We start from the raw sequence: 72089 nt of genomic DNA on the forward strand, positions 1-72089 counted from the left end.
GGTTTGTGGACAATAATAGCACGTAATTCCCATAGCATAGGAGGGTACTACAAATTGTACTGAAAGCAGAAGCTACAGACACAGCAAGCTTCTGAAATAGAAAAATTGATAAATGCAATTGATATTGATATTGAATTGATATTGATAGATGCAATTGATAAAACACTGAAAGCAGAACAAATCAGGCATTAGAAACAAAAATTCTTTTTTTTAAGGTAGAAACTGTTCAAAAGAGTAAATGCTATGGACACTTTAGAGTGCTCTGAAGTAAAGTGCAACCACAATACAAAAGTACTGTTCAGCTGATATTTAGGACAGTTTTGGTTTTATTTTTTAGAAAAACTATGTTGAAATATACACATTAAATTTGAAACCAGATGCACAGAGAACTGATTACTCTGGTTCCATTTCTACTTACAAGATTTTAAGCTGGTATTATAAAACAGTATTTTGTTAGCTTTTAACAATTCAAAAACCTGCTGCTGTGCACATCTATCATTACCAGGAATGTTAATAAACAGCATTGTTCTAATATCTGACATTGTACAGGTGAGCGGATTCATGCCCTAATACTTACATCCACAAAGAACACATCTGAAATAAAAATTAGGTCATTACACTGTCTGAATAACTTAAACATGTATCCTATTTTACTACAGATATCACAGAATCAGTAAGGTTGGAAGGGACCTCTGGAGATCACCTAGTCCAACCTCCCAAAGCTTTCCTGGTGCTGGTTCTACTGGGGCTTGAACCCAGGACCTTCAGCATGTAAAGCAGATGTGATAACCACTACACTCTCTCTCTACACTAAAGACTCTGTTTATGGCTCTAATGATCCACCTGCTACTGCCAAAGTTTGGGGGGGGGCGCCACTTGCTGAGCAACGGGGAAGGCATTGAGTAAACAGCAAGAATGTTGCCTGAACAGGGGCTTGAACCCTGGACCCTCAGATTAAAAGTCTGATGCTCTCCCAACTGAGCTATCCAGGCTTCCAAATAGACTCCACTTTTACTGTGTTTTTGTACACAACTCCTTAGAAATATTTAAAGTAGAAAATAACTCATACTTTTTAAGGAAAAGAGTAAAAATATTGTATAGGAGTCATTCACACTGAGTAAGAGAAGTTCAACCAAATACAGGTATTTTTTAGTATCTAGAGATTTACTCTACCAATATTCACTTTGCCACGCTAATCTGTTTTGGTATTAAAAATAACAGTATCTTGTGTGCCCAAGTGAATCTGATTGACAAGCCTCCCTATGATGCAAGGTAGGATGTAACTGGTTAACAGGATCCCTCAAAAGCCAAGTCTTCCCTGAAGAACAGACTTTCTTGCTTTCTAGAAGAGGGACCCTTAAAAATAAAGGCATATATAATTTCTCAGGAGGGAAAAAGTGTCTGAACGAGTTTTGAATGACCTGCTTTATCACATTGGGAACTGCCCTTGACCACTGCTCTTCCCAGCGAGAGGGCTCCAGTTTAGAAGAAGGGATAACTTACCTGAAAACACCTCCAGTGCTGTCAGCTCCTGTTCCCCTAGTTCCTGATGCAGACACAGCATTTTTTCCACAGACTCTCCTGCAGCAGCTGAAGGTGCTCCAGGAGTCAGCCAGGAATCGCGGTGCCTCTAGGGCATCCTTGAGGTCATAGTCAGATCCCAAAGATACCCAGCTGTTCTGCACAAGCAGTTAGCCCCAGCAGAATACAAAATTAATGTAGCTAGTTGCTTCTGGCAGTTACTGTGAAAGCTTATGGTTTTGCACAGTTTGGCATTATACCTTATAAAAGTCCATCCAGATTTTAGAGTCACAAGATTCAGGCATTTTGGATCTCTTCCTCCAGATCTATTTCCTTTCCTGCGTCTCTATCACTGAAACATGTTTTTTATTTTGAAAGCAATTTCAGCTAACAAGTGTGTTTTTTATTAAAAAAAGAAAAAAGAAAAACACTTCAAGACATAGCATATCTTTTTCATACTTTGCAAAGCCCTTTAAGCTTTTCATGAGAAACTAGCCATTGTGATGCAATCTACAAAACCAGCACTTTCCATTTACATTAAAGAGATACAGATTTACTGATGAATATTCTCAGACTGATTTAGTAAGATATAAAGATAAGAGACTTGCATCTTTTATTTAAAATTAGCAAATATAGTCCTTACGTTAAAATTTGTCAAACTGGCATTTCCAAAAGCTAGTGACTAACACACTCATAGTGAATAGAACTTCCTTGAAAACACATATGACAAAAGCAGGAATAATTAACATCCATCTCCATAATAAGTTTTAACAAATCACACCTTAACCAAAAAAAAAGGAAAAAAAAAAAAAGCAGCAAAAACACCCTTACATCAAGCTGATTCAGCATATTTTTTTCCCCGAACACCAACAAATTGTGAATTGACTTAATCTGATGATGAACTATAGAAGTCAATCTGATTTTATTTTCTAACAGACTTTGTTTTCTAAACTATGGTTATGTAGCTGCATAAATAATTACTCTAACTACAAAACACACACCTACATTTCTGCTTTAACTAGCCACTTACATACATTTAGTTTACTCAGGTCTTCCCTCTCTCTCTTCTCCCCCTCCCCCCATGGAAACTAGCAGAAATAGTATCCATAGATGTTAAGATAATATATGAAAAATAGAGAAGTTAGTCTTCCTCAGAACACACTTAAGTCTAGCACCAATATAGGTCCCACTGAGACACCTGCAGGAACATCATATTATAGCGTAAAAGAACACGCATCACAAGTTAAATATTAATTTTAACTTTATTTTGTGTACATTTAAACCAGGTTCACAACGTGTAAAAGTTATTCTAATATTTTGTACGTAGAAGATTAATGCATAGATTTGTGATGACTTATAAACAAGTACATGCAAACTACAGAAAATTTCTGAAAATATTTTAATAAAAACTTCAAATAGATGAGCATGATAAATTGAATTTCGTTTGTAAATTTTGTACATAAGCCATTACAAATATTTCCTGCTGCCAGAAAAAGGATAAAAACTACTTAAATGCTCTTAAAATCTTACAACTAGACATGTTCCACTGTTCATCCACACTAAAGCAACCGAGTGGAAACTGTGGAGTAGTGTTAGTTTAACTAATTGTCCAACTGTTATTGCTGCTTTTGTAAGAACTTGAAAGCATACAATGAAAACATGGAATTAGAACAGTTGAATGGAAATATTTAGATCATTGGTCCAATTAAAATGCCAAAGTTAACTACAAAATTTTGTCAAATTTTTATTACATACATAAAAATAATTGTACACAAAAAGGGAAATAAAAAGTTGCTTAAAAATTAAAAAGTTAATAATAGTATACAATATTTACAGCTTAAGTGTCATCCACTAGAGTACTACTACTTTTTAAATTAGAGTTGAACTATTACATGAACATGCAGTACATCTACAATTCAAAATGAATAGCTTTTTCATGAACTGTAATATAGTCCTACACAATGCATAAGTCAACTTGATGTTAAATTACTCCTCTCCATCACTGTTCTTTGTAACTTAGCGCTTCATAACAAAGCCTGGGTCAAATCCTCAGCTTAGGTAATTTCATCAAGTGAAAAGATGAGCATTTATTTCTAAAATACAAAATAATCTTACAGAAGGTGTTCTGTCCCCAAAACAATATCTTTATAGAGAGATATTATGCCTAATGAAAAGCAGTGTGTGTGGGGGAGGGAGTGGTGGTGTTATTCTATACATTACTATAGTCAAAAATTGAATTACATAAATACCTGGTTATCCTTTAAAAATAATTAAAAACTTGAAGGACCTTTGAAACTTCACTATCTTTATAAGTGTTAAATGAATTCTGTGTAATGACAATTCAAACAATTAAAAAATTCCAGTCAATTAATTAAAAGGAGCTCTTAGATTTTAGCTCTGACGAATATACCTGCAGAAACAGGTTAAACAATGACAATTAATAGGTGAATTAATTTTTAAAAAAGTTGGCGCTCAAATCAAGGGATGTCACTTAAACCAGTTAATTGTTTATTTCACTGAAAACAGGTCTTCAATATTTTGCCTTAGAGTTTCTTCAACCCACAAGAGAAGTACAAAAAGACTTATTATGCATTCCCTTTAACCGCTGACCAAGAACCTTACTAATACTCATGCAGTAAAGCATCCAATAACTGCAAGATAAACAATCAGAAGTGGAAAAACTTGTGGTCCTAAAAGAAAATATTCCTTCAGATCACTGGAGTGCCTGTTATACTAGGAGAATATCCTAAGAATTACCATAACTGCAGATTTTGAGGTATCTGTGACTACGTTTAAACATAACCCACAAACTGACTCCAAGTAAACCTCTAGGCACTAGCGTGGCAAACATGCCACAGTCTTTCTAACTTATGAGGTGGTACAAAAGAGTATATATTCAGGTTGAAGTCTACTTTCTAATCCAACTTTTCTCCTCACTGAAGGATGTGCAGGTAAGTACACAGAAAGTAATGACACCTAGCTAAGATTTTATTGCTACAAGAGTACAGACTACTTTTCCCCCCATTGACCTTACATTAAGAAAGAAAGGCCACAACAAATTTGACTTTTAATCCAATAGTTTTTTTCATCTGTGCTAAGTTTGCCTGTACACAAAGCAACAGCTGAGAATGTGAACAGCCTTCTTATCTTGGGCTGGTCCAATACAGAGGTTTAGGAATAAAAAGTATTCTGTCAATATGCCGATGCACTTGTATGTTAAATCGTAGTTATACTTCAAATAAAGTCATTATGTTCTGGCTTTTTTTTTAGTATTTTGAATTAGTAAAATCAGCAATTTTCTATTTAAATATAGCGGACAAGCAGCTTGCACCCCCTTGTTTTTTTAGACCTATATTTACTTTGGCAACAAGAACTTCTAAGTCAAAAGAATAAAAAGCTGTAACATAAAATGATTTAGCTGATTCTGGTGCAGATATCAGAATTATATTTTTTAGCCTTACAATAAACAGTGAAATCATCACTTGTAAGTAGAGAAAACTGATTTTGATATACTTATAGCTGGATTGCCTGATTTGTTTAAACTGAAAAGCAACTCCTTCAAAAATAAATTGGGCTTCAAGTGTTTCTTTACATAATGTAATATTATGAGAAATGAGATTTGAGAATAAGCCAAGATTTACTTTTTCTGAGTGTCTCATCATTAATTTCAGCCTGGATAGCTACAATACATACAAAGAAAAGATTGCGTACATAGTATCTGACAGGCCAATATCAAAAAAAAAGTCAGTCATACTGGTTTCTTGGAAAAACTGAGAACAAGTCTTATGTTGGTTAATATCAGATCCTGACAATCTGTGAAAGTGATGAAACATGTTACTTTTCTCAACTAATATAGGAGAAGGCATTGAATATAGAAGGAATGAAAAGAGAAAATAAGAGTATTTTGTTTGCATATTTAACACCATAAACAGCAGTTCCTATTGCTGCAAAGATGTTAATAAAAACGAGCTTTTAAAATATTTTAGTAAAAGATAATTCATTTGGAGGTGAAACTCAAAACAGTTTAAGTTCAGAAATCTTTGAATTGTTCAAAATTGCTTTCCTGTGCTCTGTCTCAGCAGCAGTTTTATGGAATGTCCTTTTGACTCCATCACAGCTTCTTATCAAATAGTCTCGTATATGTCAACATTCACACAAAACAATTCAAATAGATATGAACTGATCATAACCAAAAATAAATATCAGTGTACAATGTACAAGGAGGAACACTATTTTCTTTAGAGTTATATACAGTGCACATTAAAATAGAAAGCTACACTACACAAAAATCACAACTATCATCTTTGGTCCATATTGAATGTTTAAAACTGGTTAAGTTATTGGTTTCTTTAAGAAACTGCAAAGACCAAATCTCAAATTACATGATTAATCATGATTATGTGGATTAGTTCTGCAACTGTAGAATTACTCACAAAATAACAGGTGATATTTGGAAGACCGTCTGTATACGGCACAGATGTAACGGTAAGTGTACAGAACACAAACTACAACACTTTCTAGCAAAGTAACAGAAGCTTCCTTGCACTAAATAGTATATTCACTATTCCCTCCTCCTCCAAAGATTAAATTATGTTAATAGGATGATAAGTTGTGTTGATTTGTTCTCTACGCTACTGAAAATTAAGTGAACAATGTAGAATGTGCCTAGCAACATAATGCAGAATCATGCAGAGCTATTTAAGATAGCTCTAAAAGACCCTGTTTGGTTATCTGCACAGCTCTCTATTTTCCACAGCAGTGCTCCATTACTGCCATTTACAAAGAGATATTTTTTTTATACTAGAAAGAAAAAAGGTTATCCTAAGTAATTTCATTTTTCTTGGGCAAGTTATCCGAATTGCTAGTATATATTAGGTCTAGAATACACCTCTCAATCATCATACATATGCAAATATAAATAAAAGGGCATCCACAGCTATATGCATACACTTCACTGACAATAGACAACACTACGTCTAACAAAGGTGTTTGTAAGGACATTGAATGAAACAGTATTTCAAAGATAAGGCCACTTGAACCTCTTTTCACAACTTGAGTAAATATGCAGTAAGTTAATGTCATCATCATACAACACTTTGTAGAAAAACTATTCATCCTCCTATGTTCCTAACAAGAAATAGTTAGAAACAATGTTCTATCCAAAAATGCAACTTTCTCTCTGTTAAGCCACTTACACGTTGTATTATCTGCCTATTCATTGTTGCTAAGCAATACCACCATATAAAGCAGAGACAACTAAGTACCCAACAATGTTTTAAAAGTGGTTACAAGGCTTTATGGCACAGGACTTATTTGGAAGAGATTTATTTGACAACTGCAAAGAGAGGAGATAAGGACAAGAAGGTAAGTTACAAAGGTAAGTTACAAAGGTAAATGTTTCATTGGCACTGCAATTAAAATAAAGTATGGAGTTCATCAATGACATTTTATTTATGATAAATTCCTTAAGTTAGCAATACTTTGTTATAGATTTATTTAGTGAAAGATAGCCAGATGTTGAACAGTGATAGAGTAATAACCCTTGTACAATAAATAAGAATTCAAATGCTCAAGGGAGTTTGGAAACTAGGAAAAAACTAGGAAGAAGTGTGAGATAAAGTCATGAAATAATCTAAATTACTGAGTATAATGTTTCATGAAAAATCTGGCTTTTTTTATTTAGATAAGCATTTCCAGGTTGTAAACAGAAATGCTTTAATGTCTGTTGAGTAACATACCAGGTAGCCAAATTCATAAGTAAATAGCAAAAATAGAACAAGAATTAAGAGGCAGACTTTTTCTTTTTTCCTTTTTTTTTTTCTTTTTTTTTGGATTCTCTCCTCCAAAAATATACATAACAAGGCACATTAGGACATTAGGAGAATTTTCTTCAATTATTTTATTATTGACATTTGACTTAAATACCTGAAACCAATTTTCTCAGAAATTGGGACAATGGAGAGAAATTTAAATTGCCTTTTACAAATGTAATAATTTCATTGCCTGTTAAAATGCAAGAGCAGCTATGCCAAAAAGTTTCAGCAGAAAGACTGAACTATGAAAAATAAATTTTTGAAGATGCTTTAAAAAATTAGAACATATGTTTAACCACATTTTAAAAGTAATTCAATGCCAAAATATTTAACACTGAAAAGGTTTATAAACTTATTTTTACCTTGTTCTCTACAAAGCCTGTAACTTTGTACATCTTCCAAACAAAAGCCTTAAATACTTTAAAACAATAAAATTAATACTAGCTTCCTTAGCTCTTAAGAACATTTATAGGGAGGCAAATAATGGCAGATGGGTTAATTCATTATAATACTCTGAAGCACTAAGCAATACAGTTGGATTGCAAGCTGTATTTTAACCATATCCTTTTAGGTGACTTCAACAGTCCTGAAAATCTTTTTGACACTGTAATAGCAATACCTTTGGGTTATTTATTCTTCCTGCCAGCATATTATAACCAACTGTTGCTGCTGCATTCAGTTTCCTTATTCCTCACACTGAACTTCGTGCCCTTTAAAATTTTTCATTTCATAAATTAAAGAATTTCTATTCACCCCAAAACATTTCACATTTAAGACAGTTCACATGCACAACACTAGTGTTCCTTTTAAACTAGGAAAACAAACTCTACTGGAAACTAAGCATTTGAAAATTCCACATATATAACCATTCCACAAAGTGTTCAGAAACAAGGAAGTAAATAAATTATAGTGCTCCACTTCCAAACTTTTGAAATAAGGTAACTGTATTTTTTTAATAAAACTTACCATTTTGTTCAATAGAATACTGATATATCTTACTTTTATCCCTTTCCATTCTCCTTATAGGTGTATTCTCTTAGACTATGTTATACTTTCTTGTTCTTTAAAGAATATATATACAGCGAGAGAGAGGGATTAAGGAATCCTATCAGTACTTAAATGAATATAGGAAGCTTATTTGCAACAAGCAGCCTTTCTGAAGGCTGGTGACCACATGTATTTAAGAAAACATATTTACAAGGAAAGTATCAATTTAACATTTGTTTGTGCATATACGACAGATTGTACTTTGTATCCCTTATACAGTCTCCTTAAACTAGTGAGGTCTGAACATCTCAGATTTAATAGGCAGATAAAAAAATGAAGAAATGCTGTGCAGAGCTTCAGAGAACTGCCACGAGTCACACATTCTACAGATAATACCACTTACGTTAGTTTTGCTAAAGCTATAGCTCTTAAATCCCATCAGTGTTCATCTTCCTTTCAAAACAGAGCAAGTAGTTGCTTTCAATGCTGAATAAGAATATTGAGCATTCAAAGAGATTCTGCTAATAAACCAATATCAGTTGCCTGGTTTACCTGAATTCATGTAGAGTTTATGATCACAGCATTCTTCTATTATTACATTTTCAAAATCTTACACAATTAACATTTAAGAATTAACTTCCAAGTCTGGCACATTCTTTAGGAGCATCCCTTTGTTTTATTACAACACCCATAACAGCAGTAATCCCATCATCAAGCATTAACCTGACTGGCAGCTATTCAAGGTGCTTTATCTCAACTTCACACACATGAATTGCACCCTGCCTATGATCGAGGCACATAAGGCGCAGTGCAGAAGTACAACAGTTCAGACACTAGAGGACAGTCTCCTCACTTGACCGAGCCTCTAGATTTGTAGTGCACATTCCTCATACTTCCTTCCTTGTGCACTAATTCAAGTTTACAAGATGATGAATCGAATCCACTTACAAGAAGTTTCTCTTCAGATTATAGATTTCTTTAAACCAGGTGAAAATCTTCACAGAAGTCTCAAAGTGTTGCAAGAATTCTTGAAAATGAGATAATTAATGTCAGTACTGTCTGTCCAACACCAAAGACGAGAGCTTCCAAGGGAGCCATATTCTTCCCTGCTACTCTGTAAATTCCAGCCACTGCAGCACCTAGAAATCACAAGGGTGTAGAATGAAATTGTTGAGGAAAAAGAGTGCTTAAGTATGAGAAATGATTTACAGTGTCTATGTATTTATTTCTAGAATATTACAAAACATTGTATTATGTTATAGCATTACATAAGTATTAGCCTTGCTTGTCTTTATTTTTCTAGTTGTTATGAAAGGCCTTCAGGGATGATTTTCCCAACTGAATCAGATTAATTTCAAACAAGAAAATTAACTTTTGAAACACCAGTTTGGTTTAACAAATAAACAAAGAACTTGTGGTTTCCCTGTAGACTTCATTTTTTTCCCCATTTTTGTCTTCTGTTAGTTTGAAAAGATAGCAAGAAAAAGCCCTCTAAAGGTTTTCCAAGTCCACAATCTATTTTTATCCAGTTTAACTGTGCTTACATAAGTCTGAAGAAGACAACAATCTTATTAGTGTCTGTAAAATAATTGTAAACACTTACATATTTACCAGTTTTAACATTTCAGCTGAATGACCAGTTTAGTTCTGACTAAACTGCTAAAATGTTAATGGCTGTTCAGTAAATCAAAATATGTAAAGGATCATAAAATCTTTCATTGACATCCATGAAGGTGTTATGTGAGGGAATATCTAATCAATATCATTAAGTATTGAGCTCCAGCATATTAAAGAACCAAGACCTTTATATATATATATATATATATATATATATATATATATATATATATATATATATAATTAGGTGTAAGTTCCCATTTAAAGTACAACACCAAAAGGCTAGGATAAACTAGAACAAAAAAAATAGCATTATAAACAAAGCCAGTTAGTAGTAACTCCTTCCCATTGCCTTTCACATTCTGAAATTGTATTTGAGGAGCAAAAGTCACAGAGCAAATGGATAGCTGTGATGTCTCAGAGCAAAAGACCGAGCAGAAGACATACTTTGCATAAATTCATCAAAAAATATTACGCTAATGACAAGCAATATTTTCCCTTCAGATGACTTCTGAGCCTTTTAAAAGATACTGGGCTTTTCATTGGAGAAAAACGTAGAATTGTTCACTACAGCTCTGTTTCTATGGGTAAAAATCTTATTCAATCTACTTCTTGAAAATTCCCCTAGAAATAAGCTTTTTTCTGTTTAATACTTTCTGAATTTTCTGTACAGTGCTTACTTTTCTTGTCTAAAGATAACACTGGACTCCATGCTCTCTATTTCAAAATTAAGAAAATTTTCCTAAGATCAAAACTCAAATTAACTACAGACTTTCAGCACGTAACATCTCAGACACCTTTTAACTGTAATTAAACAGTTTCAAAGATCACAGAGGCTTTTTCAGGCTCAAAAGGAAACTGAAAACCAAGCACAATTTTTTAAATCAGTGCAATAAATTTAAAAAAATGGAAATTCCTTAGTTTTGAACAGCCCCCAATGGGACTTGTCTGCTAAAGTGTTCATAATGTATTTCTTTATAACTAGTGGGCTTTAAGTCCCAGCAGATTTTCTGCAAATACAATCCATATCTGAATATAAACAGACATATTTTAAAACTTGCATTTTTACAAACACTTTTAGAAGTCGAATTCACTAATTATTCTGGCTATAACAGCATCCACATAACTATTAAGATTACTAGGTTGATAAGTTTAACATGTAAAGTATTATTTTGTCTAAAATATTTCATCAGAAAGTTAGCCTTACATTATTTCACTCAGCTACCTTGTATAAGCTTTTTCCTTTGTTTCTTGACTATCTGCTGTCAAAAACAGATTGTTTAGGCAGAGCTCAGTACTGGCCTTAAAATTATTTTGGTAAATGCAAACCACTCAGATTTAGTAAATTATGTCATTTCTACTCTCCCAATAACTAACAAATTTTTGACTTCCTAAGAAAACAGATTTTCTGGAAAATATTGACATTAAAAACATCCAAATTTGGTAGTTTGATAATTATTTTTATTTATACTTTTCAAATAATGGTACATAATACAACCTATAATGCATAACCCAGCACAATTGGTAGAGTCAAAATATAATAAAATAGGCTGCCAAGCAGGGGAATGAAAATGTGTAACCAAAACAGGAGGTGGGAGGGGAGGGGAAGGGAGAATTGTATGTAGTGGGGGGGGGGGGACAGAATAGACTCTTTGGGATAAAATATAGCTAAAAATGTTAGCCTCAAGAACAGCTTAACATTTATCTGTTCTTGTTTGCTTCTTGACAGTAGCCACTGCTATTCAGTCAGTGTTTTACAGCTTCTTTATAGCCAGTAAGCTTCATGATTTCTCAAAGCCTAACAGAAGATTTTCTTGGTTTTCTACATGCTGATAGAAAGATTCCAGTAGTCCAGAAAGTTTGAAAGATCTATCATCTGTAAGATTAAACTTGTATTATTTAATAATCTATATCACACTCATTCAGCTACACATAAATGATGCAGAGGATTAGAAATACAAACAGAAAATGAAGCCAATTTGCTATTTCAATTTCTTAAGCACTGGACTGGGTACACTGAAAAGATTAAATACTTCAACTTGTATCATTTTGCAACACAATAGCTATTAAAAAAAGTCTTTCCTTTAGTATTTCATCACTTTAATCTGTCTTCAAGAGCTCCCCATGGATTTTCAGTCTGAAACAATCCAGCGTGGTCCAGAAACAAAAATAGCAGAAGTAGAAAAATATTCAGCTACCCAAGTTGTGATGCTCTGTGCAAAATCTTTGGAAACAGCATGCAAGCATCATCTAAACTTGGAAAAATTCGGACAAAATGCATTATTTACACAGAAATAGTACCACTTACCTGTTAAATGTTTTGACCTGTAAAACTGGATGCCATAAAGCACAGAACTGTGTTGCTCCTCTCTTTATGCACAGATAAATGAAATGTACTTTCATCTGAGAAAAGGTCAACCTTCCCCACCACAAAATATGTAAAAGTCTCTGCTTAGATATCTAGTATGATGTTTTCTGTCTTCTGCTTATAATATTCAGAAATAGTCTTGCCTTTTGGACCTCCTAACAGGACCATTGACACATCAATCAGAAGACATTTCGGTATCAGTGTGCAACATAAGACATTTCATACATGTCATAGCTTAGCAAAAAAGGTAGAATTTTATGGAACCGTACAGTAGTAAAATGATGGAAATTCTAGGTTGGGAAATAAACAGCAATGAAAATGCCCTTTTCAGGAAAATATAGTAAAGGCTAATTTAAGGTTTCTTACAAGGAAATATTTTATAACATCTTCACTTTTATTTACCTTGAAACAAAACTAACAAGAAAGACTTTCAGCAACAACAAGAAAACAAACTGTTACAAGTCATCTATGAATGTGTCTAAAGACAATGTAACACTAATCTGATATTCTGGACAGTTCAAAGAAAGAGGGGAATGAAAGGCAATAAGGCTTGCCTAAAGACTTTGTCATGGTCCCTAGCTTTACAGTTCCTAATTCTCAACAAAAGCTTTACTGTCCTTTAAGTTGGACTATTGTGTCAACAACACTGAATCTTTCAGTGGAAACTACTGTTCAGGTTTATAGGCTTTAATCAACCCATCGATTTTAACATTGAGCTCTCCTTAACAGCATTGTTTTGAGCAACACATTGCAAGCTTCTTTCCTATGAAAATAATGTTCACTATTTATTGTTTTTCAACAGAAAGCTCACCATGCTCCTGGCTGCTTGGAAAAGGTAGTGTTTGATCTAAGTGATACAACTAAAGTGGTATAATGAAGACAAAGACTGAATAAAGTGACTCAGTGATCTTTAACTTACATACATTCCAGTATAAACATAAATACTAAAATTTAGAAGTGTGTAAAAACAGCATTTGAAACAAACAACTGTAGATGGAAACAACTAAGCAGCATTTCCTTCAAATTGTTCTCAGCAACATCACTCGCAGACTACATTTGGTGAGGTGTAGTGTTTCTGCATTTAGTTAATTATTAGCAAAATATTTCTGTTTTCTGCAATGTTTTAATCATGACTATAGATTTTTAACTATAGCTCTATGGACATCATATCAACTCATCTTTCAGCATACTGCTTTAACATAAAATGCATTAGCATCTTATCTGTGGACACAATGTCAACAAATAAAATCTGTCTCAAGTGATGTGCAAGAGACTAACACTACGAGAAACTTTAAGACAATTGCCACAGAACATTGTATCTAACACAACAGCAGAGCCTAAATGTGTCAGAAAGTCTAATAGCATTTCTTCCTCTTTCTTCACTGCCCCAAATAAACTAGAAGCTACCAGTATGGCCACACAAGACAGGAAAGTTCTTTCAAATCCGTAAGCTATGCGTAACTATTTGGTCTGTTCTCTTGCTGACTGGCATGTGTAGTTCAGATTGTTACAGTCATTTGTTAAAAAAAAATTTTTTAAATATCACTACATTTCTTTGCTGTAAATCACTATGTAGTTTTCATCTTCACTTTTTAAAAAGAGCAGTATCCTATTCAGATGCAGTTTAGGGGTATTGAAGAGGTTGTTTTGATCAAAAACCCTTGGCAAAACATCTGTAGCAAGTACAACAGGGCAGGACTGCTCTTATAGATCCCCCAAAGCTATTAATTGCTGAGTATACATCTGTTGAACAGCTAAAAAGTTTCCAAAATGAAAGAACAGGAGTATTTTCTGTTCCCTGACAGTTCTATAGTAGTTTTATCTTTACACAATAGGAAGAGCAATTCAGCTGGTATTTTCAGACACACTGCTACATGACTAAGGCAATTTTAACAAACAATTACCAAACAACTACAAAAAGTTTTTTTTTTTTAATAGCTGTAAAAAAAAAAAAGTGAAAAAGCAAAAAAAGACAGACTTACTGGTTATCATTGCTCCAGTTACAGAACCCAGAAATCCAATGCTGACCATAATGACAGAAATCAGCCTTCCCTGCCTATGCCTCTGCAGCATCACAAACATTAATACTCCCACAGCACCATGGACAAAGAGAGAGGAGAAGAGAGCCCAGAGGAAAACCCAGTACCACATCTCTGAAAGAAAGCAGTCAATAAAGGGTTAGTAATTCTGAGTAGATAACCATAAAGCAAGAGATACAGAACTACTGCATACAATCAACATTAAAAGTAAAAAGAAAAGCAATACTGTCTTCAGTCTTTAAAAGAACCAGTGTGAAAATACCAGAACATGCTCAAGATATTTTTTCCTTTTAAGAGATCTATCGTAAAAGGAATAAAAGTCTATTATAATCAAAAAAACCTCTGGCTTTTATTTAAGAATACATTTAATCTCAGTTTCTCTAGGAGCTATATTGGAGTGTTCCATCAAATTAGCTTCAAAGGAAAACTAATGAAAACATAAGTTAAAAAATTTTTAATAAAAACACTATTTTTAGCATGAAATTTCAGTATGTCTAGCTGCTTGCATCTAATTGCTTAGCACAGAATTTTACAAATAGTAAATAGCAGTGACTACCTAAGCTAGGACAAAAGACAATGAGAACGCATGGAATACAAACATGTTTCTCCAAAGCATGCCACAGACATGATCATTACTTTGAAAGAAAAGAGTAGAAAGCATCAATGAATCTACATAAGAACTAAAGAATCTTTCTCACACAATGGTAATTTTCTAAGAATAGTTTGTACAACTCAAAGGGGTGAGAAAATACCCCAAAAGCAAAGTTAAAAACTAAGTTTAGTCACTTTTTTTTTTTTTTTTTTTTTTTTTTTTTTTAATCAACAATGGTTGGTTATGGTTTGCTAAGTATCATCATAGGATTCGGGAAACGGGGCTGCATTTTTCTCATTGACACAATCCACAAAACTGTTACAATAAATGTTTTAAATGTTATAAACTGCTAATAAATTCAGAGTTTCTGCAGCAGTTCCCCCTCAAAAAAAGTCATTCTGCTTCCTTAAACATGAAGTATCCTGCTGTTGTATCAAGTGAGTCTGTATTATTGTAACTTGATACATATCAGTTTTTGAGCAGAAACATAATCCAATTAGTAACAATAAGTTGCACATAGCAGATCAACAAAAATGCTGTGAGAAGATGCTAAGAACTGTAGTCCTTTAAGCCCAACAATCATATGATCCAACATTCATGGTACATACTCACAGTGCTAAAAAAAAGTTTAAGTTTCTGGTTTAGCAGCACTTTAAGAGTAGACTTATCCTTCCCCCTTCACACAGGCATAAAAGGCAAACTGTGTCATAGAATTTACAATTTCTCTAAATAATAGAACCAAAAGATTCTCTAAGGAGACAGCGTAGGAAGGTGGGTGGTGAACATACATGCAGGTAATAACAGCTGTAGCTGAAGATTACCCTCTCTAAGTGCTTGGGTACACAGACATGTATATTGAAGGTGTCTCCATCCCTTCCCCTTGGCCCTGTCCCAAGAGGATAAGGACTACATGACTACCCTACTGAACGCCACACTCTTGGAAGCTACTGTGATAGCACTATGATAGCGACAAGAGCACCAAGCAGTCACGCTATACAAAACCTTTCTACAGAAAGGCTGATTGTTGATCTTGCCTACCATCTTCATGATGAATTTCAGACGGGAAACACTCCTAACAGGTCTTTTATGTTACTAGCGTAGATATGGAGTCCTCATTGTTTTTGGTTTTTTTCTCTAATGGAAACAAACAAGCAAGGAAATCAAGCGAAGGATCTGCCTCTCTAGAACCTGGCAGCCCTTCTAGCCCCTGAAGCATGTAAAGACCATTTGGCCACTGGTAAATAAGCCAGAGAGGATAAATAAAAGTTTATTTCCTGGCAAAGGTAAAACAGACTCAGGAAATGGATGCCTTTGGTTGGGAAAACAATATCAGAAAGAAACACTATGGATGATCTAGCACAAGGGGCTGGATCTCTTTTTCTTCTGGCAAACATTAAAAGAGTTATCAAGTAAACCCTTTCACTGGAAAGGGTCACAAAAAGCAGATTCCCAATAGATATTTCATCCAGATCACAAAAACTAAGTTCATATCCCACAGGGGATCACTTCCTTGAGGACTGGGTAATCTGCTATTAGACATGTTATAAATTTTAGTTATGGACTGAGCAGACTGTAGTTCAGTAACAAACTGAACAGTTTCTCAGGTCTACACCGCTTTGGACACACTGTTGATAAAGATCACAGGAACTATACCCCACTTTACCATCTGGATAACTCAGAATAATAAAAATTAGAGAAAAACACTAACATGGAAATCAAGATGCATCTATAAGTACCTATGTCTCCTCTGCACTCTGCATGAACTTTTGTCCAAGTTTGTTGAATGAGCGTAGCTGAAAAGCTTTTCTCTATAAAGGTACTTGATGGGATTATGAGCAGAGATTAGCAGAGCCTTTTTGTTCATCCCTCCTCCCATACATCCTTGTTAAAAATATTGATCTGCTGCAACAAAAAACTAGTTTTTAGAAGCAATGAAAGATAAAAGTTTCCCTGAACAGCAAGCAAAGTACAACTTTGCCACTTGCCATGCTGAAATTATTCTAGTGTCTCCCTCAGTGCAAAAAATTGTCAATCTGGATGGATGGAGATGGAAGCAGTACAGCCAGCCTTTTAAACAAACTAGAAGAGGCTTCCAGCACCATAAACCTAGAAGGCAACTTAGTCATTCTTATTCTGACAGATTGAGGGCAGAGAGTTGATGCATGGGTATTTCTGAGTGAAAGAGCTTGAAGTTGAGCATCATCTAACTCCAGAAGTGTGAAGAGAGATGGCCTTAAGAAAAAGAATGCTGGAATAACACTGAAGGAATCAAAGCACATACTGGGGATAGTATTCAAAGACAACAACAGAGAATAAAGGAGCAGAACGCGGGTTTCAGGATAGCAAGGGTCAAGGCCTTGCTTGTTCAAGAATAACTGAAGATTTATAATGCCTATAACCCTGAAGAAGTAGGATTGAAGTGATTTAAAAGAAATACTGATACAATTATTCTATGTTTTAAGATATACAACTTAGCATTGTGATCATCACTGCCAAACAAAGCATTCTGACAGAGTTACTCAGTATTTGTGTAGCTACACTAATTACCTTGCTCTTCTGATGATATGAGCTGCATACAAAGAGTATTAGGAGTATTTTGCTGGTGTGATAATAACGACTTAGCTATACTTGGCAAAGAGTACCAAATACAAATCTAGCCTTGGTTTATTTAGTCAGTTCCTTTCAAAGCTGTCCTAAAGAAACAGGAATAAAATAAAATTTTGAAAGAAACTTCCTGCCTCTTTGGTCTACCATTAAAAAGGTTTTGGAGCTTACTTTTAACATATTCAAATTACTTTAACCAGAATACAACTTATTCATATCAAAATTCAGCAGTTTCCAAAGGAATACACTGACTAGGAACTAGAAGAGATTCAGGTTCTTATCAACTTGTGAGAAAGTGGCATACAATCTATTGCATAGAAGCCACAGCTGTTCTAATAAGGACAACAGAGATCTATATTTAAGCCTATTTAAAATCCTAGGCACTTAAACCGAAGGCAAATTTAAAAATGGTGGTTATGTTCCTTTCCACCAGCTTTACTTGAATAGGGTTTTAATTCTAGAGTAGTTGCTTGGCTCAAATACTTTGCAATTCATGCCTTGTCATGCCAGATTCGGAGTAACTCTTTGTTAATTTAATTATTTATACATATCATATGGCTCTTAAGGCACACAATCTCAATATTAAAGTTCAGACTTTTTCTTAAGGTTACAGAATTCTTAAAGGATGCTAAAGTTTAGAATAACATTCATATCACTTGTAGTTCAACTTACACAATTTGACGTTGTGCTACATTAACTGCTTTATCTCAGGTAAATAAACACAGAGTCAACACAGTAACTGTGTAAACACTAATATTTACAATAGTTATAAACACATATATCTGAACAACCTGTGTTATTGCCACTTAGTTACAGTAACAATGCAGTACTTGCCTAGTCCTTCACTTGCAACATTTTCTTCCTCTACTTCTCAACAAGTATTGTCAAATTAATGATTGCCTATAACATTTCATAACCCAAGACCAACTGATTACTCTCAAACCAAGTATGATCTCTCTTGAGATTCTAAGCTATGTAGCCAGCCTACCAACATTAGCTATAGAATTAGAAGTATCTGTGCTGTGAATCTAAAGATACACATTACAGTCAAAGTTTCAGAGTTTACTTTTAACATATTGAAATTACTTCAACATATTCAAATTACAGTTATCAAGGCAAAACATATCAAAATTTAAGAAATTATACAATGTTATATTTCCATAGATTTATAAACTAAAGCACTCAGATTGAGAAATGTCAGGATATTATACCTACAAGCTTAACTCAGCTCTTTATATATTACAGTATTTTTTTCATCACTGGATTCTTTCCTTAATTATTGCATTAGCTGGTACTTTGGAAGTTACCAAGACTACACTGTTAAACAGTCTGTTGTTTGGAGATGCTGATATTTCTGCCATATTAACTGGAGAAGAAGCACTTAATGGAGGGCATTTAAATCATAAATTACAGACTAGTCACCTTGCATAACAGGGACAAAACCACAGTCTGGACTATTGAGGAACAAATAATTATACAATAAAGGTCAGGAAAAATATTACAGGCATGAAGCATCTTCTGTGTGATGCCCATAACCTCTTACAGATTTTCTCTTTCATCAAATTCAAAACTTACTGCTGTGCAGTACTTTTAAATCAAAGATATTTATTGTAAATAGTTATGGAGTCATAACCTCATTACCTTGGGACACCAAGGAGGCAAGAGGAAGATTGATTTTGGAAGCCACGCAGTGCCATACAAGGGCTTTTGTTTGTTTTTTCTCCTCCTCTTAAGAATTGCAGAGGCACATAGAAGAAGACATTCCCCAACTCCTCCCCTTCACCCCCCACCCCCAAGTGGCTAATGCAAAACCCACTGAGATCAGAAACTTAAATCTTTGGAACCTACAATAACTAGACACACACAAAGATCTACAGTAGTTATGCAAAGAGTAGAAATATTAAAAACATCTGTAATACGGAGATAGTCTTTAAACTTTTTTATTATTATTATTACATATTCAAACTAGGATGTATTTTTGGTTCACATTTGGCTATTGTCAGACTTGTTACCCTAAATCCTGCTCTATCACTAATACTAAAACACAACCAGTCCACATGAAGGGGCTACTGTCGAGATTTGCTGGAGAGTAAAAAAATTGGGTGACATAAAAGCCTCCTCTCCCATGTTCACTATATCCTTTCCTCCATCTTCTGCAACAATGCTCCTCTCCCTCCCAGGTTGCTTCCTAGGTTCAGCTATACAGAGCAGTGCTTGAAGCCCTAGCTGTCATAGGGTGAAATGCACAGGTGTCAAGAATGAAATTTCCCAAAGTACCACATGAGACTACAGACAATGTGTTAATATAACTGAAAGTTTTTTTTTTTCTTTTTTTTTTTCTTTTTTATGTTAAACCTGAATCTGGTTTTTGGTATAAAAATAATGGTTTGGCTTCTCATTAAGAGAAAGAACAGAAATTAAGCCATTAATGCTCAAAACACTTTCTGGTTTCACCTAGAGTTCAGATCAGCTCCCTGTTGAAAATTTTGGGGAAAAAAAATGTTTTAAAGAAGAATGAGTGTGCTGGTAGTTTCACAGCTTTGTGCAAATACAATCCACATTGTTTATCTAAAAAAGATAAACTTATACTTGCACAACTTAAGATCCAACTCCAAAGTTCAAAAATAAACACAAAGTAGTCTTAAAGGATATTCAAGCAATATTGTAGTTTCATGAATCTTTTATCAATACTCAGAAAAAGTTTCTTATACTTTACATAGATAACTCATTTCCTCATGCATCTAATAAGATGTTTAAGTAAACTCATTCACACATCTTTTCTTTCACCATGGAAAAACAGATTTTGTCTTTGAACAGACAGATTATATGATGAAGGTCAGGAAAAAGATACTACAGGCAAGTACTTTAGAAAGGATTTACATAAAATAAGTTTCATAACAACTATTCATTAATATCAAGTACTAAATGAAAAATAGCCTCCTAAGGTATAATCAATAACATTGTGTCTTACATAAAAGATGTTCACCCAGTGAAAGTTATTTTTGTTGACAGTTCACAAAAACATACAGCATGACAAATTATGGTGGAAAGGATAATCTGAATTCAAGTATTGATTCAGAAACTATAGGGCATCTGCAAACGACACTAATGTATTCTCCAGCATTACAGTGGATAACTATTATCTCCTATTCTTTAAAGTGAAAAAACCCAACCCCTCCAGCATTAAAAAAATAAATAAATAAAATAAAAAAGCAACTCTTCATTATGTTACAAAACCAGCAGGAAACAGTGTTTTTCTTACTTAACACATACCATTTAATCCCATACAAACACCTGTTTTGCATAACACTCTAAGAAAAACTTTATAGAGGATGTTTGCCACAAAGAAAAGTTAAATCCATTGTTAATCTTTTCCTTTAGGTAAACACCTTGCATTTTTACAGAAGCATACAAGAATAACTATTCAGAAAATGAGCCAGGCTAGTACTTGGAAACTTTAATCAGACATTCATTAAAAGTGAGTGAAAAGCTCACTGATCAAATTAAAAAATATGACCTTTTCCTTTTTTTAAAAAAAACATTAAAAAAAGTCTCCTAGAAGTTAAAATAACAAGATGTGCTGAAATAGAACCTAACACAATCAATTTGTATTTGCTACATCTTAAGCTTTAGCTCCTCTGTTTCCATCCCACGTCTTCCATCATTGATATATTTGATACTTTTAACCATTTATCATTAATATAGACAGTAGATGACATAGTACTTTTTCATGAATATCAGAAACACATACCCATTTTACTCAACATTTTCTATTAAATTTGTTACTCCCTAGTACATCCCTATACAAAGTAGAAAGAATTCACCCAGTAACACCCCCACTAATATTGGCTCATTGCAAGTCCAGAGTTAGAAACTTATGCTCTGTTTAAACCTGGGCAGAAAAGGCAACCAAGAGATACATCCTCCCTCCACCATACGCTTTTGAAATACTCTCACAGTGCTCCGTAGGTCCATATCCTTTTTCATTACAAGACTCGGAGCAGCAGGAAACCTATTCTTGCCAAAGCTAGTTAAAGCTTCCTTCTCTTAGCAAAGAAGGAAGACCTGACTTCACCATCGCCTTTGCAGCTTTGGTTCACAGACCTTTTCCAGCCCAGCTCAGTCTTCAGAGATTCCTGACTCTTTGAGTTATGAGCATTTGTCAGGAAACATCTGCCACCCTATTAACGCCCACAGTTCTGATTGTCTAGGGGCATGCTCAGGGTGAAAATAGTAAGTTAAAGTCCCTGCTTCTCCCGCACATCTCATCTCTCTGATTTTTATGACTTTCTCTCAAATGCTAAAGAATGCATATTCATGAAAACACTCCCCCAGACACACTCCAGCCTTCCATACAGATCTACTCATGCACACACACATTCTATCACTCTGTTCACACACAGGTATCCATCAACTCCCGCACATATGCTCACTCCCTATACCGTAAGCCTTTTATTATGTGCATACATACAGAAGTGTGAGAACACGCTTACATCCTCAATTCCTTTACTCATGCAGTCTTACCAGATTTTAGGCGTGAATATCATCCCTCCCAACACACAGCACACAGGTGGACTGCTCTACTTTCCCTGGACAAGACAACCCAAGCCCTCCACACAGTCATTGCACACACATTTACAAGCACATATCGAAGCACACCAACATATGCATACACACTAGATCTCAGGAACCTAAACGCCAGCCCTCCCCACACAGGTGTAATCCACAGAGTGACCATCCTCCCCGCTGCACACCGGCCCTGCACACACACGCCCTCTTTTGTGCATACAGACGGCTCGTTCCCAGCCACACCGCAGCTCCCCTAGGCACGCACACCGTTGGTATTATCTGCACACCTACATTCAGAAGCGCACATGCACGCGTGCACACGGACACCCAGGCACCTCCGCACTCTCACGCGTGTGTCACAGACCCCCCCCCCCGCACACACACATTCTCCCTCCTCCCTGCACCCCCCCCGCCGCCTCCCGGCCGCCGCCCAGTTACCGGTGAGGCTGCGCAGGACGGTGCCGTGCGCCCACAGACTCAGCACTTGCTGCACAGACAGGTTGATCATGGAGTTGTCTCCCGTCTCCACCTTCATCTTAGCGGGGGGCCCGGCGGCCGCTCCGCCGCCGCTCCTCACCCGGGGGGGGGCCCGAACAGCAGCGGCGCCCTGAAGACGCGGAGGCCCGCGGCCTCTCGCCGCCGGGCTGCGGGGCGGGCGGTCAGCAGCGGCGGCGAGGAGGAGGAAGAGGGCGGGAAGGTGGCGAAGGAGCCTCGGCGCGGCGGGGGAGACATCGAGGACGGCGAGAGGGGCAGAGGGGGCGGCGGCGGGAGCCGGGCGGTCGGCCGGCCCCTGGTGCTTCCCTGCGGCTCAGGGGCAGGGCCGGGCGGCGCCGAGGTGCGAGCCAGTGGCGGGGGCCGGCGGCAAGGCCCGCGCGGCCCCCATCGCCTCCTGCTCCCGCAGCAACGGCCGCCGCCGCCGCCGCCGCCTCAGCAACGGCATCGCCGCCGCGGTCTCCGGCATCACCTGGAGAGCGGGGCGGGGCGGGGCGGCCGCGCGGCTCCCTCGCTCGCTCACGCGCGCGCGGGCAGCTCCACGCAGCGGCCGCGCCCGCGTGCCAGGGAGCGCGGGGAGAAGCGGCGCCTGCGGCAGGGCCCGCGGCTCCCGGCGCCGGCTGCTGCCCTACGGGAGGGAGGGTCGCGCGCACGCGCAGCGCGAGGCGACGGCGAGGGTGGGGGCCGCGGCTCCCTTGGGTGTGGAAGGGGCAGGCTCCCAGGGACCGTTAGGTAGCGCACGAGCCGCGCTCCTCTCTCTGATTGGCCCTCGCCATAGGGACGGGCTCACCCCACGTGCCCGTGGCCCCGCCCCCTCGCCGCTCCGGACGTTAGTGCCGTGGCGGCCGCCCCGCCCCCTCGCCGGTGCTGGCCCCGCTCGCCTGCTCTCCGCGGCGGGCCGGGACCCCGAATGCCGTTGCCGTTACTGTTTTGAGGAACAGAACGCAGTATCTGTTCCAAAAACTCCAGAATGCGAGTTTTAGCCTTTCCGTGGCTCTCGCCCAGGGGGCTCAGCCCACCCCCCCCCCGGCTCCGCTCCCAGCTGTGGGGAGAAGACGAACATGGCGAGCTGGTTATAAGACAAAGGCAGCGCGCCGCGCAGGGCGGACGGGACAGCGGCAGGTCGAGGCAAAAAGCGGCAGGAAAACAAGGAGAGGAGGTGCGGGAGCGGCTGAGCAGCCTGCCTCACTGTGGAACCCACATTCCCAAACCTTAACACTCCTCTTCTATAACCCCCCCACCCCCCTTTATCCTTATCTATATCAACAGTTAAATTAGCTGTAACATGTTGTCAAGATTGCGGCTGGGTGTGGGCAGCTGCCTAGAGTGGCAGGCTGCCCCAGTGATACAGTTTCCTGCATGGTGCCAGGATAGTTCTTCAAATCGCCGAGGCTTCTCCGTCCACACGCACTGCTTCCCTCCGGCCGCTCTCGCTCTCACCTCAGAAGCATCAGCTCTGCCACCACTGAAATGTCGTGAGGGGAGAATTTTGCTCGGGAAGCCTGGAGCTGTCTGAGTTGAAGTGACAGAAGCGTGTGCAGCAGAGGAGCTGATCCTCCTGAGGCAACATCCAGGCAATGCCGCACCGCATTTCTGTCTGCTCTGTTGAACTTAAGAGATGTACAGCTAACGCTGTTGTAGATTAAACCCCTCAGAAGTTAGAAAGTACCAGAAAGCTTGAGCGAATTTTAATTCGGTAACCATACTTCAGTCCTAGTTCTTGCTTTATGCACATATAATTAAAAAAAAATGTGATCTGTCGTTAGACACTGCCTTTTTCAAAGCATAGGATTGATAGTGCTTGCGAATTTAAAGGACAGTAATTCTTTTCTCTATTCTTAAATATATGGCCCTAGGCAATATTTGCTGCACACATTTTCTCAGTGTAATTCAGTTGTGTAATTCAAGCCGGGGGTCCTACAGACAACAGTCTCCTTCATTACACATTTTTCAACAGCGCTTGCAATAGTACTTCACAAACATTATTTTATGTCAGCATACCTTGTGATGCTAAGGGCTGAGGAGGTAAAATAATTTGCAATTTATAGATGAAGATAAATCTACTAATATCCTGTTTGATACAAATGACGTGATTTTTCAGCTATACTGTTGTATGCCGTTTAGTTCAGAGAACAGCTTCCATAGACTTTTGTTTATGAAGCAGACAGTACTTAGCATTTCTGCAAAAGGCATTGAGAAACACACAATTAATAACTTCCTAGAAGTCTCCAGGTGTGACCGATTTAAGCATTATATCACTCAAAACAGAAAGAATCTAACTGCCAGGCTAGGTCCCACTCTCATGATCAAATGAGGTTCTTCCTCTTCCTACAATCCTATTATTTCAGCAATTTACAGTTGTGTAATTCAAGCAGGGGTCATACAAACAACAGTCTCCTTCATTACACAACAGTGATTTATTCCCAAAGCAGAATTATTCCATACTCTCAGAAATAATAGCATGCCATTTATGTTGCAATGCAAAACACACAATGGGGAGTTTAGAAACAGTTATTTTGATTTATTCTTTTTAACTTCTGCATGATGAACTTTAAGAGAGCAAAGATTTCTCAGTGCACTTTAAAACAATCTCTAAATGTGACTGTATTGTAGCGCACTGCTTCATGAACAAGGATGCCTCTCAGGTTGCTGTGACACTCATCAGAGGAACACCAAGATAAAAGTAACCTTTTTTGAACAATAACAATTTTGAACAATTAATAAACCCTATTGGAATTTACTGTCAGATGTCAGAAGGACAGTCTATTAGATATGAGACATGTATGGAAGTATGCATATACCTCTGTATGTAACACCTCACTGGTGCCCAGTCACTTTTCAGCCTTCATACTGACGATTTTTGTATATCATCCACAGAAGGATGCATTGGGAATACGGGTTGTGGATTGCTTATGTCCAGAGCTTGTTGAAACACACTCCACAAAGCTTATTTTTCATGACAGAGGTACAAAGAACTCATTCACCTAGAAGGCAATGGAATATTGCTATGAGGAATACTACTGTAGTTCCCAGACTTTTATAATATCTGCTGGGGTCTGTGCTTTGAGGCTGCACAGACTGCTCTCTCCCTAGAGACAGAGACTCTAGAAATCTTTTAGGCCTACCCAGGTAGGCCTGGTGTAGGGCTGATTATTTGGTGGCGGAGCAGGGACTGCAGGACACCTCTGTAGAGACACCTCTCTAGAACAGGCTTTCCTCCCCAGAGCGAGCCACTGAAAGGGCAGCCCAGATTCTGCTGAGACTAACTCCACCAAAGAGGTTGCCAGACTGCAGGTAGGCAACATCCTAATCTCAATTAATTGATCATTTTCTGATCAAAGGTAGCTGAAGCACTTAAAGAAGCTCTGTTCGCAGTGCAGAAGCGATAAAGGGACAGAGACTCATCTCACAAGGGGGTTCTCATTTATTCAACTTCTCTGCAGTCCCATCATTCCTCCTTTTTGACATCTACCTCTGTTCTTATGTTTCCTCATTTTCTCAGGTTATTTTCCTTCTCTTCACTGGATCCCACAGTGGTTCCACTAACACTCATTGCTCTTTTCTTCCCTTCCTGCTGGTCTGCTACAGCCCACACCATGACACTCGGTGTAGTACCTGGTCCTACCTTTGGTCTCCTCAGTGTTTCATCACAATCTGCTTTTCAGCTCTTGCAGCCTCCTCCTTTTCCTATGCTTTCCATAGTTTTCCACCCAGTGCTTCTCCAAGTAACCTATAATACATCTCTCTCAATGCTGCTTTTCCTGTTATGTTTGTTTGGGTTTTGAAAAGTTCTTATTTTTCCTGTGTTTTCTCATTTTTTGCATCCTGTCCAATGCCTTTTTATTATCTGCTGAATAGATGAGCTGGACACAAGTTTGAAATGCACTTTTTTGTTATATAAAAATAAGGCTGTCCAGATCATTTATGAAAATACTGTAAGAACACTGACACAAGGAAAAAAATGTGGAGCATGATAATGACATTTCTTGACACCACCCAGCTTGGGTGAAGATGTAGGAAGAACTTGAATGAAGCAGCAGAAACAAGCAAAATTCACTCCTACAGTCTGCAACTTTACACTAGTGGAGACTGATGGCCAAAATTCTGTCTTCAGAAAGAGCTCATCAGGGAGAAGTTGCTAAGACCTGAAAGTATTACTTCCCTATGTTATCACAGGGATAATTGTAAGAGCTTATAGACAGCAGTATATGGAGCAACAGCAGTGACATCAAGGGGTGCCAAATGGGGGCCAAGCGGTGAGGCAGCATGGCTTAGGTGGCTGCTGAAGCCGTGACACCGAGGGAGGATTAGGCCGAAAACAAGGCGAGCAAGACAGTGATGGCTGGAAAGATCTTAAGGAATAGCGATCACAAGAGGCAGAGCTGTAGATAAGGCAGAAAAGTGGGGGGGGGGGGGGAAGAGGAGAACATGATCTTAGTATTTTTTCAGGTGCTTGCTTAAAGTATTCAAGATGAAAGTGAAGAACTAGCGCTTTTGTAACAGCTTGGTGAGACTTCATCTGAAATACTTCACACTATTGTGGTACCTTGTGATCAGGAGAAGGAATTAGAGCCATGCTAGGCACAGAGAAGGACTTTTGGAAAGATGAGAGAATGTATCGCATAAGACAGGACTGAGAGAGTTGTTGACTGTTTTCGCTTGGCAAAAGGAGGGTTGCTAAGCTAAGAGGGGGTATAATTGGTGCCTATAAATACCCTGCAGAGGTAACCACTAGTGAAAAGAAGCTATTTAAAGGACAGTGTCAGGAAAGGCAAAAAAATAAAAAGAACATTGTATAAATTTATAAATCGACCATTAATGCAGTTACACTAGGAGAAGGTTTCTAATCAGAGGAAAAAGTTCTGGGTAGAGTTTTCCCTAGGGGGAAAAGAAAAGAAAAGAAAAGAAAAGAAAAGAAAAGAAAAGAAAAGAAAAGAAAAGAAAAGAAAAGAAAAGAAAAGAAAAGAGAAAAGAAAAGAAACCCCAACAACACAAAACCCCGCAAACCTCCAAGACTTGTGTTCATATAGAAGTTTATTGAGCACAGAAGCAGAGTATACGGAGTGGTTTCCTGCAGTCCCGGAGGACAGGTGGTGCCTGGAGTTTCCTTTCCAGCGCTGTGTTTCGGGGGGCTAGAGCGCTAGTAAGAGCAGAAAGCAGCACTGCACGGGCGGCCGAGCTGCCACGGCGGCCGGCGCCTCGCGCTCCCGCCCCCGCCCCCGCCCCCGCCCCCGCCGCCGCCGCGGGCAGCGATGCTGCGTGCGCACGGCGCCCTCTGCCGGCGCGCGCGGCCCCAACGGCCCCGGCGGCGCGCGCGGCCCCAACGGCCCCGGCGGCGCGCGCGGCCCCAACGGCCCCGGCGGCGCGCGCGGCCCCAACGGCCTCGGCGGCGCGCGCGGCCCCAACGGCCCCGGCGGCGCGCGCGGCCCCAACGGCCCCGGCGGCGCGCGCGGCCCCAACGGCCCCGGCGGCGCGCGCGGCCCCAACGGCCCCGGCGGCGCGCGCGGCCCGACACTCCAGCAGAAGAGTTTGAATAAGGAATAAACGTCCAAACCGTAAGTGCAGAGGGCTGTGATGGAAATTGCATTGTTATGCTTAACCCCCCTGGCAAACAGGGGGGAAAAAGTGACTTTTGAGCCATCTCTTAATTCAAATACTGACTGAAAACCAATCATGAGCCTTCTTCAAGCTGAATTGTGATTGCATTTAAAAATTGTATCACTATTATTAATAAACCTTTGAGAGACCTGACTACGCACTCAGCTAAGCTTGTAAGACATAACTAGATAAACAGGCCTGTGATAATCAGGTCTTTAAAGCTCAAGCCTGCCCTCAGAAATATGAACACAGAGACAAAAAAGTCTGCAGCTAACTACTGAAAATTTGCACAAGGATTAATCTTTATTCCAGAAGATCTCACTTTCTTTCCAGCATAACTCCTATTCCCTATTTCCCTCTCTGTATTTTTGAGGTTTGGAGGATTCTTTGAGCTGCATGAATGTGAAACACTACAAAAGGACTGTAAACTATAACTTTTCAAATGCGGAAAAAATAATTTTACAGGTGGAAAAGTAGGGTCAGCTTATTTTCTCTGCCCTATAAAAGAGTAGAACATGTCTGCATAAGCTGTTTAAAACTTCTATTATTATTTTCCAAAGCTGAATGAATAATGATAAATTTGATTGGAAAGCTTTTGGATGAATCGTTTTCTGTTAGAAAAGGCAATATTGTTTAAAATGAAGCAACGTGTGAAGTCACGTCTCTTTAGGGAAGTGAACAACAATGATGATCCTGCGTTGCCATGTTTTGCAATAAATATTTCATTTTTGCATTATGAAGTCAACTTTTTGTCATGGTAAATGGTCAAAATCCAAACAGTATATTTTGGTCCTCTTCAAGAAAAAGATTTCCACTGAAGTTACTCTAACTAGAGTTTGCCATGCAGATTGACTCGCTAGCACTGCAGCTGAAGATTTATTAGAGACAAATTATTTTTACTGAATGGATAGCCTCAGCACAGTTTGGCTACCCAGAAATCTCTTTTCCACTTCAAAGATTTCTTTTTTTAGCCAATGATTTTAGCCTGTCAAGTTGTTGACAAGACAGTACCAAATACAGATGGCAAATTAATACCTCAGACATTAGCAACAGCTTTTTGCATACCTCTCTGCCTTTAAAACCATCAATTTATGCCCAGCAGTTACTACTCAGTCAGAAAAATTGGCAGCCACAGTTAGTTGTGGTTTGAGAATTGGGTCATTCAAAGATACTTGGCCTTGTAATCTCAGCTCTTAAAAGGCTGAAATGCGATCTAAGTCCCTGGTCTTGATGATGAATGAAGGTGCTTTGACAGCAATGCAGGAGAGGAAGAAAGTGAGGTGATATCATAGGCTGCATATTGCCACTCCTCCCAGCATGAATATAGCCTCACATGTTGATCTAAGCCACGGAAGACATTCAGAGCTGGCTTCCAAGGCTGTAGAAAGTATTCTCGCAAGGCGGGAGACGGCAGTGCGCTGGAAAAACGACTTTTTGTCATGTGCCACTAGATGGAGCTCTTTATTCTTAAAGATCTCTGCACGGTGAGCTATACACTTAAATTTAAGACCTGTGCAATTGTAGGTAACATCTTCCTCCCACTACCATGTCTTGAGTGAGACGTGTAATGTCACTCTTACTTTTGTAGATGATAAAGTCAGATGTTATTTCTCTATGGTATCTGTGAATGATTAAGTTAAAATCTCATTTTTTAATTAAAGATTTGAAAGAAAAAAAGTCAACTTTGTAGTATCAAAATATCCCTCTGTAAAGGTCATTGACTTTAGCAGATAGTTTGTATGCATTAAAAAACCTTAAAGATTGGACCTATCAAGACATATGTATAAAAGTCCCACTGACTACTCTGAAAAGATATGTGAAGTGATGTTATAAACAAACTACTGTGTAAAGTTGGGATCTGAAATTGTGGAAAGCAAGATCACCACACAGGAAAATAACTGTTTCTCCTACCTTCTTTTGAATACATACAAGAGTGTACACATCCATGTGCACACACACCCATGCACACACACGTGCATGCACATACACATACATCACCTCTGCTACTTCTTTCCAAAGTGTTCACTCTCTGTGAAGATCTCTAAAGTGATCATTTCTCATGATTAAGAGCATTACCAGTGTTAAAGACTGAGTTACCATTTGTATTTGCCTCTTTAGGCTGTTTGCAAGTAGACAATTACCTGCGAAAATTGTCTTCAGAACGTACTGGGAATGGTCTAGAGAAAACAAGTATCTTTCAAAACAAGGATGAAACTTCACTCTTCTGCCAGGATTTAAGGATTATGTAATAATGGGGAACAATCCCTGCTCCTCTGTTCTCTTCAGTATCATGTCAAAAAGGTAATTTTGCTAAAATGCAAAAAGCTTCCTACAGATCTATTTCTTTTATTATAGTTTTTTCCAATTATTTTTTAAATAAAGTACCAGACACATGAGAGATCCGTGTCAAGAAAATGATGCATGATAGTCAGGTGGGATTTCTTGTATGCTTTGATCATTAGCTACCAAGGTCAAGCAAATAATTAATTGTAAAATACTGTATTATGAAAATCTGGAAGTTTTTTTTTTTTTTTTTTTTTTTTTTTAAGAGAAATTTGTTCTTTCATTAAACTGTTTTTATTTAACCTTCATATAAGCACATTATTGTCTAGACAGTGTATAGGTTTAAATATGTAGCTTGTATATACAATCCTAAATACTGGGATCTTTGTTTTGCAACACATATTGGCATTTCTTTTATAATTCAGCATTCAGAAAAACTCAGCTTGCATGTTTCATTGAAATTTCTTGAACTTCAACCTGCACAGCTACATACATGCAAGTATTTCTTTATTTATTGTCCATAGGATGCTTAGACTGAGCTCTACCCCATGTCTTGGTCGCAGTTCAATCAATGAACTTTTGAGCAGAGAGAAGATGAAACATGAACAAAGCAGGGCTTTTCCTCCTAGCTTCCTCCCGCAACAAGGCAATTGTACCTCACACAGAGAACATCTGTGATTTGCAATAACACAGTACGTTCCTAAACAGGTTCTTCTCTCACCCTAATCTAACATACATTGAAGTAAACTGGAAATATCAAATTGATTTCAGTGGATTTCACAGTCAACACAGAACGTCAAAATTATCTTTTTTTTTTTTATCTGACAACTAAAACTACCTATAGTAAGACTATGCATTACAGATATTTCTAGAGATTCAGTTGCTGTAAGGAAGAACATTATTCCTTTCTGTCAGTGAGGACCGCTAGTACATATTTTTATTCCTGTATGCCAGAGATCAGTTTTATCTTGATTAGCCCACCATGTTTGCAGTGCTGATTGACATAACCTAATTTATCAATATACAGTACTTCAGATAATATATTTTAGGATTTTTTTTTTCCTTTTTTAAAGAAGCATAACTATGTTGGTGTAATTTCTGCCCTGATTCCCTTAGCCCTGCCACAATCCCATAAAATTCAAGATCTGGCTCTTCTCTTGATTTTAATTTATTGGTTAATTTGAAATTTTTGCCACCACCACAAGTGTATATCATCCACTCAGACCACTGTGAGGTTCCCATTTGAATTCCTGAAATTTTCAAGCTGTTTTAGCAGGTCTTTGAATTCCTGTCATCCCTTCTATTTTCTTTCTTGCTGCACGTGTAAGTTATTTTTTTCTTTCTGTCTGCCCTAATTCATTTTGTTCAATATTGCAAAGCATACCTTTGAAAAATGTATGACATTTTTATATGATTGACTAGAACTGTGAACTAGGACAGAAACATCTGCTTTTGCCTGCAGATTGTAGGGGTAATAGTGGAAGATAACTTTGAAGTTACAAGAAAGGGAATTGCTTCTTCTCAACTCACTGTAACATGGCGGGCTAATTTCACTCAGTGACAGAAGATCCAGAATTTTAAAGCCAAATGTTAAAAGTGACAGGATTTTCAAACATGTTCTAACCTGTCCTTAAAGGCTTCCCTCGATCCCATAATCTCCTGAAACAACCCTATTCCAACGTTTCTCTGCCTTTTTCATTAAAAGGTGGCATTTCAGTGTAACCAGTTTTGGATTGTTTTACCATCGACCTGCCTACACAAGAAGGATTCACTAATATAGCACAATTTATTACAGAAATCAGCACAGTCTCTGAACAACTCTATGGAAACATACCTTTTGATGCAAATGTGGCTTATATTGGTTTAATTAAGCCAGCTCTCATTTGATATAAGCTAACATGAGCTGATAATATACCCAAATAAGAACATCTGTGCAGTGTTTTGCCTCTGTTGTCACCAACTATGAATGGGTTTAAAATTCTCACTGTTTTACCAATACAACATTCTCTAATAGATATTCCTTAAATCAGTTGTAAACAGTACAGTACACAACACAAACCTCACATTTTAGTTTGTGAATTATTTTTGTCAATTTACAATATGCTATATCTAGACACTTTTTTAATCAGTATTCTGAGGAAAAAAAAAAACAAAGGCATATGAAACCACACATACTTGTAATTGTTAAACCAGTAAAATACGTTGTTTGGATCAGATCCTGATCCTTCTGAAAATTGTGTGTTTATGATCCATTCATACATCCAAGAATTTCTTCTTTGTGTTCATTTGTACTGTTGGACACTTCAATAATACTACTTCTAAAGAGAGGAAAAAACAGCAGCATAATTACAGTACATAACAACGAACCAAGAGACATAAAATCTCTTTCTAGATTAACCTCATGTTGACAGGTAAGTCACACAATTAGATTCCCATTATACAGTGTCATAGTTTGTGAATAGTCCTCTTGTCTACAGTGGGCCCCAGGACCTGGATATTACTCAAAACACAAAATAGTCTCCAAATTGTACTTGTAAATGCTTTGGGTTTTGGTTTCTCCAATAAGAAAACACAGATAGCATTACTTGTGAGGCTTAATTCACTAACAGTTTAAAGCACATTGAAAGATTCAGATAGACAGCACCGAGATTATAAAATATTGCTAGAGATAAATACTTCCAAGGCAGCTTTGTTATTTTTCTGGCTACCTGCCGACAGGGCTTGGCAAGCAATTTAATACTGCTAGTAGTAGAAATATTTGAGCTACTGGATTTGTACACTCTACCTGATTAAAAACCTAAGAAATGGAAAAACAAAGTGAGTACTTAATAAGGCCCTTTCTAACACCCTGACCAGAAGCACTCTTTCCTATCTCTTCCAAGTGAGCTATCATGATACTCAATGGATATTAAGGAAAAGGAAGAAAACTTAGGTGAGGACAGAAGGTGTGCTTTACCACCTGAAGGATGGTCAGTGCCTTATCCTTTATACCTAGGCTCTGCCTCCCTCTATGATTTGCCAAAGAAATCATCTCTTTCTTTGATGGGGGGAATAATCTGCAATTTGGTTGTAGAGGTTGCATAGATGGTAGAGACTTTAACTGAGAAGTCCGCGCAGAGCAATAGTATTTTGGCTACTCATTGTCTTGGGTCCAGAATCAGTCTAGCTACACTTGCACAGACCCATGTATGGGAGCAGGAGCTCTACTTTCTGCTTCTTTAATTCTTCTGAACTGCTAGTTCAAGGATTAGTGCTGGCTGAACTCAATGAAAATGGTCTACATCCACCTGCACAGAAATTCTGTAAGTCAGGCACATTTTGCAAGCCAAACATACCCTTTTTCACTGCCAGGTCTTGTGTCCAAGCCCTAATTAAACAGAGATGCAATTTTACAATCGGTTTAAGCACATTTAAGGCTACACAGACACTGAAAATGACACACACTCCCCCCAGGCCCTCCACTGAGCCTGCAGTGACAAGGCTGTGCACTGAAACCAGACTAGTAAGCTGAATAGTCTGAAAACTATTTTTCCTGTAGGAGAGAGAGTAGTAGTTAGGGTGGCTTCATGCTTTCAAGACATTTGTAGATGGATCTATACATCTGTATGTTCTAAGTCTTTGCTTTAAATGACAACAACAGAAGAAAAAGAAGATACTACAAAACTTGTTGCTGCTAGGAATGTCAGGATCTGATCCAAAGTTGCAAAGGGTATTTCCAGCTTAGATGATGTTACCTTTTGACTGCACCAATTGCTATGGCCCTGTCCTAAAAAGAACCCAACTCCTGGTCAGATGATACAGACTATCATACAAACATTTTTGTTTACCTTTTGTTTATTTGATATGGAGCAGGAACTGTATAGTAGGATTAACACATACAGGTGGCAGTTATCACAGAAATGACAACACAAAATGTAAACATAAGTGAACATCAAAATTAAACTGATTTGCTTGAAAATGTACACTGAATAATGAATCCACTTTTTACCAATCCATGACTCAAAAAAAATAAAATCAAGAATAGTCTTGCAACAGGAAAAGAACAACAACTAATTTGGTAAGTTGTCTTCTACAAATAATTTTCCTGTTCCTACTTTGGCATCAGGAGAAAATCTGATTAGTTTCAGTTAGACTTTTGCTGTCCTGTCCTCAGATAATATTTGAGAGCTGAGATAGCAGGAATGAGTATACAAATTTTGTACGTTTTAAGAATATTAACTGAAGCCAGGAATAAACCATTCTCTGATGGAGGTCTCAGACCTGCTTAACAAAAAGGAAAACTGAAGCAAATACTTTCCAAGGGAGATATATACAACAGAACCCTTCCAGGCTTACATTACTTGATCATAAAACTGGCCAAGAAGAGATTAAATTTCATTTACTAAAAGAGATTATAAAATGAAAATGTCTCAGCATTCTTTCCCTTATCAGTCAGATTCCATAACTGAGAATTAGATTACAGTTTAGTCTTACAGTCTGTGTACATATTCCACCTCACATCTGAAAGAGGAACTTGGTGAATTTGCAAAACAAGGAGAAACACACATTAGTCCAATTCTCTGTTTGTGTCAGCCTTTAGGGGTAAAGCAGTGCTATGTGTGAGAACATTAGGGAAAAGGTTTTAAGTGTTGGTTTCCACTTCTCATGGCATAACATGAAAAAGTACTCTTTCTGTTTCTACTTTTTAACATGGGGGCAAACAAATACAGCTCCTGTAAAAAGCACAGCAGCAACATAAGTACTAATAGTATTACAGATGTGTTGCTAAGTCCTACTAATGAGGCACTGGACATCATCTTGATTATGCCAGCATGAACCCTGGCACACATCCTTCTAGACAGACTGTCTGTCTGAAAAGGAAGTCAGAGTAAGTGGCTTCTACCTTTCTGCAGCCAGAGCTACCAAAGGAAACCAGTGCTGTTCAGAAACCAGATGATGTTAGCTGAAGAGGGTTGTGCTGCCAGGGTGCAATGATTCAGCTCTGTCTCCTGGCAGCCACTTTGGCCGGAGCTCTTCTGGAGTGTTGCCCAAGACTTAACAGCTGCCCAGCTTTCATCCATTCTCCTTTCTGTTCTGCGTGACACAGTACTGGAAACTTGATAACGACAAGACTTGCCCAGGTTAAGGTGTGCACTGAAGCTATATCTTAATGTCACTGGTTGCCTTCTTTTTGGATGTATTCCTCCCTGCAATTCTCCAAAGCTGTAAAGAGCACTTTCTGAACCTCTCTGTCACTTACAGCTCACCTGCTTCTAAATGTTTAGAGGCAACCTACTCCCTCAAACACCATTTGAAAGAGTCACTCTCAAAGTCTCTAGAGTGGCTATTCCTAGGTTCTATTTAAAATAGAGTTAAACCATCCCTTAGTTGGAAATTTAGGCTGTTCATATAAGTTTCCAGTAGATGCTGCCTTGGCCATAGTGGTTTTTTGTCTCTATTAATTTTTTTCTGGCTCCTGCAAATAGAGGCCATTTTTCCTAAGCTGGGGGCTTGCTGATTATATTGTGATTTGCTTTTGCAATTGTGGAGGTATAGCTAGGAAGAGAAGTTCACTGCTAAGTGAGATCAGTGCAAGATTAGAACATCACTCAAATTTCCAGCCTGAGCCGAGATCTCATTGGTGGATAATACAGGCAGGACCTGACATCTAAAAGTGGTGAATTATATCCAATGCTCTTTTATAACATAACAAACTAGTTTTTCAGAAGGATTTCATGGCAAAATGTAATGGTAGTGATGGTAGCTGTGATGAGCTAAAGGACATACACAATTCAAGAGAGAGGCAGAGATAACAGCAATCACCTGATAAAATTGAAAGACAACATTGTTAAAAGAATGCAAGAAAGAGAATTATTTTAAAATAATGTTTAAGGTCTGTGCAGAAATATACCTGACTACATTACAGGTGACATTCTGTGTACAAATGACATGAAAATTGCATGCCTATCAGTTGTCCTTTGTATACAAGGAGGATCTCTTTGGTATATGCAATTGTTCCATTTGTATATGCAGTGATTATAAGCATTTACTTCCCTTTACACCTTCCAAGATATTCTTCTCTACAAGAATAATATTGGTTGAATGGGATTGAAAGTCTGCTCTTTATATAATCCGGTACAGAACAAGGACAATGTCTTCTTACTTGGACTCACAACAAATTTTTTTACTGAAAGGTAAGCTACCTTGCATTTATAGCTGTGTAAGAATGCATTCACAGCCTGTTACTGCAGGCTAACTTAGAGGCTGTGAATGCAACTTCAGCTTACTCTGTGGTAATTTGTATACTCTTCATACTGATCCTAATGACCACAGCTAAAACATAACTGAATTTTCATAGGTAGCTAAGGAATCACAAATGAACATTGGATCCTTTTCAGCTATAACTTGAAGTTCCAAAATTTAATTTCTGATGAAGCTAGTGAAGTCAAGATCTCCAGGGAGCTGGCATCTTTACCTCCAAGTGTTTTTTCTACAGCTCTGTTCCAAAAATACATGGATCTGCGAGTTGCTTTAATCATACTAGTGCAGTTGAACCTGTTAAAGCTCAGGCAAACAGGATGTCAACTGCAAGCCCAGCAGGGCACTTTCAGAAGCTCAGATTTCTTTAAATTACAAAAACATGCTCTTTACAAGGAACAGCAGATCTTTAATGTCAATGTTTTATAATCCAGGTCACAGTTTTTTCACTCTGTCATTAGAATATCAATCTTAGCTTGGTAGACATAACACTGCTGTACAGATGTCTGATGTAGAATATTTTGCAGGAGTATTAGGTAGCATAATTAAATTGTAGCATAATTAAATTATGACTTTTGAATCAAGGCCAGTCTTACCCTGTTCATGTTCAGTTGTATTATTATGCTTTAGAACTTCATTTAGAAATAGGTAAGATTAGTCCCCTTTATATTGTTTTTCAATGTGCAGCATAGACTATTGTCACTTTGGGCACTGGTGCTGTGATGTGAGAAAAGCTGATCATATCCAGACTCAGTAAGAGCAAAGTATTAGGTAGATCTTAAAAGAAACAGAAAAGAGACAGGCAGAGGGAAGGAGAAAGACCCTCAGGTGGTATACTTTATGTTATGTTTCATCTTTTACTAGAGATCATACAGTTATCACAAGGTGCTGGGAGATGTTTTGTAGCCTCTGGTGTATGAACTAAATCAATGTATCATCTAATATGATGCAGGGGTATATTCTAAGAATTTGATTGCAGGGGTATATTCTAAGAATTCAAAGGAAATGTAGTATGCGTGTGGTAGACAGTTTCTGACACCTCAATTACTTCACTCTAACATGCTGCAGTATTTCCAGTGATGCTATTTGTGAAGTAAGCAACTGCTCACTGGAGCTTTCCCTGCCAAAGCATTAAATAGTGGACTTCAATCCTCAGTACTGAAATACATATTTCAATATATTCTTTTTTTCTAAGGTGCTAATTGGAAGAACTCAAGAACAAAAATAACTGACAAAATATTGTGCTGTTGTATGGCCACCTGGACAGATGAGTTAGAGTAGCTGTGTTTGTTTTCTGTAGAACACAGCCACATTTAGCCTTTTCTTTCAGGCAACTGGGACCAATGAATTTTAAATAAAATTGTCGGCAGCTTTAAACATAGCCGGATAAGAAATGCAAAGAGGCCAGTTCCAAGGAGGCATTACTTAGAGTGTAGTCATGTTCAGACTCAGTTTTCACAAGATTATTGCAACATGAACTGTGATCACATAAACCCAAAGGGCGAAATTCAGCACCAGTGAGAGTAGTCCAAAGACATACTAGTCAGTAAGTGGTCCCAAGTAAGCCAAAGGGCTAGGGCTTAGATGATATACAAGTATTACCTAGGCTTTAATCAGGTTCTCCACATAAGGCTGAAATGTGATCCTCTATGAGGACTGAAACAAAGAAAAACAAATTTCTGAAATTGTTCTATTTAACATATTGATTCCATGTCTTGCTGTTGTGGAGCCTGTGGGATTTTACATGAGCCATGGTTTCAATAAGAAGCTCTCTATGGCAAGTGTCAAAGTTATCTTAAACACAGATGCCCTTTGAGAGGATGTCAGATGAGCATCACGTTTCATTATTGAGCTCTCTGCAAAACTAACATCACAATTACTATCACTAATACACCATTTGTAGTCCAAGTATGTCTTCATATCACTGTCATAGTAATTCTACAAGCCTAACAGCACTCTGTTTTCCACTCAGCACCTACAAACCTATAACTTCAACTGTTCTAATGGCAATCTCCTGAATTTACTCTGAATTCATCTGTTTCTCACACCATACCATTGGGCACCACCATTTACTATTTTAACTCTGTATCATCCAGCTGCAAGTCATTTTGACTGCTCTGCTGACTCAACCACATGCCACCAGTGAACTGGAAACAAAGGTCAAATTTCAAGGCATGCTATCTATATCTCTTGGGTTGGAGATATACAGTAGGTCCAGAAACATGTGTGCTCTGCCTTAAGCATTCTGTATTACTAGTTGGAAGGAAGAGATCTTACATAAGTTAGCACAGTCTTCATCTAAAAGATTATTTTATTTTGCTTTTTGGTTTACTTAGTAAAGGCATTGAGTAAAGGCATCGAGGGTCTCTTTCAATCACAGAGATAGAAATGTGACTGAGTAATCCTGCATAGGGTTTGTGGCTGGCATAGCAAATGAGAGAGAATTAATGTTTCATTGCCTAAGAGCCCACTAATGCAGCTGTAATTAACAGTTGCATGCTGGGATGCCAGACAGTTGTGATGAAGGAAACTTAACATGCGTTTAGTGCTGTTTGTTTTACAAGGCAGTGTTTTAGCTGGGAAAGTTACGAGTATTTTAAGCTCACTGGGAGCCAGCAGTACAATTTGATTTCACAGACAAGTAACATTAGATCTTAGCCCAGTGGATACTGCTGGCATTGCTGATTGCTGCTTTCCAAGTACACAGATTCTGTCATATACCTTTACTTAGGGCACAAATTGCTTTCTCACTTGATCGGTAGAGTGTTATTCTAATCTCACAATATTCCATACCTGTCACTGTAAAGAGCACCAAACACTTTCCATATCTCTTGACAGTTCTGTAAAGTATGGTCTACAATCTTTTTTCCTCACAAAATATTTATACTTCAGAGCAATTAGAATATTTATTAGTAAAGAACTGACATTTAACCAGCACAGTAACTACAGAAAGCACACTGAAGTTATGAAAGACACTTGAACAGTCTGTGCACATGATGCAGCAAAAAAGGACAGTCAGGCAGGCATTCCTTCTGTAAGACAGAAATTTGCTGAACATCTGCTACATGTCTCTCAACTGCAGAGCTCAGAAAATCAGTTTCTACCTTTGGAAAAGGAGAAGAGAAGGGATAAGCATGACTCATAAGGATCTTGGAATGTGTTTTAGGAAGTAAACATCTTTCTGATACGTACAACCCATCTGCAAGCAGAATCAGAGCTCTATGCCTTCCTAAGGCCTTTATTCCAAGTTCCAAAAGGTGCTTTAAACTTTTTTGGGATGGGATATCAGTGCATCATCAGCTGCCTGTTCTGTGTGATTGTATCCAGAAAAGCCTCTTGAGTGCTCATGTTGCATCTGCTGGTGCACACAGGGATGTTCAGCAGCCTTCCACGTACTTTGACAGGAAAAAATATTCATCATGCTACACCACAGCTGGTTACAGTGACATATCTGAAAGGCTTGTATATGACAGCACAGTCAGGAACATCAGCCAAGAGTCTTCTTGGACCAGCCTTACCAACAAAGAAAATGCTTCAGGTAACTACATCCTAAAACTTATATATTACTAGGAAAGAAGAGGAAAATAACCTTTGTTTAGGCTCAAGGGAGGAGTTCGTGTTTCGACATCTAGACAAAGCAGGTTGAAAGAGTGAGGGGGACTCCATTACGTGCTCACAAGAGGCAGACTCTGTGACAGTTTACTGGTTGTAATTTTTTTCCTCCATATTTTGACTTCATTGCTGTTACTGTTTAAATATCAACAAGACGCATGTTGACACAGGTACTCCAGATACAGAAGGTCTTGCTTCAGTAATCTGTGTTTGTTCCAAGCAGTGCCTTGCTTTATGCATGCTGTCAATTAATACCCTAACTGCACTGGGACTATTTTTAGAGCAGGATTTAGGATGATCAAAACCTGTGATGTCTGGTCCAAAGGATCACTAAGTACACCTAAAATATGCTACCAAAAGAATAGGCTGTTAGAACTGTAAGAGCTTTTTAGTTTAGCTGGCCTTATTTTCTAGTAGCTGGATATTTACAGCTGCAGTTTTCTACTGTTTTTAGGTTGACTTAAGATGGAATATCCTTTGCTAATCTAAGTAATAGCTAAATGAACTAAATCATGTTTAAAGCCATATCACACTTTCTCAGTCTGGGCCTTCAGCACCTGCCACCTGTTGTATTAAAAGAGGCAAAGCTGTCTAACTAAAGTAACCATAAACTATGAGGGAAGGCAGAAGGGAGGGAGTGTTAAACCAGCCTACATCTGTGATTTCTATCATGGGCAACATCATTCAATACTTCATGGAAAAAGAAAGCAGAGAGATAACTCTGTGCAAGGACACCATAAGATAAAAAAAACTTCAGAATGGAGTGTACTGGTTAAGAAAAAGTCTTTCCTCTGATACAGTCCTTGTTCCCTGATCTTTCTACTGCCAAAGTAGAAACAGAGATAAAATCATTCACACAGGTGGTGAACTTACTTACATGAGGAGTTTGGTGTAAGAATTGGGGCTAGTAGAAGATAGTACAAAAAAAATACAAAGCCCATTTCATAGTGAAGGTTGCACATCACAATACTCTTTTCAGAGGAGGGAAAAATGAAGGAAAGCCTATTGTCTCTGCTTTTGTACATCTCACCCTCCCTCAGGCATTTACTTTCCAAGTGTCCTTTACAGTTGCTGATGGTATTAAAAGTGCTGAGCAGATCATTTACCTGGCAAACGCTTGCCTGGGAGAATATTAGCTTTTACCTCTTTCTAATAGCGGCCTAAAGTCCTTTCTACTGCCCTATCCTGAACTCCTAAATAAAATACCAATAGCATTACAGTCAGTCTTATCAGCCCCAAACTACTACCAGTGCTAAATAATACCTACTTCATGACTATAACTTTGCTGTTTCTTACCATTTTTGCTTTGCTAGGTCCATTTTGTTGACTGGAGTCCACTGAGACACTAAGTTCTTTTAAAGTACTTCTGCTCTGAGGATTTTAGTCCAAGAACTTAATTATATTCTTCGCTATATTGACAGAACGCAATGAGTAAGTAAGAGGATGCATGGCACAGTCAACTCTGGTCAAAGGGTAATGCAAGCTGCCAAATCAAGACTGCAGAGAAGTGAATAGTAAGTTTGGTCAACCCAGCTAAGTTTCTTGTACTATTCTGCTACCAACGTACTACCAGATCCTAGCTTAGCCCTGCTATTACCCCTCAGAGCTCATGTTTTCCATAGCCCACCTCAACAAGAACTGAGGGAGGAGATTATTTCTCAAATGCATATTCTAAGCATTAATTAAACACTAGTTTGCAAATGTTAATGCATTACTTGAGATCTTCTTAGCATCATCTGAGCAATGTGTGTTTTTTATGTTGGCTTTGAGAAATAAGAAACTTTGTTTTTAATGGCTTGCTAAGCATGAGAGGTTTGAACCCAGCCAGAAGAATTACAGCTTTGAAATGTGAAGTACTAACCAAGGTCACTTCTGCAAATATAGTCCTTTATTTCTAGAACTAGCAGGAAACGTTCTTCCCCATTTGTAGGTAGAGACTGTTATTACACACAGCACTGTTCAAAATCTTCTCAAAAATCAAACCTCTGAATTTTGTAACTTTACTGCCCTAGAATTACATAAAACATGCTGATATTAGGTAACACTGTAACCCATCTTCCCCAGTTTTAAGTAATCAGAAACATAAGGAGGCTTACAAAATCTTTCAGATACATGCCAACATAGCAAAGAAATTATTTAGCTTTTCTACTTTTGAAGAAAGTCCACTTTGCATGAGTAACAGTCTGTCAGACTCCTTTTGCAGCTCTTAGTTACTTATATCCAACTATTGCTTTTTTTTTGTCCCCTCCCAATCCAATCGCTTGAAACAAAACATTAAAACCATTGTAGGCATACCCCATTCCAGACTTCCTTCGGAGATAAGACCAACACAGAATGGTTGAGGTTGGAAGAGACCTCTGGAAATCATCTAGTCTAAAACACTGCTCAAGCAGGTTCACCTAGAGCACATTGGACAGGATCACCTCCAGGTGGGTTTTGAACATCTCCAGAGAAGGAGACTCCACAACCTCTCTGGGCAACCAGTTCCAGTGCTTTGTCACTCCCACAGTAAAGAAGCTTTTCCTCATATTCAGGTGGAACTTCCTGGGTTCAGTTTGTACCTGTTGCTTCTTGTCCTATCACTTGGCACCACTGAAAAGAGTCTGGACCCATCCCTCTAACACCCTTCCTGAAGATACTTGTAGACATTGATAAGTATGCTTAAACAGGCCCAGCTCTCACAGCCTTTCCTCATAGGAGAGAGGCTCCAGTCCTGTAATCATCTTTGTAACCCTATGCTGGACTCTCTCCAGTAGTTCCATGTCTCTCTTGTAGTGGGGAAAACACACTTTGCAAGACATGCAGACACTGTACAGATTTAAATATTGAAACTTCTTCCCAGAGGTACAGCATTTTCATGGTGAAGGGCTTCCTTCACCCTCATTTTAATCTAATGGGGCTACAGTGGAGAAACCTTCCCTAGCAGTATCTTGCTAAAAAAGGAAGGCTTCTTTCCCCCAAAGGAGGGTCAATATAGGTCAAAACTCAGTTAAAAAAAAATAATAATGTCATAGAGCGTGGGTACCCAATGCTCTGTCATTTTGTGATTCAGATGCATTCTGAACTGACCTGAGATACAGTCTTCAAGTGCAGTGGGATTGCTGCTGTAGCCTTAGATGGCTTTTGCAAGAGTCTAATCCTGGATACACATGGCATTATCAGAACAACAATTAAGAAATCAGACAGGAGACATAGGCCAAGAATAACCTGCCCTGTGATGTTACTGGATGCACACATGCATACAGCAAGAATGCTTCCTAATCACTAGGAGCCAGCACAAATTGCTGTGTGAAGAGGAGGGTTCACGATTCCTTACATGCATTTTCCCCCACACCTACAACAGCTCCATCAACTGCAGTGGCTTGTGAATTTTGCTGGAAACAGTCAGAGACTGTCTCTTTTCAGGCATTCTACAGGTATCCTCAGGGCACCATCAAGCATTATCGCTCCAGAAGGAATGGCTCTAGGTGTTGGGTTGCTCTAACCCAACACCTATAGCAGAAAGGGATACAAATTTGAACACAGTTCTTTGTACAGGAGGGAAAGGGAACACACAGAATGCACCTGTTTCCCAGTCAGGACATTGGTTGCCTTCATAACATACTCTCTCTCACGGCCTATAACATAGCACAATCCAACACAAAACCACATACCCCCTCCTAACAGAGGGTAGCACCACAATGCTAGGATTGTACCCAGCTTCCTCTACAAAGCCTGTTTCTGTTCTACTGCAGTGGAGTGAGACAACTGTTTTGACCCGGAAAGTAGCTTACTTATTTTGAAGGCAAGGGAAAGGATTTCTGTAAAGCATGGTATGTTTTCTTCAGTCTAGTCTTGACTTACAAGTCATTAAAAATTACCTTGATTTTAAGCAGGTATTTTTCCATTCCCCTCCCCCCCAAAGCATGCTCTGTCCCCTCAGGCTCACCATACAGCCTCAGAGAGTCTTCTGTTTCCAGTAGGGCTTATGCTGGCAGAGCACATGAAAAGCAGCCTTGATGGTGGGTGGCTTTCTGCTGTGAAGTGTGACACCAGCCTCAGCCTTCCTCTGGCACTCACACCTGCTCCATATAATTCACATCATACTCCTAAAAAGAGTTAGAAAAACCCTTTGATACAAGTTCATCAAGGTCTTATTCAGTCAGAGGGACACATATCATTTACTCACAATGAACCTGCCAAGAGACCAGTCTGCTTAACACAATGCACTGCAGTCTTGCACCAGTGGATTTTTAGCTGAGAACCAAACAGGTGTAACATATCAATCAAAATACACCCACCACATCAAACACAGGCACCTCCTGAATAGTAACAGGTCATGAGAATTTATAAAGCTCTCTATTTGTGTTTTACCGAATGCAATAGATAACATGCACACAGCAGATTGTTGCATTTCAGCCAAAAAAGAAAGAAAGAAAAAAAGTAGTAAGAAGAAGGAAGAACCTGGACTGATTCTTCTCACATTCAAGTGAAAAGGAGTTTCGTTGTATGCTTCAAAGCTGTTTGGCCCACACTAATGCAGAGGGATTTATTTATTACTTTCCTTCCTTTCTTCCTTCATTCTACCCTACCTCATTAGCTACTCTTAAGATCAGTAAAATACAGCAGTTCAATTAAGGGGGGGAGGCAGGCAGAAGATAGACCAATATGACAGGAATGAAAGCAAGTATTAAAATATTTTCCCAGCAGTCATTTTAGGTGTATCAACCTAATATCAGTTTACAACTAATACTGAAGCAGGATGACAGGATTCTGACTGATATGTTCTGTGAATATAAAATAAAACAAGTATATACACATTTAAATATTCTTAAAGTATCAGGTTGAAATTGATGCCAATAATAATTTGAATAAGGGTCAAATTCAGTTCTGACTAATATGTGATATACCACCACAGGTTTCTGTAGGTTCTCCAGAGAAGAAGTTGACCCAGTGCTCCTGCATTTGCAATGTAGAGTATCTCTAGACTTGTAACTTTTTTCTCTTCCTAAAAGATGCTTGGCTCATTCAATTAGCAGATGTAGCACACTGCATGATCACTCCTAAAACACAGTTAAGAACTGCTTCAAAGTGTCTATGTCCAAAGAGGCCCAAATTAGAATAAGAATTTCTTAACTTCAGAATTCTTAGCTTTCAAACTTCCTACCATTATTTTAATTAATAAATTGTGATTGTTAAGAATTTGGGGGTAGTGGAGAGGGAAGAAAAAGCACTAACTTTTCTTTCCTCCACCTTATTCCTTAAATGCTCATTGAATCTTTTTTCCACTTTTCTGTCTTTCTTCTGTAAGATCCTCACTATATCTTGGTCCAAATGTCTTTACTTAGTAAATTTAAGCAGTTCTTCACCAGTTCTGAGTTCCACTTTCCTCTCTCATCTTCTCAAGCAGCTTACAACCCCAAATTTCAACAGGGTCCCCAGACTTTCTCCTCATGTGCACAGAATTGTCTTTTGCTTCCTCCTCCTCCCCCATTTAGCAATTTCTCAGTCTTTCTGGCTGGCATATTTCTAAATAAATGAATATATTTCTAAAACCAAGTCTGAGGCATGTGTCCCCTACCACAGAGAACATTTAGTCAAGAAGCTGATCTCATAAAAGATACTATCATTTCTCAATCAAACACAGACAGCAGAATAAAGATGCTTACTGAGGAAAAATAGTGAGGCAGTCTTAGCAGTAACTGCTGCTGTTTATTAACCTTGCCTAGTCAATAAGAAACAAGTTAGTTGTGCTCGGCCAGTTTCCCACTGATGTAAGGGAACATACACAGCTGGCTGAAATGAGCCCTTTCTCCCAGATGAACATTCAGTAACGGATTTGCTGCACCTAAAGCAAAGCCTTTTTTCAACACTCATTTTAAAAAAGCAGCGATCAGTTGTCCACACCCCAGCGATCTGCGTAATTGTGTTCATGACATCATGTCACCATGTTTACTAAGAAAGTGCCAGATGGTAGTTATTGTTTTAGAAAAAAAGCACATACATATATCATAATTATATTCAAGGTATTCCTGTTGAAAACATCACTTCTTTAATTTAGTAGAGGATATTAAAGTTTGTTAAAAAAAAAAAAAACTCCGAGAAAAGAGCAGCAGATGAGTTAACAAGCTCACCTGCTGTTTTACTTAAAAACACTGTCTAGTAAGAGGTGATGTGCTTTATAAAAATGCATATAAGTGATGTAATTTGTAATTGTTTCATAAGAGAGGGTATAAACACTCTGAGGAAGGTGGTATGGCTCTGAGGAGAGGGCATGACTCCAAGGTAGAAGGGCTATACTCAGAAAAGGGAAAGGTTGGCTCTTTATAAAGGATAGCTGCTGAGTATCAGAGGAAGAGAGAAGAAAGGCAGCCTCATAGACCCTTTAGGTGGCAAGCAGATCATAGAACATGTTTTCTGCCTTAGGTATTTAAGATGCAGTTACTGTTACAGTTTGGGCTATGTATTGCAATATAGGATCAGAATTAGATTCCTGCAATCAACAGAACAAAAATTCAGGAAACTGGAAGCAGAGAAGATGGCAATGTGAAGAGTATCTTTTTACTTTTCTTTAAATGATGCACATGTAACTGAGAAGTATGACACTGTTTATGAAAACACCTCAGTCTGATGCGACATCTGCTATGGACAGGCAACGAGTATTTCCCTTCCATTTGCAGGCTGTAGCTTATGACTAGCACTTGCTTTGGAGTGGAATAGGGCTGTCTGCAAAAGATTTTGCTCAGTTTAAAATTTTGGAATTTGGCCTTTAAATTCCATGTTTTTGTGTTTGTATAGTGGACCCAAACATTGGGTCTGAACACAAGCTTTTTTGAAGATTCAGTAGGCTATCTTTGTTCTTTTCTGAACTGAACAATCAATTGCATACTAATCTAGTATAAATAAATAGATAAATAAACTTTAACATCCCTGGAGTAAAGATTGCATCTTCGAATGGGTATTTAGCCATCATATAGAGAGGGCCAGTCTTTCTAGTGTCTGTGTGTACCTTCATAATTACATATTTAACTACTTTGAGCCAGGAAGAGTTGTAACAGGACAACAATTTCAGGATACTCACTTGTTAGCTGGTTAAGATATTCTTCAGAGGAGTGAGAGATAAGAATTTAAGTGTCCTTGGGCACAAAAGAGATTTGAATATATTTATCTCTCCCTTCCAAAACAAATGGATAAAAAGCAGCCAACATCAGTTCATGCAGAGCTCTGATACAAGTTCTGATCATCTGACAGATGCCCCATAGATGAGACACCAAAAAGAGGTAGAAGAATTTGTGATCTCCTGTGTATACCCCTCTGCTGGGGCTCAGAGGTAGGTTTCCACTTCCCCTTGAACAGCAAAGAGGTTCAGGGAATCTGCACTTAGACAGAAGCATCTAAAATGGCCATTACGTATCTGAATCCTTTTGGGGAGAGCTCTGTGGCTTTTGTTGTATTCCTACCTACTTCCCCAGAGTTAGGCATATGCTTGCTAAAATAGGAGCTGAATAAAACTTGAAACATTTTAGTTTCCTTGATTTGGTTTTTAAGAAGGGAGGATGAAGAGAATGTATCCTGTTTAATTAAAGAATTAAAAAAAAAGAAGAAAAAAGCAGCTCTGCATTCAGCAGCATCCTGTGCTCTATTTAGCTCTCTTCTATTTCTTCTCAGATAATTACTTGCTTGAATTGCCAAAAAACTACTCTGATGGACAGCTCTGAGGCAAAGGCCAAGCTCTGTCCACTTGGATTGCTAGCGAGCAGCAAGAGGCTGGTGAGTGTATGGCAGGAGCAGTGTCTTTGCTGACAGAAATGTAAACTCAGACAGACAAGATTGACACTGGGCTACTCTGATACTAATATCTTACTCTGAAGTAAGATATTAGCACTTTAAATATTATTTGTAAGGGAAAAAGCAGCAGCGGGAATTCACTGGGAACAGACTGGCTGTCCAAACACTTCAGCAGCATTGAGGGTGAAGAAAACCAGAAATTAGAAAAAAAAAAAGCCTTGCTATATCTGACATGGCTAATGACAACTCTTTATGGTACCTCAAAAGTCACATATTTGGCTTCTCTGTCTCTTTACCAACAACTGAGTGATCAGATCACTGCCACTTAGCTGTGAAACTTTGGTAGTGCTCTGACAGCATTAGGTGCCAGGGTAGGCAGAACTGTTGTGTCTGGCTCCAGGAATTCTGAATGAACATCCCACCTCTGCTACAGTATTCACTGCCCAGGATCTGTGGGTGTAGGCATACGGTTACTCACCTTCTCTCATTTTGAGAATAGATGCCACCGTCTCAGGAGTGGTACCTATCATCCCTGGCAGGCATTAGCTTATGTTTTCTGTTAGAGGAAATCAAGGGCAAGAGGACAAGGATATAACTAGGGCTTAAGAACTTGAAAGTCACTAAAAAAAGAGATTAACTCCATCTGAGTTTAAATTTGATATTAGTCACTTAATTTAGACAAATGGAGAAAAGAAAATTCAAATCATTTACTTACAAGTACATTTACTACTACAAAAATCAGGTATTTCAGACATCACCGAGCCAAAGCAACCCATGACATAGCTCTGTTTTTCATCAGTTCTTGAAAAAGTTGTGGGCTATGAGGGATGTGTGTGGGTTTTGTTTTTTTAAGTCATATATCAAGGACTGTTGGGACTAGAAGTGGTACTAAGTCTTGTTTATTCATTCAAGGAATGAAATTTACTACAGAGGAGGGGAGAAAGAAAAATGAGGTAATTTCTCTCACACCACCATGCTGTAGACACTTGGCCATCCAGACTTCTTCCTCTGTAGCCAAAGGGAAACAGAGAAACTGCATCTCCTCTGGAAGAGCCAGATCACTTTTTGTCTCCGCTGACCTGAAAGACAGCTTAGAGAGACAAAGGAAAGATGGAAGAATTTAGACTCAAAGTCTAAACAGAATATAGCTTTCTGAAGAGCCCCAAGAACCAACAGCCACACTGACAGTAGTGGTAACTCCAAGTGTCCTGAGCCTGCTTTTTTATCTGCTCCTCTTCTCTGCTCCGACAGAAACAAACTATGTGTAATCTTTTGGGAGCTATTTTCTGTCACGTTCCTGAGCTTTAAGGGACTTAGATTTTCAAGCCTTTACCTACAACTGTGGTAACTGGGAACTTAGACACAATATTCTGGACCCATGAAATAAGTAGATTACAGAAAGTGTAGCTTTAAGATTTATTTCAAAAAAGCACCAAGTTATTACATTGCATAATCTGCAATGAAATAATGATAGCACACAGAAGAAGTCTGTTTCATTAGCAAGACAATAATAATTAAGAAAATACTGAATCAGTAACCTCCCTTTAAGTGACAGCTTTCTGTTCTCATAGAAGACTTCAGTTTGAGTACTGGTTGAGATCACAAGGTGTCCATGTACAAGGTTTTCAATCAATTCATTAGAAAGCATGAGGAAGATGTAAATGACATTTGTTTCTAGCAAGAAGTTTCAAAATAATATGACTCTTTTTTTTCAGAGTATTGAATAGGATTATTCTTAAAATAGGAACTATGGGAGAAAAATGTTGTTAAAGGACAGAGAGTTTTCACAGTTTGCAGCTTATTTTATCAAGGAAGTAACCATGAACAAAATGATCTCAGTTTACTCGAATTACAGCTACCTTTGCATGTAATGCTTAGCTCATGATCCTATGTGCCAAATACTGTGTCTGCACTGAGAGTACTTCTGTGTACATGTTAGAAGACAACTCTTCTTTGTCCTTGAGTGTTATCAAGCTTCTGGCCTGCCAAAATTCTTACCACTGCCTATTCAACCAGCCCTGAATCACACACCAACAGAGTCCAGACTTGGTGAAGGAGACTTGCTACCCCACCTCACCTCAATGAACCAATATCCTGCTTTAGGTTTTGTTCTATTCTGGATGTTTGCTTCCATTTGCCTTATCTTCATTGCCACACAGTAGTGTGAAACCTGTTGGCATGCAACTGAGTAGTACGATGTCAAGTGTAGCAAACAGCCTGAGAACAACCCATTTAATAAACTACTCAGCAAATAGGTACAAATAAGGAAGGAATTTGAAGAAATCAGGAATTCCCTGTGAATGAATCAGAAGTACTAAAACCTGTCCAAATTTGGCAAGTAATATTTTCCAAATCAAAGTAGTGTACTAACATGGAACATTCGGACTTTGCAAAAGCAACCCCTGCCCCCACCTCCAGTGCTTGTCACAGACAAATCTGACAGCACTTTCCACATAAGTCACTACCATTATACTCCTTTTTCAAGTGGAGAAAGAGAGGCTGGTCTGCAGAAGGTCACTCTGCAAGCCAGAACTGGAGCCAAGAGCAGAACAAAGGTCTTCTATGTCTCAGACCAGTAACTTTACAGTTTAAAAATCCAGACACTCTATTTTATTGGAAGGGGTTTCCAAGTATAGATTTGTACTTTGAATGTAATGTTTGAAGATTCAAATTTTAGAGTTTTTTTTTCCTAATCAAATTTAAAAAATAAACTTCATAAGAGATTTTCAGTTTCTTTAAACCAAAATCCATCACACCTCCTGTAATTAATCCTTAAGTTCATCACAAAAGTAACCAATAGTTAATGTTTAAATGGTCCCATCTTCCTTCTTATGAGAATTAAGAAAACAGATCATATTATTACAAATATCATATTATTACTGAACTCCACAACAGACAGGCGTCAGACACAGACCTCTTGTAGGAGGAGACACGGAAGAGTCTATTTGGTGCCATTCTCCAGCTAAAGGCTGGTTTGTGAGCTTACAGGTGATGGAAATAAAACAGTGGGCAACAGAAAGAGGGGAGACAATAGGAGCAGGGACAGGGCAAATTATTACACCATAGGCTGCCAAGAATATCCCAAATATGGCATCATAAACAGCCAGTGACTCCTCTTCTCTACCCAGAGCTTTTCTCTGGAACAGACTCCTGTAAGATCAGTGTGAGCAAGGAAAATAGAGAAAAGTATGACCAGGTAGATGGCTTGAGAGGTGAAAGAAATGGAACAAGACTCATCTACTATATTTGTCCTTCTCTTCAGCTACTGAGAGCAGGAACACAAAATAATTGAAATAACTCTATGAGATCTGCTGGCAAATTTTTAATGATGACTGCTTTGTTTCACTGAGTACATATTATACAAGTCTACAGTGGTGATGATCCAGAATTGCATTATGCAAGCAATGTATTCCATTTTTTGTTATTCCTTTAAAATACGTATTTCCCATGAACTTAATTGGTATTGCAACAGTTGTCTAAATAGCTTATTACCACTAGATCATCCCTTAAGTTGCATATTTTTGTGTACTGTTTCCATCTCTTCCAGTCCCAATTCTTACCACATTAAACCAATTGCCTATCAAATATTGATTACAAAAAAGGAAAAATCCCACTCTCCCACCTCCATTAGAACTTAGCCATCAGCTTTTTAAACGGTCTTACTCTGATCTGGCTGATGCAACATGTAACCCAGGTGCACTGTGTGGTTACTTCCATTATGAAAAGTAATCAAAACAGATTTTCTTGAAATGGAAAACTGAAATCCATGATCCCCTCTCAATTAAGAACTATTAAAAAGAGCAAATGAAACTTGATTTTCTGAACCGTTCTGCTGTAAACAGCATTACAGCTTGCATACAGAGTTAAAACACGCTCTTCTATATCATTAAGTCCACCTTCCTCAAAGGAAAGAAAAATAAAGAGGCATCTCTATGCTCCGTGGGCAGCTCGTGCACCCAGAGCTGCCCAGGAATTGTCTGAAAAATAACAAAAAAATGAAAATAAAATAGCAAAAATAAAATAAAATAGCAAAATCCTTCCTTCTGGTGCACAACCCAACTTCAGAGGGGTTAGTACATTTGTCAAAGTATACAAACGAGTGGTCTTAGATACATATTTTGATATATAAAGTAGGAAATGCGAAGATTTTATACAATTGTGGTCACATTCCTCCTCTTGACATAGCAAGACTAGCTGCTGTGCCAGGGAAAGTTGTCAGCATCAGAAATAAAGAGACTGCTTCCTCCTCCAGAAGACAAGCACCATCCTAGCAACAGAAAACTATGATTTTTTCACCATGGCAATTATCACACTCACTTGTGTGTGACTCAGTTGTCTCAGCAGTATTTACCTAACCTCTCTGATTACACATTTATAGTACATTTTAGTACACCCACATAAATAGATGGATCTTAGCCAGTGTAGAGTTCAAGGACTTTGCCTCCATCCCTATGCTTTTATTGATAGTTACAGCAAACAACACCTATCAGAAATTTTAACCTCCCACTAAGAGTGCATAACCACCAGTATGGGAATCTTTTTTTCTAGTGATCATCAGCCTTTGAGGGAAGAGCATATGAAGAGGGGAGAAAAAAAAACACGAAAGAGCCACTGCTTCAACTTCTTACTACTGTTTTCACACTACTCTCCAAACACTTTAAGACAGAGAGTCTTGCTTTCTCTGTGACTGGCTCCCTTTCAGCTGGGAAGTGCTTGAATACTGCAGCTGGAGATATCAGAAGACCTTGGACCAAGACGTTACCTAGGGAATGGTTAGACTCGTTTCACAGCTTGAAGCAACCCCTCACTAGGGGCTTCAAAGCAGAGACTGGAAAAAATTCTAAGGGCTTCTCATGCACAACTTCCAACTCAGAGCCCACATAGAACACAGGAACTAGAGGACTTTGCTGTTATATTGACAGGGAACCTTGTCACTAATTTCCAAAGGTTCTGCTGTGATTGGGACAAACTCTCGCTTTAAGGCCATCCCAGGGCAGTGCTATTCCCAAGAGCATCTGCAGATATCCTACAAAACAGCCTCACTGCCAACTGCTTTGTGTTGCTGCACTAATTCCCTGCCACTGCAAGGGTAGCTATGTGGCATTGTCAGCCTGTGAAAACCAAGTCCCTTTTTTTGTTTCTTGTTTTTTTTTCTTTCCTTTTTTTTTTTTTTTTTTTTTTTTTTAATCATGGGCATAATCATTATTTGGTGGTTTACAGAAGACACAATACATGTTTTCCTAAAAGATCAGGACATTCCTTATTGGCTCTAGCAAATAACTGTCTATCATCAGTAACAGTATTTTGCAGCAATCCAAGTCAAGCAAGAAGCATTCCCCTGTCCTAAAGGACTCAGAAGTACAGCCTTGCCCAACTCAACACAATGTTAAGCAAACTGTGAATGTTTTGCACTTGTTGGTGCATCTATAGACAAGCACAAGTCTCATGGGGATTTCCTTGCCTCTCTGTAAGATAGGGACTGTTATGGAGAGGGCAAAGGCAGGACAGTGGTTCAGCATGACACAGCTTTGAGGTATTTTTGAAGCCTTCCCCCAGTGCTTGTCTGAAGGTAGTTCCAAATCAGCCGAGGGGGCTGCTCAGCATGCTAGAGAACTGGGGACACTGGGGGCTGCAACGTATGATGCTCCCATGCCACATACAAGAAAGGTACTGGAGACCAGGGTTTGGCACACCACCCTGGGAGCTGATCCTAGTGTATTTCTGACATTTTGCAAGGAGAATGGGATCTCATTTCTTTTTAAACCACAGAGTTCCTGCAACCCTAGTTCCCCTCTATGTCTGTTAACTCAAGAAAGTAGCAAAGCAGAACTAAACTGATTTCCACCGTGCTATGAGGACAGAGAGTAATGCAGGTTTTTAGAATTATGTGCAAGTTTTTGACTTGAAAAGTCCTCCAAACCCCTGTCCAAAACCAACTAACCAAAAAATTCCATAAACACATTAAAGCAAGTTAAAAAGGATAACATTCTTTCAGCTTATAATATTTAAGCTGGTGTTGTTGTGTATGAAATCAGAAGCGGAGAACAGTGACTCACCATGAGCAAAGCAAATCAACTGGAGCTTAAGGCAGGTTAGAAGAACTAGTTAGAATTTTAAGAACTGATTTTGTTTATGGCACAGTTATAAACCTGTTAATGTCTAAAACAAGAATAAATGTAATCAGAAATATGTTCTTTTCACCTCACTATGTAACAATTAACAGGCTGGCAAGAAACACTTTGAAATCTGATATTGGTGCTACTGTAAAAGTAATTTCCTAAGAACAATGACAGCAGGAGGAAATCAAAATCTATTCCACTCTGCTTAGATTGACCTGGTAATTATTAGTTTCATGCGATGCATTTCACAAATTTATTCTCTCACTGAGTCTGTAGATTGTCTGTGAATAGCTATCAAACAGTATTTTTTGAGTGAGTTCTCTATTCAGAATGATTTCCTCCCAAAATTCTAACAAGAATCCTGAGCTGTATATCCTTATGTATGTATCATTGTAATGAATAGTCCATATTCAGAGTACAAGCCAAACTTGTTAAGTTCGAGTGACCTGATCGGTCACATGAAATTGTTTCTGATTTTTTTTTTTTACATGTAGGCTGCATATTGGAAATGACTACTCATGAGTTTATAATTTATTATTTCTGCCTATTCTTTAACATTGTATTTCTGCAAACATTTCTGCTGTTGGTACGTGGACTTAAAATATAGCAAAAAGGTCATAATGTTCACAAGTTTTCAGTTAAGAAAATCCTTTAGACTTGACTGACTATAGACAATAAATTAATCCATGTTATATTTGAAATTAGTATCAATAGATATTTATCTCAATGAGGACTTTCCTCCTAGGACAGTCCTGTATGTATAAGCATCTCGTCAACTACTGTATTTGCCAGTGCCTAAGACACACCAATGTAGATGACACATCCTTTCCCCAAAAGAGAAATTAGAGAAAGAGAAGCTAACTGGTACCAACTGCATGCACCACTGCTAGTGGCAAAACAACTTCTACCACTGCCTCTGACATCTCTGCTCCTGTCACTGCCACAGCAGAAGAGCAGTGACAGTAGAGTTAGGTGCAGAAGTAGCAGATGTTCATGTCTTCAGTGTATAAAATACATCCAAGTCTTAATTCCTTCTTACTCTTTCCATTTGGGGGGAGGAAAAATTGCATCTTTGTATCAATAAATCTGTAAACTGAGAAATATAAAACAATGGGTGCTGTCCATATTTCAAGGCATTTTGTGCATTACATGTACAAATGCCCATCTATGTTAGTAGGTCATTATTTAGCTCGCAAAAATTAAGAAATGACAATTTGAAAATTGCCTTTGCAATTTGAGATAGCACCTTTTATACATGTGTGCATGTATACACATTAATATTAGACCGCTTGTAACTCTCTGATTTCTCCAAGGCCAATCTCTAATTTCAGGATATCTTGCATGTTTTGTCTATCTTTTCAACATACAGGGAGAATAGTGGGAATCGCACTTTGCTATCTGCTGGGAAAGTGATAGTGTAAATCTTAGTCAAGAAAAAGATTACAGGTAGGAGAAATATTTTTCATTAGTATAGTCAGAGGCTGCACAAGGGCATTTGCAGAGTAGAAAGAGCTGTGCTGTGTTGTGCTGCTTTAGTATAGTTACTATTTATTCTAGTAATCATCAATTAGTATAGTTAGAAAAAGGAGAAACCCTTTCAGGCAGATGATTCCTTTTTCAGATCTGAAACAGAAGCAAAAATTCCCAGACTAAATGCAAGCTGGGGATTCTTTGCTCTGCAAAAATCTGTACAACTTTGGCATCTGAGCTCTTGGAGGCAAAGATTTCTTTTCCTCAGCAGTTGATGCAAATCTTTATAGATGACTGCTTGCCTGCCACAGGGGCAGACCTTGCTGAGACCTGCTTTCCCACTGTTGCATGAGGCTTTTCCTGGCAGGCCAGGGCATCTTTGCTGAGGATGCTATGCTAAGCAAGAAGCCTTAAAGAGGGCCTCTCCTCTGTGGCAATCCCTGACTGCAGCTGTAGAGGTAGGAAAATCTGACTCCTCAGCTGTATCTGCCTGGGAGAGAGGTTATGGCATTAACTGCAAGTGAATGCGGGTAAGGGGCGGCTCAAGGCGGGAACGAGGTTCACAACTCCCTAGCATCAGAGACCTGAGGGAGCAGAGATTCAACAGGTTCAGTTCAAGCCAGGCAGGAGCTGGCAGTCACATACTGGTTGTCAGCTAATACTTCCATACTCTATAACCTCAACAGAGTCTGAAAGTCAGAAATCCAATAAAATGGGTTATATCCATCTGGAGTTGAGCCCTGAGCAACTTCCTCACCCAAATCACCTGCAGCTGGGCTGAGGTAGTTCTGTGTCCACTGTTACCTGTCAACATTTTGGCATTTGCTCTTGCATATCTGTTTTCTGAGATAAATGATTTACCTTACACGCATCTTGTGACAATACCAGAATGGCCTAAGAATTACTAGTGCTGCATTAAGAAAAAAATAGATAGATGAAAGACAAAATTGTTACCAAAGGGAGGGGCCACATGAATCAGACTATGATGTGGGTCAGTTAACATTTTGGGCTGCCTTTTCCATTTAGGAAAGCCAGTGCCAAGAGGTTCAGATCTCTAATGAATTACCATGGATTTACTCTAAGGGCAAATGGGAGCAGTAGCTGGCCTGCCTGCCTTGCAGATTTGTTCTGTAAAGTTGCAGTGTCAAAATAATGATTCTTTTCACATCATCTTTTCCTTGAAATTTGTTTTTAACTATGCACACTTACAAGTTACCTTAGGTTGGCTTTGTTGGAATAAAAACAGATTATTCCATGTACCTCGGTTTTGGCTTTTGTGAACTCTTCTGAATGTTGAAAGCCATTAGGTTTCCATGTTCTCCTCTGTGTGATCCTCCTGGTATGGCTTTGTGGTGGCCCGATGTCATACCTAACCACAGAAGACTATGATCTAATACACCATAAACTGTTAAAAAATATAGTGTCAGACACACTGGTTTCCTAACCTCACAGGGAAAATATTCATGTCATAAAACATCTTTGTTTTTAAAAAAGAAGGGCCCCAAAAGATGGTATTTAAAATACCAAAAGAACTATGGTGAATAGGAATATTAAATTGTTGAGCTGACTTATTTTTTTCTTTTGAGGAAAAGGTAGTATTTGGTACTTCTGTAGAACAGGAAAGATACTCTAAAGACATTAGAAGTTTTGGTTTTTGTCATCCAGATCTCCTTATGTAACATTGGTAGTTCACCAATTTAGCCTTGCTAGAGTGGTACAAAATAGCCTATGGATGAGAATTTAATTCAGACAGGGTGGAATTAGGATTTAAAGTCAATCATTTACAGGCTTAAGCTGAAGAAAGTAGTTATAGTAAATGACACATGAAAATGCAATTAATTTGCTGCAAAATGCTTTTGATAAGGATAATATGGAAGCAGGAATTTTCAGGACATTCTTTACAGAAAGGAAATTGTGAAGGGAGAAAAGCATAAAGACAAACTCTTCAAGACATAGACTTTAACATTGCTGCTAATCGCTGTTTTGTTTGCAGAAACTGAGATAATGTACGGTTTTACAAACATGCCATTTGTGTTTAGAGCTAAATTGATTTATCTTGAAATGCAGCCTTTTTCCTGAGGGCTTGTGGCCTGTAAAGCTTTCTGAATTTCTTTTCTTTTTCTTTCTTTCTTTTTTTTCTTTTTTCTTTTTTTTTGGCTCACAATGGATACATTCCCACATATAAATAATAGTGGAAGCTTGCAGCACTCCAGAGGGAGAGGAAAGGTTGGAATTTCCCAGGTCATGCTCTGGAATTCAGCCTTCTGCAAGACATGTGCTAGTATCTCTAAGTAGAAAAGATGTTTACAGCTGTTTTCTGTTTTCTGAGACAATTTTAATAACATCACTGTCTAAACTAATTCATTCTTTGAAGACAAAAAAATGCATTCACTACTACCACTGGTGATCTTTAATGCACGCATTTCCATTTTCTCCTCTCTCTCTAATGAGGAAAGAGAAGAGTGTTGTTCATTTCTTTCCTTGTTACACAGCTCACAAAAGGTATCAGCACAAGGGGAAAGCAGCGCAGCGCAGTGCAGCACGGCTTTTTCCACTCTGCAGATGCCCCTGTACAGCCCCAATTTCCAGGTGCTGATAAAACAGGGAGAGGGACTGATTGGGGTCCTTCTCCTTTGCCTGGTGAATTCTGCATTTCTTCTTGGGGGATGGCAAAGCGAGCATGCCAAGGCTGGTAGCAAACTCAGCCCAGGCATTTTGCTTGCAGCCCTCAGTGGTCCCCACCTATGGTGGGGGTGACTGGCAACTCCCCAAGACCAAGATGCTGGCAAAGCCTCCCTGCCAGCCAGCAAAGGTGCAGAGCAGAGCAACCGCAGTCGCTCAAAACCATTTCACTCACGAGTGCCTGTGCCAGCGTTGCTGCTCCACAGCATGGCTCCCCCCCCAGCCAGTTGTGCACGTATTTGAATTACAGTCAGAGCATGACACCTCACAGCTCTCAATCATCCACAGGCTCTATTTGAATCACTAACTCTGGAGCTGGTTGTGGCATCTCACTGACCCCAAATCTGGAGGGAAGGGTGTGCAGGGTGCCAAGGGGTTCCCAGTTGCAGCTTAGGCTTGGCTGAATCTTCACCGGGAGCAGGCAATAAGAGCAATTCCTTGTACTGATTCTACCCCAGACCATGGGCTAATGCAAACACAGATTAGGGCCTGAGCTCTATCACTTTAAGCTAGCTCTAGTTATAGTGCCCTCAGAGGGGCACAAGGCTCTGCCTCCAGTCCAGCAGTTAGAGCCTGAGGCTGCAAAAGCTGGTAAATCAGTCTAAAAATAGGTGCTTCAGTAAAAGTTTGTTTTTCAGTTCTATTTTCTTGGCTTACAGTGTATCACGCTAAAAATGTGGGCAAGTGGTTTTTAGTACTGAGAGACGCCTTTTCATTTTAAAAGAATGTCCCCACCAACCACATCCCCATGTAAGGAAAAAGAAGCAATTTACTGGTAAGGCTGTTAAGCGGGAAGGCAGAGCTACATTCTCCATTAAACCTTACTGTCATTTAAGTGAGGCTTCGATGTTTTCCAAAGCTCCTTACCAGGAGTGACGTGCACATGGAGCAGGGCAAGTTCAGTGCACACTCCACTCCTCTGTGTTTGGGCTACTGAAAACCAGAAGCATTACAAGGCTGTCAGGCAGAGTCTCTTTTTTCCCTTGAGCATTGTGGTTGCTTAGGTCTGTGTGTTCACGTAATCAGAGAAATCTTGGGACTAAATAATTTGTCATGAAGGCATGATGTGCTGCAGCTGGTGTCTGGCCTTGCAGTTTACTGTATAGTATGATATGACCGACATTTTGCAGGTATTATTTTTTGAGTAAAGGAGAAATATCCTTGTGTCAAACTGGAATGGATGGAAAGCATTACAGAAAAGAAGGGGATAGAAAAGTTTTTCTTATATGGAAAATTTCTCATATGCAGCTTGATACATAAGACAAGAGAAGAGACACATTCATGGGCTCTTACCCATGTTTAGGAGTAGAAGGCAATCACTGCTCAAAATCTGTATTTTGATTAATAAATATTGATGATTATTCAAGTGTCACCCTGAAAATAAGAAAAAGAAGGAGTAGTTCTTATTCTGTTTTTGCAGACAAATTCTGTTTTCATAATGGGACAATCTTAAACTCTAGGATCTGAAAAAAAAACAAAAGGCAAATTTGGGGAGATACAAAATCTGGATGCAGGACTAAATTTTAGAACATGGATTCATCTAATATTAAAAACAAAACCAAATGGTGAACTTTTTAACTCAACTCTGGTATCCTGCTGATTCAAGAAGCCCCTAGATTCAAAGAATGTAAACTCTGCTATGACAGGAGATGAGAGCGCTATTTTATGGAAAGCAGGAACCTTTTTTAAATAGCCAGTTTATGACTTGGCTTGAAAGCTGGAAATAATTAAGTGTTCTTGTCAAAGGTCAAAGTCATAGGGTTAAATTCCTAGGAACTCAAATAATCCTTAGTGATTACACTAAGATAGAACATTTGGCCCCTTTCTATCCATAGTGGAAAGGCAACAAGGAACAGAAATGAGTTATTCCTAGGTTATTTGGCCTTTCAAATTCCAGATTTGACATTATGAGACTCATCACACACTCTTGGTTTAAAAAGCATATCTGAGGTTAAAAAAGATCTGAAAGTAAAAATCACGGCCAAATAACGTATTTATAGCAACACCAAATACGAAATAAATGCCAAATCATAAATTAAGATCCTGATTCATATTCTACGTCTGATGTAACCCTAATGAATTCAATGGAGCATGAGACTGTGCAACAGGAATCTATCTCCAATAAAAACAACTGCACTGGTCTTGCTCTTAGGGAACTGCTATGCTCTGTTGTTTTCATTAAAACTGCAAAATAGTCTAAATTGGTACGGATTTTGGTGCTAAAATTTGAAGTCATACGCAGTGTTATTATTGACCAGCACTCAAAAACATAAAGAAGTGCAAGGCAGAATTTACTTCTAGGGCACTTTTTTTTTAACAAATGCTTCTAAGCATTTGGTAACATCAGCTTCTAAGTGAAATAACAGCTTTCATTTGAGAAACTTGGTTGAAATGTGACATAATAACGAGTATCTTTAGTTCCCTAATACAAGCTATAAACACTTCCTGTTTCGTGGAGGGGGTGTCGGGAGCAGAATACAGCTCCTTTCAATATACCTGTCAGCTTTAAAGCAGAAGGACAGGGTCAGAGGGAGGAGATGGAGAAGGCTGATACGTCCTCTATACACTGCACGCTAAGGGGAACATACGTTGCGTTATCACTCTGAGAGTTGCTTTCCCAATTTCCTTTAATTCGGTCTTTTGTTTAAAGTGATGTCCTTTCTGCGGGAACAGAGTATTTTTACAAGCCAAAGAATCACAAAAACCTTAGAGAGCATTTCTCAGCTCTAATTTCCTATGGGGTCAACTTGTCCTTTTTGGGCCAAAACAGATCCTCCTGCACTCCCGTACATCAGGAGTACAGACTTGTGGTTTTACCCCAGTGTTTAAAGTTCAAAAGCTTCTTTACTGATCCTCATACAAGGATTCAGTTCATTCTCTGTCTATATCCCTTGCTTGATTCCAAGCAAAAACTCTGGAATCAGTCTCAATGTGTAGACATCTCTCTCCGCAATGGAGTGAACTGAGGCCAAAATATAAATAGTGATGAGACTTTGTGATAGTTCAGATTCTGGCACAGAGAAATGGATCCATCTCTACTACAGATGGCCCCCCTGTCTATGCCTCCTCTCATGCCCTTGTTCTGCCAGTCTGCAAACCGTCCGGCTCGATCAATTCATCCTTGTTCATCCCCCTTCTTCCTTCCCTTTCAAATTTCTAAATCCAAAGAGCAACTGAAACCGTGTAATGACCTTATGCACTGACTGTTCTGTCTTTTGTGAATCTAAATTGATTTTCCTTGCATGGGAACATCCAGGACCTACCCTTTGACCTTCAGCCTGAGGTTGTGTGTCAGGAGTGAGAGAGAATGCAAAAGCACATTTGACTGTCAGCACTGGCAAAAAATATGAGCCCTATACTTGGCAGCAGTCTGTTTCTGTCCAGTGCCTGGAAAAATGGGAATTGCTAGACTTGGTTAGACACAAAGGTCAGCATCCTGCCTCTGACACTAGCCAGCGCCAGATGCTTCAAAGAAAGGTCCAAGAACCCTATAGTTGGCAGATATGGGATAATCCCATTCTTATCTCCTTGCTTTGGAGGACAGTGTAGCCAGCACACACACAAACACAGACACGCACTGGCAACTGCCTGCATCTGAGACCTCTCTTTCTGGAAATACTGCAGTAATCTTATTGTCTCATATACAGTATTGCTAAATACCAATTGTGATAATGTGCAACATACACCAAAGACTAGACTCTGTTAAAGAAGGGAATGAATAAGACAAGGAATGAGGAGGATCCAGCAGCTAAGTCCAGCATATGGGTTTCTGTAATCAGCACGTAGCTGAAGATTCACTTGGCTGAATGAAAATGGCTGAAGAAACAACCCAATTCACCAGCCCAAAGTCAGCAATCCAGACAGTAGCTAGAATATTATTTTGACAAAAGAACAACATTGTTGGAATAAATTGCTAACTTATAGCCCATATTTCCTCAACTGGGACACATGCTTGATCATGATCTACTATTCCTTTCTCACCCCTCCAGGGTCAACAGTTAAGCTTCCCAATAATTTTCAGTAAGTAATCAACGATCTTCAAATCTCTAAGCTATGCTCAACTTGTGCTAATTGTGTGTCTAGCACCCAGTGGAAGTAAGATGACAGACAGTTACCAGATGACTTCAGCCATCTCCGGACTGCTCTGAAAGAGGTTCTATTCTGTTCTGAAAGGACAGATTGTGTTTGCTTTTGCTTTCCTACGCCCATGCTAAGCCTTGTGAAGCAACCAATAATTGTAACTCTCCTCAGAGCCTTAACATCCTGTTCTGTGGCAAATTGGGCTGATCCTACCAGACACGTAAGGGAGTGTGCAGCCCTCAGCTAGATGAGTGCTGCTGTGCAGCCATGACCCATCCTGTAATGTGATCATCCCTCACATCAGTGGTTATTAATTGAGAAGCCAAATTCCTAAAGCCTCCTTACCTTCCTCCTTCTTCCTTCCTCCTTCTACCCTAGTAAATTATTTTCTTGAAGTGAACAGCTTTGTTTCCTTCAGTGAAATCTACTCACAATCTTTTAAGCTGGAAAACCAGAGCGCTCCCAAGCTACTGGGCTCCTGAGAATGAAAAGGCACTGGGAGGACTGGAGCAGGTTTCTGGGATTGAGTTACACAGACTATAGAGCTCTGCTGCCAAAATGTTTTTGAGTTGAGGTCCCCATGGGGTAGGGGGGTGCATGGGATACCCTACAGGAACAGCGAGTAGCTGTGACCTGGATGCAGGGGATTTATACGCACATGGAAATTAGCATTTGAATCCCAGTATTACACCGTGAGACTCATCACAGTGGGACCAGGCTGAGTTAGATATCTTCCCACCCTGCCCTGAACAGATGACCCATTCTGCCTACCTATTAGTGTATTTTTATGCTATCATTGATCCACATGGAAAAATGGGTGTTCTTCGTGTAAAATTGCAGCTTGTATTGGAAGTGAAGTGTGTCAAGAATTCTGAAAACCTACTGAAAATGTCACTGTGAATTTCCTGCCCAATTTCTTTCTATGTTACGAATTTATCTGCTGTTAAGTATATCAAATGATTATGAAAACATTCTATTGTTCAATACCAACAGCTCAGATTAGAGGGGGAGGAGGTAATTTGCAACAATCTGCTAGAGAATTTTCAGACTGATACAGTTCAGGAAAATAGAAACCTTAGTAAATTTTGCTTGTTTAATTAGTGCCTATTTCTAAGCCTCAGATGTACTGCAGAATTGTTTCTGCACCAGTAACTAAAAATGCATAAAATTGTAGAGCGTTATAACATGATAATCCACATTATCTGCTACCGCTGCTATTTGATAGCCCTTCAAACAAAGTACAAAGCAACCTTGATCTTCCTAATGCTCTTTACTCAGAAAGAGGCCCAACACAAAGGGACTATGAAGTCTGCTTTCTAAAATCAGTGGGCATGAAAAATAGGATTGCAGTTTCTTGGCAAAAAAAAGTGTTTCCTAACTATCGATGGAGCAAGCTATTTTTAGTTTGTTCTAAAGTATTTGTGAGGGGCCTCTAGGCACAGAAATTCTTCTTTCCTAATCTGGAGAATATCTTACTCCCTCTCTTTTGCAATGTATGCTATTGATCAATAAAATAAGTAATGTCATAGGCAGCTTTTTTTTTTGGAAAAGTCCCTTAAATGAAAGTTCTCCCTGCCTTCTCTCATCCTTTACAGACACACTTCCATCCAAGAGTTACTAACCCATCTGAAAGCAAAGGAGAGCGCTATAGCTGGAGCCAGAGCTGAGTGTGGGCAGAGCAGAGCCCCAGTGTTAACTGTCTCCTAGGCTGCCTGTGTGCAAGTCACCTATGTCCTCAGACCCCAGTAGGCAAACACTACCTCTCTTTTTTCCCTCCTCTTCTCTATTCTTTCTGCAGTGGCAGATGATCAGCAGAGCTCCTCTTTTCAGGCAGCGCATGGTTAGAGATATAGTAAATTCATATTCAGGGCTCCTAGTCCCATATGTGATGCTGTGTGACCATGTGAGGCAAGAAATTGATCTAAATTCCTTCTGCTGGCTCAGATTGGTTCAAAAATGTTAATGGTTACCTTTGCATTGGCAATATTCACGCCAGATCAGACCTTGCAATCTGTACAGAGCCACCGCAAGAGCATGAAATCAGCATAAACTCTGTATTGCAGGTTCTAGCCAAACCATCAAATGTTACTGTGAGTCCCTTCCTGGAGAGGGTCAAGTTTGTACTGATGGATGATGGCTCTGTGTAACCCTCTGTTGACTGACCTGGGCTTTGGGTAGTCCAGGTCCTCAGCAGGTTTAACAGTGCTATCCACTACTACATGTTGCACCTCTGTGCAGTGGCTACAGGAGAGAAAAGCATGACACGTGCCTGACAAACGAAGCTTGCCAGCCCACTGACCAGAAAACCCCTCCCATATCAAGCCACGGCTTGATGTTTCAATCCTCTGCCCTTCAGCAGATCTCTGTGCCTGAGATCTCCCTAAAAGGGATACTGAGAACCCACTGCTGCAAGGTCTTGCAAGATACAATTCGTGACTGCCTCCAGGGTGCATTGAGAGCCCAATGTACATTTCCCTGCACCTCACACAGCCAGTACTGAGAAGAAACCTCATTAGCTTGCTACCAAGAAACCTCTGTTCACATTTCAGTCCATCTTGCCTTCCCTAGGGGATACAGTCCAGCCCTGGCATCCCTTGCCCCTCCTCTGGTAGAAAAACAGAGACTTTCACTTTCAAAGACTGTTTCCTGAGCAGTGCCGCTAGGCTGTTTGGCAGTGGCTGCTGGGGCCAGATGCTTGCCCTGTAACTGATCCCATTGCAGCTTGACAGGGCAGGCCTGGTCTTTAAAAAGAACAACTTCAGGATGTAACAGGAGAAATTAGGGGGCCTCACAGATTTAGAGCCAGTACAATACCCGCTCTGAGGATGTTGTTCCATGTGGTTAATCCCTGTAGCTATTAAAGAATAAATTGTTATATAAAGCCATGCTGTAGCCAAGTAGAGTCTCAGGAACATGATGGTCGCCAGAGAGCTGTTTGAGGCCTGGTAGCTACTTGCTTGCTGTTAGGAACACTCATGAGGTTATAAAAGCTTTTGAGGAAATATTTATCATCCTACAAGTCCTGCCATGGGGACTGAGGCTGCATTAGGTACCTAGTTCTTCTATTGTGCTGCCCATCATCTGCTATTTGAGTTGAAACAGTATCTTCTCCAGTGTAAATGTTTTCCTATGGAAAATGGGGGTTTGATTAAATGAAAATTTTTATCACACACACTAATACAGAGTAAAATGTTACCATTTCAGCAAAGAAACAAATGCTCCTGAACTCAAAAAGATTCAGCCAAAATGTTGCAGGTTTTCATACTGCCAAACTCAGTGTTTTCCATGCAAAGTGTCAGATAGACATCTTTTCTGAAGCAGCTCTCCACCTTCCTGTTTTCTCATCAAATGGTCAGAATCAAACCACTATTTACTGTCAGTGGGGGAAGAAAAAGGCCTGTAGGCTGTTCAGGGTAAGCTTCTTTTTTTCTTGTAAATTCATGAAAAACTAAGCTTTGAAGAAAAAGAAAAAAGAAATTTTCTTTCACCTGGAAGAAAATAGAGATACTTGCTTTCCTCTGATCTTGAAAAAAAGACTTTTTCCCTTGAGACTGCAAGAAGAAATTCCTGTATTTTTGCACTAAAAATGCCCTGCTCCACTTGGCTTTTCAATGAGGCGCTGTTCTCAAGGGCAACATCTATCTCTGTGTAAAAGCTCTGCCCTCCTGCCTGTCACCCTGAAAAGCTGCGTAATGTTTTAGAGTGAGCCAGAGCCTCACACGTGGTGCTCTCCTTCCTCAGCACACCAACCTAGTCAGGGAATTACTTGCTTGAAGAACTTGCTTGAACAAAGCTTTGCAGAGGCTTTACCCTGAGCTGGTACATTCTTGAAGCAAATCTGGGTAAGCTTGTTTCATTTCATAATTTTAAGGAGGCAAATTTACTTCTTGGTTACAGGATGTTTCCATGTTAACTTCACAGAGTAGCAGGAATTAGGTGACATAACTGAGAAAGGGACTTTGGCCCTTAGTCCTATAAAGTCTTCTTTCAGCAAATTTAGTATTTTTCGTTCTTAAAATCTAAGGTAAAATGATTCTATTCAATTCAAATGCTGTCTCCTGAAGAACATCATTTTGTGTGTGTGTTCCCTCTCCTTCTCTTTTTTTCCCTTGAACCTTCTTAGTTTCAACTGAGTCCTGCCCCAAGAATAGTAATAACTTCAGTTTGATTAAAAGAATAACTATTCCTTTTCTTATGTGCTCTCTTTCCAGATTTTTGGTTGATCTCTAATTTTTACCTATCCTGAAAGTTTTTAAATTACTGAACACAGAAGCAAACTGCAAAGGAAATTTGCAGTTCTCTGTTCTAAATAAAGCTCACATACATATTTCTCATTTCTTTAAAACCAGATAGCATCATAGTGATAATATTAAAGCTATTGCCAAAGTGTAACTTCATTAAGTTCAGAATGAAGATTGGTCATTATTGGCAGTGCTTTACTGTGTTTTAGTGGAACTGAAAGTATGAATATCCTTCATATGAGCACAAAATGTGAATAATGAAGATATTTGCAGGTATATGCTCTCAAAAGAAAAGCATGGATCCAGAAGCACTGCACACAACTTTTTCTCTGAAAGTGATTAAATGGAGATGGCTACTGGGAAAACTAGATTTCACAATAGCAGTCATACAGGACCCTTCAGACCATTTGGCTAGTAATTTAAGTCAGAAGAGAAATTCACAGAATGTGACCTCTGGAATGTAGTTATTCTAGGAAGATGTAACATATTATCACAGAATGAATTCCAGAACTGAGTTATTTCTGGTAACAATTGAGCTACAACAAGAATATTTACAACCAAATTATTAAACAAAAACATTCCAACATTTGTCAAGGATGTTATTTACAATGAATAATCACTGCAGCTCTCCTGAGTTTCCTCTTAGAGGAGAAATAGACATTTTGGAAATGGTCCTATACATTAATTTATAAGCTACATATAACACCCATTATTTTTAAACAATGGAGTAATAAATAGCAAAGAGAAACAAGACACGCAACTCTCAGAACTTCTGAAATTGCCCACATACATACTTCAACACACTTCTTTAAGGGCAGGCAGGTCACACTTGTGACTCAGGATCACTTTGCAATCAACTACTGCTAATCTTTCTTTTCCCTGCATACGAAAAGAGATTACACAAGTCATATCCAGACTACCAATTCCTTACTCTAAAGCTCTTCTTACCAGCTATGTCAATCTTGGCCCCAAAAAATCCAGCTCTGGAGGAATCTAGGATATTTCACTCAAAAGAAATCTTGGCCTGTGGGTGTCTCCCAGTTGTAAACATCTCACAGTCCTTAATGTGTCCTACATCTATTTTTTTTTCCCATTTTCTCTTCCATGCATGCTACCATGTGGCACTTCTCCCTGAAACAGCTCGCCTCTCCTATCCCTTCGTTTCAGAATAACATATATACTTCAGCCTCTATTCAGTCAGCCTTGGAGTAATATTTGCTGCAGCCTTGACTTCTTTTCCTGGTACTGAGAAAAAGGACAAATGCTTTACTCTCAGATCTTCTGCATTCCTTGCTATGCCAAAGGATCCTGAAACAACGTAATAAACTCTTTGCTCACACAATGCCAGTTATGTACTTTATTATTTTAGGGAAAACATTTTGCAGTAACTAAAGATAGTCTTGGGTTTTACGGTATTTATTTACTGAAGTGTATGTTGAGCAATCTAACCTTAGCACAGACAAAGTATCCCAGGGAGATTTTAGTGCAGTAATCTACCTGTCTTGAGAGAAAGTCTTCCTTTCATTTAGAAAGGAGAAAAAGGGGATTCAAAGTGCAGTTGAGTACATAATGTCATTCTGATTCTGGTCTCCCATTTTACAGTGACTTATTCCTGTTATTTCCACTGATTTAAAGCATCCCATAGCTGGAGGCGAATCAGGAACCTGAGCATAACTGCCTTAGATCTATCAGGCCAGTTATTATGGCTTGGCTTGTCCTATACCTTCTCCCCCTGTTAGTCCTAGCCCTGTCTCTTTTTCTAAGCACAGCAGCAGCCGGTAGAGCTGGGATTTTCTGCACTATTCATATCATTTCATGCAAAATGCTCCTGTTTAGTTCCATGATAATTCTGCTAGGCAGGGAGGTGCTTCAAAAAGGGTTCCATGTACATTTTCATAACTCAGCAATGTGTCATTCAACTCTGTTCCTTGGAACATGCCTAGAACATCTATTTTCAATTTTGTAAAAAAAAACAACCCCAGAAGGAACTGTAGTCTCTCCTCTCAAAACCACCAGTTTAGTCACCATCAAAACCAATAGACGTCTAGGTTATTATTTCCACTGTGAGAAAAACATATCAACTGCTGCTGTGCTATAGCTTTCCTGGAAAGACCCAGAATTCTTAAAAATGTACCCATTTTCAGACTGCAATGTGAAAACAGACCTGGGACCAGATTTACTGTAAAAAGCTCCTTCTAGACTATGAATCTTCCAGCAAACCTCTGACGGATTCTGAGCAACATTTTGAGCAATTGTTAGAGCTTTACTCTGAAGCCCAACATGACATATCATTTCACACATCTTTGACATAAGCCCCATTGAACCTTGATGGACGGCTTTACTTTTTGGTATCTGCTGGTGCTTCAATACAGCTTCATTCTCTGAGCAGAGAAACAAACCCAGAGTTTTGAAATGAGAAGGAGACCCAAGGCAGCCACTTTGTATCTGGTTTTGATATTTCTGCTTTTGGGAACTTTTAATGTAGATTTCTGCTCTGATTAAATAGGAAAGGTTTTTTTGCTGTGTTTGGTGGGGACAGGCCCAAAGCACAGAAATACATACCTGTTGGAAACAAGAGCTTTGTTCTCTAAAAAAACCAAAGGACTCCCACAAAGGAATCTATCTCCCAGGGCTCTCTGATATGCAGTAATGAAAATGCGAACATCCATGTTTTCTGGTAATTCATCTTTATTAGGACCAACTTTCTCTAATTCCTTCTTCTTTGTCATTGTTCAGGGTTTGCACTGGAAACTCCTTTCCCATTTCTACTATTGCAATATATCTATATAGGCATATATCTATGGCTAGGGATGTGGCATCTGTTTTTAATGCTACTGAACAAATATAAAACAAAAGTCAATTCTGAGGCAAAGGGCTTCTGCAGTTGATATTACCAAGGAGAAGAGCAGAAAGAAGGTATTAACAGGGTAACAAAATTTCTTATCAGAGATCACATTCCATGGCAAAGCTGGGAAAAGAGCTGTAAGTCTTGGTTTCTGCTTCACTACCTTTACCAGGAAGACTAACTTTGTGAAACCCCCAGCTTACTCTGGAGTGGCATATCCACCTCTCCCCAAGGTCGGTTGCTTGCAAGCACAATCTTGACTGAATGTATACCAAAGTAGCTCCTGGAGGAAATAAAAAGACACAAATCAACCACAACTAGATGAGGAGGGGCTTGCTCAGTTAAGCTCAATTACCTAAGAGATATCTGAAACCTTAAGAGGGTCCTGACTAAAACATGCTTAGTGAGCAGGAGTGTTTCCTGCAGGCTGACATGCTTGGCTGTTGTGATCAAGACAGCTTGGCAGCCCCCCTGGAAGTGCTCCAGGAACAGCTCACGGTCTGCAGACCATGACTTGGAAGGCCATATGACTAAACAAGACTGTCTGTCACGACGGCCTTATGCCAGAGACAATGAAAATGGGAAAGGAATAAGATGCAAAAGTACTCGAGTCTACTGAATTGTTTTATGCAACATTTGCTTCATGTCACGTTTCATGTAACAATTGCTCTGTGTAAAAGTGATTTATGTAAAATGGCCTGAACGGGCCACGGATATATAGAAAACATTGGGCGGTTGAAACTGAGGGATGTACAGCTCAGATAAAATCTCTATGAGTCTAAACATTATGAGGTGCTAATTACCTCAAAGGGGACTATCAACATATAGATTCATGGAGCTATAGATTCAAGATTCGAGGATAAAAATATCTTTAGAAAAATAGAAGGTGGCCACAAGACTTAGGGAAAAATGGGTAAGGTGACTATAACAGGGGTACAAACTGCAAGCTGGAAGAACAAATGATCATTTGGACTGGTACTGAATAGGAGAAGGGTCTTTTCTAAAGGTGGAATACCTCTGGAAATAACTTCTGCCAAGCATACTGTAGACTGCAAAAGAGTAAAAGAATTAACAGTCATCAAATCATTCAATAATGAACCTATTGGCATTTATATTAGGAATCTCTCTAGGAGAGACAGCCCCTGTGAGCCAAAACGCTGCAGTAGTTGATGTCTGTAACATGGATACAGTCTGTAATGAACTGAAGCTGACTGAAAGGAGGAGTCTATTTTCTCTTAGTGTTTGAGCAACAGTTCGTTGGCATTTTTCACGAACTCAGTGACTGAGAACAAATCCTGGAACAAATTATTCAACCACAAATTTGGGGGAATTATAAATTTACATATGTGTTTCAAATAGCAAAATGCTCTGAAAAAGGAGAAGTGTCAATCTGGATGCACAACATCAATCTATCTAATTGAGGAAACTGGGAAGCTGGGAATAAAAATAACCACTTGAAAGAAGTGGCAAACCCTGAGCAATTATTCTGATGTGCTCAACACCCTGGAGGAAAAGCATTCAGTTTTTCCCTTTCATCTAAATTTAACTTTATCTTTCACCATGAAGGATGGTCCTCAGATACATTTCCTTGTGTCTACAGTAATATATCTATTGTCTGACTTCCCCAGGAGCACTTATCCACATCCTTACAGCTGGAAAGGCCATATCCTCAGTATTTGAAATTATCACAAAGAGTTTACAAAATTATGATGAGACTTCTAAGGACTAGGCAAATGCTTTACTTCCTGTGACACAGGGAGAAAACAGCAATCTTAACAGCGCAGCAGAGATTAGCATAAAGAGACTTACATATGCATACAAGAAGATGACCAATTATATTAGCAAAAGGCACCTTTCGCCAATATGACAGATTTTGTACTGAAAGTTCTATAGGTTAAAAAAGGTATATTCATCTCCCATCCCATTAGAATAACAGCTCCAGCCTATTCCAGCCTGCCCTTGGATTTTCTAGGGCTTCCAAATGTCTGAGGACCCTTTTCTCCTTCTATCTGACCTTTTCTTTCAAAGGTAATGTACACCCAAAGCACTAATGTGGCTGCAACTTTTTTCTTCATTAAGGAAGCTTTGTTTCTGTGGGAATCAAAATTTTCAAACATGGCCCACTGAGGCACTGAGGTGCCTCTACAGGCTCTAGCTCACTGTTCTAGGAGACAGAGCTGCAATAACTGGAGAAGTCCTTGTTCCCAGAGCTTTGGGTCTGCACCTACTTCAGCCTCAAGTGCCAAAACCAACAAGGATCGTGGTCCAGAAAGTTCAGCCAAAATGCTCCACAGCCAGTCTTGCTAGCAATGGTTGAAACTGATGTAAGTTACTTTGGTGTACATGGCCATAACTGGAAATTTAGGATGAGACATATTAGCCGGATTGCTGCATGTCTGGATGAGGTGCAAGGCAAGCAACTGGAGACAACACCCTGCAGCATGAATTTTATTCTTAGTGGGAACACTGTGCCTAATCCCTCTTTGTGAACCCGAACTTGAAAGTCTTGATCTTGCCATCTCCAAAAAAAATTAGCAAACAATAGTGCTGGTG

General features: G+C 38.9%; 1 protein-coding gene and 1 non-coding gene across 2 annotated transcripts; both read right to left on the reverse strand.

Moving 5' to 3' along the window:
- Nucleotides 1–919: 919 nt before the first annotated feature.
- Nucleotides 920–992, reverse strand: TRNAK-UUU (transfer RNA lysine (anticodon UUU)). Its single transcript has one exon. It is a non-coding gene; the product is annotated as a tRNA-Lys (tRNA).
- A 6709-nt stretch (nt 993–7701) lies between these two features.
- Nucleotides 7702–22941, reverse strand: TMEM170B (transmembrane protein 170B). Its single transcript, XM_062568049.1, has 3 exons — nt 22549–22941; nt 14289–14459; nt 7702–9460 (listed from the first exon to the last, which is right to left on the reverse strand). The coding sequence occupies exons 1-3, from the start codon at nt 22643–22645 to the stop codon at nt 9330–9332; spliced, it is 399 nt and encodes a 132-aa protein (XP_062424033.1). The 5' UTR covers nt 22646–22941; the 3' UTR covers nt 7702–9329.
- Between the last annotated feature and the right edge of the window lie 49148 nt (nt 22942–72089).

Source organism: Rhea pennata, chromosome 2, assembly GCF_028389875.1.
Source record: "Rhea pennata isolate bPtePen1 chromosome 2, bPtePen1.pri, whole genome shotgun sequence".
Lineage (NCBI taxonomy): Eukaryota > Metazoa > Chordata > Aves > Rheiformes > Rheidae > Rhea > Rhea pennata.

Bases quoted from the DNA above. Each gene is read 5' to 3' on its own strand.
- TMEM170B (XM_062568049.1), bottom strand. From the start codon at position 22,645: ATGAAGGTGGAGACGGGAGACAACTCCATGATCAACCTGTCTGTGCAG. The intron at 14,460-22,548 runs GTAACTGGGCGG...GCTTTCTTTCAG, and splicing joins CGTCCTGCGCAGCCTCACCG to AGATGTGGTACTGGGTTTTC. The intron at 9,461-14,288 runs GTAAGTCTGTCT...TGTGATTTCTAG, and splicing joins AACTGGAGCAATGATAACCA to GTGCTGCAGTGGCTGGAATT.